We start from the raw sequence: 72089 nt of genomic DNA, 5'->3' as shown, positions 1-72089 counted from the left end.
TTATTCAACAAAAACAAAGTGTTAAGTTTCGTTATCCTTATATTATCCATATCTAAAAAAAATTACTTATATAAAGGCATTTATATTGATTGATTGCAAATGACGTTGCATTATTTCGGATATAAAAGAAGACATATTTACATTTTTAAGCAATGCGAACAATATTTTAGTATCTTTTCCCTAAATTCAGTATATTTTATGAAAAACAACCAATCCTGATGTACAAAAAGTATTAAAATCAAATGGCGGTTAATAATTTTGCAAATATCATTGCATTATTTTGGATAAAAAGATAAAATATTGGCATATTTAATCAATACGAACACAATTTTAGTTGCTTTACTCTGAAATTCAGGATATTTTATGAAGAACAACCGATCCTGATGTACTAAGTAATAAGTTTCAAAGGCGGTTCATGCTTTCCATGTCTTATTAAAGAAATTATTGCACTCTTAATCAACCCAAACAAAGCTTTAAGTATCTTTATTATTATATTATCTTTATTTTCATCATCTAGTGACATTAACATGCATAATTGCTTAATAGGAAACTTATTTCAAATGATAACATTTTATCTCTTTTTAGTGATACAGAAACATTCTGAGCATGACATAATTCTGCACTTATGTAATTTATTTGGCAGAAAAATAAGAGAACCAATTATAAAGAAATACATGAAATGCGTGAAAAGTTATTTATATTTCTTTTTGTGGTATTGCGATCAATTAAGTTTATTACAAATTACCGAGTAAAGGTGTCTTCTTAGTGGTCCGCGTTTATCGCATGTAAATATTGTGGAGTTCGTTTTACATAAGAATTTTAATTGTATACGTATCCGTCCGATCCGTGCATATAATTAATTTACTGATTAATCGCTGATCATTGTCACGGCAATTCTCACATAGCTTTTTTGACGTATCTGACGGATTCTATGGGTCATCGATCACCGATCATTCATCGATCAGTCAAACATCCGTCACCGATCATTCACCGGTCAGTTAAGTTCCCGTCAAACAGTAACGCCTAAGGTTGCAAGTACTGTGCACATTAGGATCTACAAATTTGTAATTTTTAATAGCATTACATTTCCTAAGGTGTGCATGCAAATTGTGTGATCTTAAAGTTGCAATGCTTTACTCAGGGACCGGTCAAAATTTCTCAACGCATGGGACCGGTGCAAAACCAAAATGAACTGTAAAAAAACTTGAAGTCCCATGGTTATGCAAGTGAAGAAAAGTTGATGTCCCATTCTATTTTGTAACAAAAAAAGTTGGTGTCCCATGCTAATTCATACAGTATAAACTCACACAAAGTCCCTCAAACCAATGTGTCAGATAAGCATACATGTACATCATTCAAATAATGCCCACATTCTTTATTTAATTTTTGAGGTTATTATCTGAGGTTATTTTTTTTGCGATTTGTTTACTTTTTCTTGTCCCGCCAATTTTGTTGTAGAGAAATTAGTTATTTTCAAAAATCTTTTTGCTCTCTGGCCATGCTAATATTTATTACTTGCCCAGGTTTAGTTTTATGAAAAAAATTCTTGCCCTGCTATAATATAATCAGAAAACTTATATATATATCAAAACTTAAAATGATAATTTATTTTTAACTAAAATGTGTATATACATCAAATTAAATACTTACTAAATTATTTTGATTGTTTTCGTGTTCATGATCAAATTACAAGAAAATCTCAATAACAGACATTTGGACCTGCAAGGAATTTGGAAATATATACTACATTCAGATTGTATTACCAGTACAGGTGCTTTAACTGACTCTTTATTTATAGGAGGGATGGGCCAGTTCATTCTAATTTTTACTGAATTTTATATTTATTTGTGTACATGTAATTCCACATGAATTTAATCAAGTAACCATATCTATTATTTTTGTCGTCCTGTTACACTAAAAGATTCTTTCTAATGCAGTTTGTTACTTCATCTTTCCTGATACATAATACTTATAAATGCACCAATCACTCTGTGTTATAATTTTCAAAATTTATTTGAATGAATATCAAATTATTAATATGAGTATAAAAGCTAAATCTTACTCTTGGTTTTAATTTAGAAGCATGGAAGGAACAAAGTAAATCTGACTTTAAATTGTTTAATTTCTGATGACGCTGGTCATCAATGTGGATTCTTTCAAGTCTGTTTTCCTTGTCAGTAATGAAATTATAGAATATATTTATGTAAATTCAATTTTCTGACCACTGCACAGAAAATATTGACTTTGTTCCTAGAACCACTCCCCCCCCCCCCCCAAAAAAAAAACAAACCAAAAAGCAAAAACAAATTCCTTCAAAATTTCATATCTAAGAATCAAACAAAAGAAATAGTTCTAGATAAAATTACTATCCTGTTTCATAACCTTATTTAAACAATGTTTTCACAAATACATTTTTAAGTGTCAAAACCAAACTCCTTTATTCACATCAACAACACCTTTTTGTACAGCCCCCTTTTTTAAATAACCATTTACTAGTAGATATTTGTATAAAGGAACTACAATATTAACTCACAACAAAGGCTTTTGAGGTATCATCCTGTGTTTGTTTTTGTTCAAGGGATGAATAGGTGCAGAGGAGTGAAACAAAGGCCCGAGATCTTCCTTAGTTTTATGAGGGACTGATATTGATCCCAGGTTTTACATGTTTTATGCAGATGAAATTGGAATAACAAATTGTAAAAAGATAAAAACTATTGAAGAAAAAACTTATTGCATACCTTAATTATGTCAATTTGAAGTGTACATAAATACATCCTAATTTGAAAATAAGCTTAGTGTAAGAATTATTCAGACATTCCATCTTTGAAAATGACCATTACTTTTTCAAATCAAATGGGATTTTCATAACGCTTAAAAGCTATTTTCAATATCTTCTTACAAGTAGCAAATATTATTTCCATAAAGAAGTTTTGCTCTCAATTGTTATAAACTTATATGTGAAAAAAAAATATTCTTCTCAGTTGGGATTAAATTCATATAGTTGACTTTAAAAATTTCTTGAAAGTTCTATCTCCTTTTAAAACTGTGTTTAAAATGGCAAATTTTGTAGATTTATTACTGTTAAATTTTATGCTATATAAAAAGGTGAAAAATCCAGTTGGGAATAAATTCAGATACCAATAGTCACCTTTGAGAATTTCTATGTCTTTTTAAAATAACCTTAGATTTTCATTTAATTGGGCCATTATGTCATGTATATACTGTTCTTACAATATGCCACATTTTAATTCATTTGGAGATCTACTGTTTTTAAATAGGCAAATTATATAATTGTTTTCAATAAATGATGATTGACAAAGATAGAGATTATCATTTTCTTTTCAAAATATTTAAGATTTTTATAGACCTTCACAAGTGAAAAAAAGTCAATGTCCCATGCACATTCAACTTGAAAAAAATCAGGTCCCATGGAAATTTTGTTTTAAAAAAGAGCATGTCCCATGCGCCTTTGTACCGGTCCCATGCATTGAGAAATTTTGACCTGTCCCTCATAAGCTTTTATCTAATTCGTTTGAAAAATATGCACATTTGATAAATAATTCATTCAGAATTTTATTTAATGCTATGTAATACGTGCCATTCATAACTTTTGAATTAACATATTTTACAGATGCTCAACTACAGACAAAAGAGGATACAACAATCTCGTTCCCACCTATAATTCTTGGAGGTGTTGCAGTTGCAGTTTGCATTGTCGTTACTGCTGCCATAACGTGTATAGCTTTATTAGTATTTCGCACATTCAGACCGGGTAAAGTTGGTAAATTTATGTGAATTGTATTTGCCTAGAAAATAAATACCCTACATAAACCATGTTAACAAGTACTTTATTGGTGAAACCGTCCAATTTGATTACGTGGCTATGCCAATTGAAATATACCAGAGTTCATCAATGACATCGTTTTTTTTCATAACGATCAACCAAATTATGAAAATTTATAAACGTTTGAATGATAGTTCAACATGATTATTAAGAAATATCTAATCCTCTAAATAAGTTATCATACAAACTGCTGATCACATAGATTAAAATATAAGTAAGTAATTTATTGTTGCAGAATTACCCATTACACACAAAATGGAAATATAATAGTTATAGCTATTTTGAGCAGAGCAGAGAAGATTATACCAATTTTTCAATTTTGAATCATAGCCAAAGTCAATATTTGTTCAAAGTCACTCCAAAAATGGAGTCATTTTTCAACATGTTTAAAGAGGTATAAGAAATCGAGAAGTTATATATTTCCATGACGTCCAAATGCCAAATATGTATAGTCAAAAGTGTAATTATACATAAAAGGGATATTCGGGGAGTTATAGTGCATGTCCAGCTACCTTTGATATGTCAACTTTGCAATTGTATTTTAATTAATTACCTAACTTTGATTTATTTACAAAACTACAATTTCTAAAGATGACTGAGCAATACAACAAAAAGAGTTATATACATTTTGTAATAACTGTTTGACTCATTCAACAATACCTACTGTTATCTTGATGATATCTTTTCGTTTAATAATCAAGAGTTCTCTAAATATACTACCGACATTTACCCAAAGGAACTTACTTTAATTAAATCTAACATAAACAGCAGTAGGGTCCTTTTCTAAATTGAGACATTTCAATTTGTTATGGGAAACTCCATACTAAAATTTACGACAAAAGAGACGATTTTTCATTCCCTATTATTAATTTTCCTTTTTAGACGGCGATGTTCCCTTGGGTCCATCAGACGTTGTTTATATATCCCAACTCGTTCATTATGCCCGTGTGTGTAGTGATGTCATAGATTTAAACGAACGTAATCAATGCACCACTGATGAATTATTAAGTCAAGGAATTCCTTACCATAAATTACTTCAAACTTTTACTAAATTCTTTCATAGATGCACTGATTTGATTAGTAAATTTGGCTGTACCTAAAAGCGTGGAAATCCCTATGATCTGTGTAAACTCATCGAATTTAACAAACTTATTAGTAAAAATTATCCCATTAATGTTAATAAGATCTTTGAATATTGTTTACATTGGCACAAATATCGATTTTGTCATCAACTTATTAAAACATAACTAAATTTGTATTCTTTTCGAATGTTTTTTTTTATGTATAAATACACATCCACGTTCATTTTCTATATAAGGATTGCTTTATCTATATATAACATTATACATATTTATTATAAAGTTAAATCCAAACTATCATTCTGCCTGTCGACTTTTATTTTGGCATTGCACAAGTCATGTCCTTTTTTACTGTCCATGGCGTTAAAACACTAAATCCCTGGGATGTGTTTCAGTTGATTGTAGTCTCTGGTGCATGATTTTTTTATTAATAATTGTTTTTGGCTTTTAACTAGCTTTCAGTAACTGCGAGTACTCTCATATCGTACTTTCGTGTTTATTTGACCTGTTCACAATTTGTAATGCATTTTTGTTATTCAATGTATATTTATTTTGTGTGATATCTCGTCTTACTTTTTTTAATATGTACCACCTTTGATAAGTGTTTAGTATGACGATAAATTTTCACTGCTGTTCTCGTTCTATGAACAACAAATTTATTAATTTTGTAAAAAATATCTCCGTACTCCTAACAACAAAATTATTATATTTAAATTTACCTGTGTACGTTTTTTTATTTAACGCCATTTTGTCGAAGGTTATAGTTGTCTTTTTGACATTGTGTCATATTTCAAATCTATTCGTTCAGTGTATGTTTACTTGTTTTTGTTTATATGTCTTTTTTATTGAGTTAAGCCATTTCAATTGATATTTCATAGTGTGCCTTTCTATGTTGTAATGTTGCACTACTATTTCATGTTAGGGTGAAGGTTGGCACCTGAAAACGTTTAAACCGCTGCATTTGTTTGCGTCTGTCCGTAGTCAGGAGCCTGCTTCACTGATTGTCGTTTGTTGATGTGGTGCTTAAGTGTTTCTCGTTTCTCGTTTTTTATATAGACTAGACCGTTGGTGTTCCTGTTTGAATTGTTTTACACTAGTCATTGTGGGGCCCTTTATAGCTTGCTGTTCAGTACGAGCCAAGGCTCCGTGTTGAAGGCCGTACTTTGACCTATAACTGTTTACTTTTTACACATTGTGACTTTGATGGAGAGTTGTCTCATTGGAACTCATAACACATCTTCTTATTTCTATACACAAGAGATATTGTGTTGAGATGCTATAAAGTATTCTGACAGAAATAACGTTTTTACAGAAAGTTAGTAACGTTCACTATATTGTTATTTATATTAATATGTGTAATTTTATTTCTTAGAGACAAAAAAGAAAAACGGAAGGTAAGTTCTAATTTCAATTACTAATCATACAAATTGTATCTGCAAAAAAATGTATTATTACTAAGTTTCCATTTAATTTCCAGTGCGTTCGGTATAGGCTTTATGTAGATTTTAAACTTAATAAAAGATATTGTTTTTGTTTTACTGATACTTTAAAACTTTGCAAAATCTCTATGCATGCATAAATCAAATTCACATGTTTCATAGAAATAAAAACAAAGTTGCATGCGTTTTTTTTTTATAAAAGTATCAAAATTTAACCACATCAAAAATTATTTATTAATCTTTCAGCAACAACAAAGGTATTGGTGAATTAGGAGTAATAAGCCAACAAAACGATTGTGATTGCGTCGGAAGGGCTAGTGGTATACAGACTGGCGTTTATGACACCTGCAGCAATATTGAGAGTAATGTCTATGCGAATACACAGTTCACTGCTGACAATATTGAAACAGGTGCTCATGTTAACATTCCATGCATTGATGAGGATGTATACGAAAATCTGAAAATTACCTGAAGTTGTTTAATTCTACGTACTCATTATTAAAATTGTAGTTTTATGTCATTTACACTAATGTAGTCTAATATAACATTAAAAAACTGCATGTTGCATTTTCATGAAGTTCAATAATAAAAATAAATTGTTTTGCATGCAGTATTGAAACAATGGGATCAGAGAAACAAATTTAGAAAAACCGAGGCATTTAATAGCTTATTATACGGTATGGTTTTTGCTGATTAGAAAAAGGCCGAACGGTGTCCTAAAGTTACGTCATTTGATCTTTGGTGGATGACTGTATCATTAGCACTCATTTCATATCTTCTTATTGTTTTATAGTTTAACAATTAGCATCCACATATTTTATTTCATACATAAATATATGTGATTGGAGATTTCACAACATGAAACATTAGGATGGAACATCTCCATTCTACAATCGGAAATGCAGATACATGTAATAATTGAAGATACTCGTGTTTTAATTTACTTAGTAGCAGTCAGATAGAAAGAAATGCTTAAGTTTATTAAGGTTCATCTATACACTTCAACAAAAATGGTTGTGTTTACACCATGAAATTTTCTCTGAATGCAGACAAAACTGTGTAATTCTAATAGTTTTAAATCCTGGCAGCACCTAGATATATACAAGTTGTATTCCTTTTGTGTAGTTAAAAGAAAAATACTTTTGTGCATTTTGCTAAACATTTTCTTTCCTTGCCACAGGTGGTGTAAAAATAAACAAAGTCATGCGAAATCTTTGAGACGGCCCCCTCAAGTAATGATTGTATTGTATCATATTGATTGATATGGACAATAGAAATCTACTCACAACAAAGATGATTTAAATAGTGTAAATGAGTGGACTGTATCAAAGAAAACTCAGGTCTTTGTTTATTTCACCATCTTCTGTGGCAAGGAAAGAAAATGTTCATCAAAATCCATACAGTGTTTTAACTTTTTAGAAGATAAATTGGATGTAACATTAATTTATCTAGGTGCTGCCAGGCATTAAAACTTTTGAAATTAAAGAGTTTTGTCTGTACTCAGAGAAAATTTCAAAGTGCAAATACAGCCATTCTTGTTAAAGTGTATAGATGAACCTTAACCTGATTTGAACATTTTCGTCCTCTCAAAAGAAACCCAATGTATGACTGAGAAAATACCAATATGTTAGCAAAATGCAGTTGTTCATAAGGGATAAACGACGAAAAAGTGACAAATAAACCAAATCATTCTTATTTTTCAACCCATTAAGATATTTTATTTAATACACAAAAAAAATAGATATTGTTCACGTTACCACCGAGAATTCTTATGTCGATTGTCGGTTCAAAATTAAACTGTAGAAGAAAATCGGGACATTGAATAGCTTACTATATGGTATGGGTTTTGCTGATTGTTGAAGGTCGTACGGTTTCCTAAAGTTACTCTCGGTCATTTGATCTTTGGTGGATAGTTGCCTCATATATGGCATCATTATATCAGTATCCTTAGGTCAAAAACTATGTGTTAGGACATTCCATTAGTAAAGACATGTTCTCGATTTTTCCAATCCACTTAGGCAAAATGAGATTATTTTTACGTCCTATGCTTACTGGGTAGGAGTAAAAACGAGTAAAAAAGGAAGACGTCACTGTGGGAAAAGTTAGTACTCTCTTTATTCCTACAGTTAAAATTTAAACAAACAATCAATATCAATTTCTATGTAAATTTAAGGCTGCATGCCTACCTACCTATTTAAATTGTATCATCCATATTCAGTCCAGTCGTATAATGCAATCAACGTAGTCACTGCTTCGAAATCATACCACTAGTAGGAGGAACTAAGAATGGAACAATTAGACAAACAATCACTGACAGCTGAATATGCCATCGGGGTCCTTTCTTTTATATTCACATGACTTGTTATATTCAAGTAGAAATTACTGTTTGCAAAATGTGTGTGTTACTCTATACAGATGTGACGCATGCGTGAGAAAAACGAAATGACGGACATTTCAATTCGTCAACTTGAAGAGTAGACTTAATTATTGATTACATCTTATTGCTGTGTTTTTGTTTAAATTTAAAAGGTAAATAGCTTATTCGTAGTCAGATGGGAAAACAAAGCATGCTAAACACCCAACATTTTATATGTAACTGTCCTGAAACCTGCAATCGAGTCAATGTCGTTGGTTTTTGTCTGCAATTTTTTTTGAATTCATTGTTGTAGCTTAAAAGAGAGGCAGAAGATACCAAAGGAATATTTAAACTGAAAAGTCGAAGACATACTGACAACAAAACAAATAAAAAGGAAAAAAGTTCTGTGTGAATCTCGTTCTTTATTTTACTAAACAGTGATATCACCGTAGGGGACTTCTATCAGATAGATTACCTGCCTTTCTATTAGCAATACGGTTGGTATCACCGGAAAACCAGGGTAAACTTACTCTTCAGGAGCACTTGAGATCGTACCAGGTTTTCTGTGAGATTCATGTTCCTCAATATTTGGTTTTCTGTGTAGTTTTTTGTTGAATATCGTTTATTTTCTACGTCGTTGTTTGTTGTTTTTTTTTTGTCAATTGTGTTGCATTTTTTTCTACGACTTATCATTTATATTATCCTCTTGTTGTCATTTGCCTCTTGTGTACATTAAGTTTGATAAGAAGCGCGTGATATTTCAGTGTATGATATGCAGTATATATCCCTTCTGTGGAAATTATGGGTTGACTGGTTTTAAAAATACTATCTTCTTGAAAGTTTGTTTTAGACTTGCGCCGACTGGTTGTTCGTTGTGTTGTACAAATATTATTTGTTTTATTTTCCATTAACATCCCAATTTTACTGTCCGTCTATCCTGAACTTCTCATTGACAAGAACCAACTTGATTAATCTTTTTTGTAATCTGTTCTCGTGCTGACTATTTTGAAATATTTGCAACTTTGGGTTTAGAAAACAACAGTCATTCATAACTTCTTTATGAACGCAAGTTTTTAAAATGTGAATTGAAATATCGTCCATTGACCTTTTTTTTTAAATAGTCGTAAAACACAAAACACTTCGGTTTAAATATGCTGTGCATTTGTGTTATAACTCTTGTTCATACTGTTTACTGTAATTCACTATCTGAGACGGACAATCATTGTATTGCGATCTACCGTTGACCTTCCTCCGGTTATCAGTAAATATAATGAGATAGGTTACATGCATGATTGTCAAAGAGACGTGGATATGTCTTTAATTGAATCATCATAATAGATAAACAAAGGAAATGGGGTATCCATCCATGACACAAAATCAGTACATGCACAGCAAAACACATACAATAAGCAAAGGAACAGCGCTTTTATTGCTGTTCTTCATCTCAAAGTCACAGTGAGGCCTTCAACACGGAGCAAACAACTCTCATCTCACTACAAGTTTAAGACGGCCCCTAGCACCGACTTCAGCGGAATTTTTTGCAAAAGTAATAAATTTGGATAGACTTTGTAAGATGTAACACCACCTAATCGGGCCCGGTCAAAAAAGAACATACTGGAAAGTAGTACATATTTAAAACAAAATAGTTCCTACAAATAGGTGAAAATCTAAAACTATGTAGCATACATTTTAGTAATAAAGGTGTCAGATGAAAGGTGAAGGACTAGTGATCCTTGTGGAACACATACTTAACTGATAATTTTGAATAATGCAAAAATGTATGAATGAATTTTAAAATTGAGGGCATATATTGCCTGTTTCTCATATATTAAGTGCCTGTCTGCTTACACGAAAGTTTTAAAACTTTTTATATATGCATTATTCTTTTGTTGTTTTTTTTTTCTCCGTTCAATTACATGTCTCAAATCTATATACAATTTCCTTATATTCTGAAACGTTTTAGCATCGGAGAAAAGTTATTTATCAAAGCTAGCATCGTCGTAGAGGACACATCACACATCACATGTATTTGCTTGAATTTGGAGGTTATGGTTAGGAATTTTCGTCCGTGATTCCTCTTTTGGCGGTTTTGATATCTAAGAAATTGTCAATCAATCCCCTACGTCGTTGTCTCCCTTATTTTAGAATGTATTGTTTCGTTATACGTTACCCAAAAAAAAAGCCAGATATTCTCCTTATTATTGTTGCGTTTTTGTTTTGTTTTTTTTACATTCTTTTATAGTAATTTGAATCTATGTAGAAATAATTTACCTCTTCTTTATGATTACAGCTATTGTGATAAAGCTTATTTAAAGGAGATTAATGATGTGCTAACTTGACCGATAGACTCTCTCACAAACTGAATCAATTCTGAAGAGGTGTATTTTAAGTATACGTGTTGGACAGAACGAGTATATACGTTCTAAACGCAAACAAAATTTCGTAACAAACCGAAATACCGCCCAATTCCGTATCATATGCCCACCAAAACAAAACAACAAAAAAAAAAACACTGACACACACACAAACACACGCACACACACACACACGCACAAGGAAAAAATGAAAAAAATAAAAAATTGCGTATTCTGCCCAGAAGCGTCTACGGAATATGAAAGCCACAGACCTAATATTAAACAAACAAGGCTCCCATGTGTACGCTTTCACCTAATGGTATTCTTAGAAGTGTATAGGAGGTAAGATAACGACAATTAAAATTCTTCATTTAAAATTTAATTGCGTTCAAATTATCTTAGTTCTAAATGCTCATATAGCGTATCTTCAATGTGTTCTTATATCTTTCATTATCTGAGACAATGATCGTTTTAATCGATGGATCTATTAATTCAAGACGAGTCATAACCTCTCGAAAGAAAACTTATATTGTGGAAAGAGGACACCTTAAAAAGATTAATGATGTTAATTTAACCTGATTTCAAAGGTTCTTATCAATTTAAGTACTCCAACTTGAATTCAACATGCCTATTCATTGAAGTGCTTTAACATGTGTTTGTTTAATTTGAATTGCTTAGCAGGACAAAAAGAGAAAACTTAAAAAGTTCTAACATTATTTCAGTAGACAAACGAGTAGTAAATGTACAACCGATTGGTTCTGGACAATGTTTTCACACTGGAAATGTTAAGTCCACCCCTACAAAAAACCCTAACAGATATTCGTAGATTCACTGTTACAAAGTAAATTCCATGTCCTGTTTAACGTTATCTCTTTTTCCAGCCTTTTAACTACATTGCAGTGTTATCATTTAGTCTAACCTAACTATGGATTTATTTTTACCTATGGAATCGTCCTGACTATCCATGAAATATGTGCCACTGAACGTTAAGCTACATAATAAAATGACAGATAAACGTAGCTCCTATTAATCCTAGTCTGTCTATTTTCAGGGCATTGCTGCAATTTGTTCTTGGTCTCAATATGCACCAAATGTTCATGATGTTCAGCAAACAGAAATCTATCATACACAATTATCCGATCGTAGCTTTTAAACCTGCATATGATAAGGCTTACCTGTTTCTCCTGTGTTCGCGGTAAACATTCAGCAGATATTTGATATTTAACGATATTGTTTTACTTCAGTGAGTCTATTGTTCTAACAAAAGATTATTTTCAAGAATCAACTGTCAACTGTAGTTAACCTATAATTTAATGTTTAACTTTTAAGCTCTCAAAAACAAATGTAACATTTAGGGTTGAACAATTCAGTAATTATCTTTGTTCCATTCAATGAATTTTATTTTAAACCCCCAGCGCTGGACCTTAAATCTCGTGTTTTGAGGGCACATGTTTTCCGCACGATTATATCATTAAACAAACTAGAATAAAATGATAAATACAAATTACCTTACGCTGACAGATGCAAGGATAAACGAGAGATTATAAACAATACGATAAATTTTTGTTCGAATATCGTTGATAAAATGTTTTCCTTTTGTTTTACACGGAATAATAATTTTTATTGAAAATGACAGTTCGGCATTTTCTGTAGATGCATGATTATCATTATAAATAAGGTGTCCTTCCATTGTGGGTTTCGGAAAACCTTAACATAAACTGTCATAAATGACCATTTGGCATTGAATGTACAATTGAAATTTTCTGAACTTCAAAGTATTCTTTAAAACCGATGTCCAAATTAACTGGACAGTACAGAGAAAATACAAAAATACCAAAGGTGTGATACCAAAAGACTTTTTCTATAAACATTTCGTGCAGGATCGACACAGCGCCAAACCCCCTAATTACAGGACTGGCAATTCAGCATCACAGAGTAAATGCCCTATGACTTGGAAGGACATAACTGTGAACATTGCATTATTTCAACCGATAAAAACAAAAATACATCCTTCAACAAAAGTAGTTACAATGTCATTGAGTGTTAAAAGAGTCCATTCTAAGATATTAAGCCATTGTCGTGACGTCAGCCTATTCATTTACCGTGGATTCTTTTTCTAGAATCAAGGCTTCCGAAATCTGTCGCTGCAATGGACTCATGGACGCATGGCGAATGATGCATATATGGCAACAAAATCTTACACTCCCAATGCACAGGTTTCGATCCTTTTTTAGGTCATGCAGTTCCCTCTGCTTTTGATTTCTTTACTTTATGTGTATCTTTTTTTGTCGATTTATGAGATTTGAACATCGGGACATCTGTTAAACCTATATATGTAACTGTTTAAAACATAACGCATGACAAACGTATTCATTCTTAAAAATTATAACTACATAAAATTGAGAATGGAAATGGGGAATGTGTCAAAGAGACAACAACCCGACCACAGAACAGACAACAGCAGAAGGCCACCAACAGGTCTTCAATGCAGCGAGAAATTCCCGCACCCGGAGGCGTCCTTCAGCTGGCCCCTAAACAAATATATATACTAGTTCAGTGATAATGAACGCCATACTAAACTCCAAATTGTACACAAGAAACTAAAATTAAAAATAATACAAGACTAACAAAGGCTAGAGGCTCCTGACTTGGGACAGGCGCAAAAATGCGGCGGGGTTAAACATGTTTATGAGATCTCAACCCTCCCCCTATACCTCTAGCCAATGTAGAAAAGTAAACGCATAACAATACGCACATTAAAATTCAGTTCAAGAGAAGTCCGAGTCTGATGTCAGAAGATGTAACCAAAGAAAATAAACAAAATGACAATAATACATAAATAACAACAGACTACTAGCAGTTAACTGACATGCCAGCTCCAGACTTCAATTAAACTGATTGAAAGATTATGTCTTCATCATATGAATATCAGGCACAATCCTTCCCGTTAGGGGTTTAGTATCATACCATCATAACATATATGAGAAGAACATAACCCGTGTCATGCCAACAACTGGTTTTTAAATAAATGTGTTTAGTGCAGATGCAAAGACCCTATAAGTGAATCAATATCAACGCCAAAATATGCAATCTTTAATGACCTGACAACAGTATCGTAACTATATCCCTTCTTAATAAGTCTATTTAAAGGTTTTGTTAGTTTCAGAGGTGAATACTGACATTTTTGTGCTTTATAAAGAATATTTCCATAAAAAATTGGATGTGAAATACCTGAACGTATAAGAAGTCTGCATGTTGAGCTATATTTACGAATGATGTCCTTATACCGATGATAAAATTTAGTAAATGTTTTGACTAGTTTGTGATATCGAAAACCCTGGTGTAATAATTTTTCAGTAATACATACATTTCTCTCGTTAAAATCTAAAACATTGTTACATACACGAGCGAATCGTACAAGTTGAGATATATAAACACCGTAAGATGGTGACAAGGGAACGTCACCATCTAAAAATGGATAATTAACGATAGGAAATGAAAAATCATCTCTTTTATCATATATTTTAGTATTAAGCTTTCCGTTAATGATATAGATATCAAGATCGAGGAAAGGGCAGTGGTCATTGTTAGTATTAGCTTTATTTAAAGTAAGTTCAACAGGATAAATTTCTTTAGTATACATACTGAAGTCGTCATTATTGAGAGCCAAAATATCATCCAAATATCTAAAAGTATTATTAAATTTGTGTATCAGATGTTGTTTCGATGGGTCTTTACTGATTTTTGTCATAAATTGTAACTCATAGCAATACAAAAAAAGGTCCGCAATAAGTGGTGCACAGTTAGTCCCCATTGGAATTCCGATAACCTGACGATATACGGAATCTCCAAAGCGAACAAAAATGTTATCTAGTAAAAATTCAAGGGCATATATAGTATCAAAGCATGTCCAATTGACATAGTTTTTTTGTTTATTGCTACTAAAAAATGACCTAAAAGAGTTTGAACATATATATTCACATTCTGACTTTTTAAATGCCCATTTAATTAGGTGTGTGAATTTTTTCTTAATGAGAATGTGAGGCAATGTGGTATATAGGGTAGAAAAATCAAAACTTTGAACAGATTCAAAATCACCAATATATGCATGCAATTTATCAAGTACTTCCAACGAGTTCTTGACACTCCAAAAGTAATTAATTCCACTATTTTCGAAGGCCTTATTTGAACAATTTATTATCAGGTTTTTGATTGTACCAAGTGTACTGGTAAGAAGAATAGACAATTTAGTAGTGGAACAATGGCTTGAAGACGAAATGAATCTATATTTGTAAGGTGTTTTGTGTAGCTTCGGAAGCCAATACATAGTTGGGACTTTCATTGTATTTGGTTCTGCTTGTAAAGCGGTAGCTAAAAGTTTATGTTTGTTACAGATGTCGTTTTCTGAAAATGGAGTCAGTTGGAATGTTGGTGAATTGGTGATTTCTTTTTTCAGAACCTCAATGTAAAATTTACGTCAAACAATAATAATATTATTAGCAGCTTTATCGGCCGGGACAAAAACAAATTCCTTGGCTAGTTCTTTTAGTTTATGTTTGATACGAGAAATAGGTTTATTGTGGTTATTGTTAAGAGTAAAATGTTCTTTAAAATGTTGAATACGTATATCAACTATGTTCATTACTGATTTAAAAAAAGAGTCCAAAGATTTTTTGTCAGCTTTTTCCCGTTCTTGATTTCTTCAGAAAATTTTTATACTGTATCTTTTAGCTAAAAAACTTGGTTTGAATTTTAAGTTGAATGTAATTATTCCATTAAAGAATATACAAGTAAATCAAATGCTATACAATGTTTAACATGCTTTCTCAATGGAAACTGACACAATGACTTAAATTCTAATCTTTCGTAGCTCCAAACAAGGGATTGTGACATCAATCAATTTATCGTATACAAGAGCAATTATAACAATAATGTTAGCAAAATATAAACTTCCATACTTGTAGCATGATCCCTCCATAAAATAGTTCCAATTAATCTAAGAGGTCAATGTATATTTTTAGCTTGCAGCTTCTACACATGGTATGTTTTGATACGGGTTCACGTGATAACAGGTACACACATTGTCTCTAACACGACTATATGTTTCACATTTGTCTGTTTAAAAAACGGATAGAGATACCAAAGGGACACTCAAACTCACACGTCGAAAACATACAGACAATGCCATGGCAAAAAAAATTTAAAAAAAAATTTTTGGCTAAAGAAGATTAAATATCCAAATAATCACATAAAAGTATATAAATGAAATATTATGTTCTCCTTCTTGACATCCAATTCAAAAACATAAACGCACATGACTTGGTATGAAACGAGACTTTAGGAATCATATGATTATCACGATAACATGACCAAATAAGCTACGTAGTTGAATGTAATCAAGAAAATAACAGTATATATTCTGATTTATGATATTCCAAAAACTATCATGATAGTGTTCATTAATTTGAATAATGAAATATATAATTTGCGGGAAATCAAAACGATCAATACAAATTCGCTGAGCAGTTATTACAGACCTTCAAAGTACAAGACAACCTTATGTCATTTCAATGTTAACATGCGCATGCAACTCACACCGATTCATGTATGTAAAATTTAAAGCGACACTTTATTAATGTCATGCGTCATATTATAGGTTGGACGGTATTTTATATTAGTTAACTACTGCAAAATAAAATAGAAGATGGCAACGAAAGTTTAAATCGGTACGTTTGTCATAGATCAAGATCTAATTTAAAGTCGTCTTTCTGTGTCTATTTCAAAACAAAAAATAGATACATGAAGTAGACCCTCTAGTTCCAGAATTATTCTTTATATCACTGGGATATTTATAAGTAAGGGTGAATGATAAGTTTCTTTTTGATTACCAATTGTTGTAAAATCAGTCTATCAAAGTCATAATAAAAACGTTGTCGACAACAAACATATTATTGAGGGTGTATTTATTGTTGGCATTAGAGAAATTCTATAGAAAGTAAGTTTTCCTAGACTCTAAACAACCGAAATGTGTATCGAAGATTTTTAATGTCTGGGAACAGCTAGCTCTATTGAATTGGAAATGTAGTTCATCATTTAAAAGTGAATGCAGAATAGAAGAATGTAGAAAAATAACGAAATGTTTGAATAATGCAGTTCTGTATTGTTGACGAAGTGGCAAATTGAGATTTGACTGACTCACTATTGATTCGTTTTCTAGCATACATCTAACAAAGTGTTCTCGATATAAAGTTCATTATATCTATATAGATAGTTTTTCTCAAACCCATTTAATGGGTTCGAAAAAATCTATATTTTGGATTTTGGCAAATATAACTCTAACGTTGTCAAGGTCCCCCACGACCAGAAGACTGACATTTGCAGGTGGACGGATAAGAGGAGTAACATATTGATTATTGAATCCAGAAACTTTGTCTTTGAAAGCGACAAAGGGTTCTTAATATAATGTCTTTTGTTGAACAGTAATTGTTCCCTCTAATTCTGGCGATCATAAAATGAAGGAAAACAACTTTTTATTATTACTTATTATTGAGATCTTTCACATAATCCAGGTGATCTTTCTATGTTTCGTGTAAATTCTTTGTTGCGCCGATGTAGATTAGTCTAGAAAAGACACATGCGATAGCGTTCTCTATTATGGAGTCAGTTTCATTCAGATAACCTTCACAATGTGCCTAGTTATATTTAATGGTCAAGTTACTTCATTAACAGTCATCGGGAAAAACAATATCACATGATAAACTAATAACGTTTACATTTGAAAATGAAAATGTTATCATTTAACTCTTATATATTCGAACATTTTACAATACAGAATATAAAAACAAATTAAATGCGAACAAATAAAAAAGAGACTAGAAAAAAACGTACTTGGTACACACAATTTTCAAGGAGAAACATAAGAATCTCAAAGACGAGTGATAATTGTGTTTCTAACCTAGTATACCGATTAAGCACATTTACTGCAAATAAACTGATAACCTGTAAATTTTCCTAAACCACTATTTGAACTGTTTGTTAAGCGAGACAGTATCGTACAAACCGTAAAAGCAATTATAAATGAAAACACTCATAATTTTATCAGTGAGAAAACATTGTCCTTCACGAATCTTTGGTTGTATAGGTTCTTATACGTCCCTGGCGTTCAAATATTCGGCTTTGATCATTCCTGATGAAGGTAAATTCAGAAAAGCGCTTCGGACGCATGAAATTTAAAACGTGTTGTTTTCATTTTTCTCTAACGGTTAAGAGTTCAAATTCAATCTAGTCTTTACTTTTGTTTTCTGTTCCGATAAAAGTAGACAAACCTGTATAAAAACGAAACGGCTTCGATATCGTGTCTGTTGTGTCCTGTCTGTACCAAGTCAGGAATATAACAGTTATTTTCCCGTTTGATGTGTTTGAGCTTTTAAGTTTGCCATTTGATAAGGGACTTTCTGTTTTGAATTTTCCTTGGAGTTCGGTATTTTGTTATTTTACTCTTCATTAGATTAAGTCAGACTCTAAATTTCTCAAAATAGGTATATTTCATCATATGATCGGTAAATAATGGATTGGATCTTAAAAAAAAACGGCAATTGTCTTTCCTTTGAACCAGAAGCCATTCAGTGATCAGTAAATGTGTATGATCCGTAAATTGGTATGTTATTGCATTGCAAAATATTTTCTCATGAGTAAATGATTTGTATTAATCTAAACAATCCAAACACACAATATATTTTAAGTTCAAGTTACCACGCTTTACAGACCAAAGACTGTATATTAAATGTTTTGGATAAATTATCAATGGTAAAAATGGGTAAATTAACAGGGAACACAAACGATTTCTGCATTGATTATATGGCCAATATAAAATCACGGATAGAAAAGAGAATGCTCACAACGCAATCAAATTTATTTTTTCACTGCACCCATTAACGAAGACTTGGTGTTCCATTTAGGGGTTGATTGGTTTCAAGTAACATGTCTTTTAAATATTTCGTTTACTCGAATTAAGATAATTTTCACTATGAACTGAAACGATAATCCATTTTCCCCGATCTTTGATACAGCTTGTCCTTTTGGTGAGGGTTATGTTGCTCAGTCTTTTGTTTTCTATCTTGATTTTGTTTACTGTTTGTCTTGAACGTTTTGCAATTTTTGCCATTGAATTGTCAGTTTGTGTTCTACCTATAAGCAATTTACCAATCCATTGAGAAACTAGTTTCTAAACACTTTAGCATGATTTATCTATAAGTTACGGTGGATCACCTAGAATTATTTTTCAAATTCCATGAAAAGTCTGTTTGGTGTGTTTATCCATTTCTATATTTAAACAAGGAAGTTTCTGTTTTAGTAAAACTTATCTTTGATATCGATTATTATAACTTGGTGTTCGATATTGCTTACCTTATTGGCTTAAAACTCGGTGATTAAACAATGTTAAGTTCTTTAAATAAATATTGTGCAGTAAAATGCAAATAATGGAAGAAGTGTGAAATATTTGTTGTTAATGTGATGCAGGAGGTACGTTTGTTAATTTACATTTTAATGAAACATGGCAGACAAATATAAGTGGCCTAAAATTGTAAACTACTAACGCCTTATGCATTGTCAAAGTCCGCAAACTTATATTGTTTTTGTTGTTTTTTTATTTTATTTTTTTGTATATCGCAATGTTATTGACTGAAAGGTACATGTATTTGTATGAACAAATATTTTTCTAAAAGAACATTTTATAAGGACAAAAATGCTGACTACATATGAACAAATTTAGAACACTTTCAATATCTAGATATTGCTAAACATTCTAGGACAATTTCAATTGCAAATGCCTGTTCTACACTTATGTTAAGCCTTCTTTTCTTATGATCATATGGTAAATATGCTTGATACACAACGGAACTGAGGATTAAAGCTGTTAATTTGTCTCTTTGAAAAACGTCTATGAACCTTTCATATATGAATATTATCGAAAAAAGATTCGAAGAATTACTACGGAACCTAACTGCGTCCCGTTGGTATCAGACTTCTTCCTATATTGAATGTATGTCCAGACTCAGTAACATATGTATTGATTTTATTAAATAAGAAAAATGTTCTTCTCGTCGTCACCTTGATGATAGCTTTTGTTGAATGATAAAGAAATTGACACACAGGAATTAAAGTTAATTAAGTCCAATATAAACAGCAATAATTGTCCTGGTTTATTTGTATATTTAAGTTTTCATTAGATATTAGACAGAACGGATGATTTTCTTTTATTTTTTTTTATTTTTTACGGTGTGTTTATTTCATACCTTGTCGCAATTGCCGAATCAGTACTGACTTTTTAGATATCAAAGAACGTAATCTTTGTATCACTGTAAATGATTCAGCCAGGGACCATACATTGTTACACACCTTAAAACTCAACGTCATTTTGACTCTGTTAGATAGTTGTCTGTTTTGTCATCATACTACATCTCAACGGTCATTAAATTATGAATATAACATATATAAAAAGTAATAAAGAAAAAACGAAAATCAAAAATACCGAACTCCAAGGAAAATTCAAAACGGAAAGTTTTTTATCAAATTGCAAAATAAAAAGCTCAAACACATCAAACGAATGGAAAACACCTGTCTTATTCTTGACTTGGCACATGCATTTCCGTTTTCAGAAAATTGTGGATAGACTGTTTTACGATCGTTTAATATTGCATGGCTATACATTTGTGGACAAGTTTGGTCCAACATCCTCTCTTCATTTATATTTTCGCATTTTAGAAGACCATTTGTTTCTCAGATTATATATTACGTGTTTATTCCGGGAAGCATGGTTTATTTCGGTTTCATTAACTGTGAATACTCTTAGATCAGTACCTCGTGTTTTTGGCTTTCTTTTAGGGACTTGTGCTGTTCTATACACAACTGTCCGAGGTAAGGGGATATTCGAGTGTTCAAAACCATGTAAAACCCAAACACACTGGTTGTGTCTGTCTTAAGTCAAGGATCTTCGTTTCTCTTTAATTTTCCCTAATTTACATTGTATGTCTGCCTTTTTTTGTTTTGTGTTTGATGCTCCTAAGAATAAATTGGACCGTTGGTGTAATTTTGTAATTGTTTGATCGCGAGATGCAAAAACCATTTTCTTGTAATTGAATTAATAACATATCGCGATTTTTAAGCAAAATCTTAAAAAAAATAAAAGTGTTAACATTGCTGTCCTAGTTTCTGAGTTTTGAATGACCACTACCGCAACATTTTCTGAATATACAATTTAATATATAGATTGAGATAAACATATAATGTTATCAAGGCGATACTTTTTCTTTCATATCGGATTAACATGTCCGTGAAAATTAAACATTTTGTCGGCAACATAGCTGCATGCAAATATGAATTAGAATAGTTCCGTTCAAACAGACACTTTCCGTCTTATATGTTCTGTTTATGTTTTGTTTTGAGAATAATTTACTATTTCTGTTTAAATCAAATGAGAAGTTTTATTAACAGACATCATCTCCAAAAGGAAAATGAATCTATATGAAGTGAAATATTAAAACTGATAAGGTGAATGTTTTTTTATTATACATTGTAATTTATTCACGTGTTATTTACTAATGGTTATCCCTGTCATTACATAACAATAACATTCAGAGTTATTCCATTGTATTGTTTTATAAATCTTTCGTTTTAGACTAATGTTTTACAAATCCAAATACTGAAACTGATATGTGGAATATTTTCCTTATATCCACAACGGTGGTTATATCTACTCGATTCGGGGAGGGACAGGATGATGGTGAGTAGAACATCGCAACATTTTACATGTTGTAGTAAACTTGACCAGAATAAATGTTTATATATAGATAACATGGATAAGGAACAGTTTAACCATGCTTCTTAAGATTACTATTCAACATTAGTTTTATTGAATATACAGAGAGGCTTTTAGATGAAATTAATAATAATTGAATTTTTATGAATGACAAGCATTAATTTTGTTTTTAATGAACATGTAGGGTTTCCATGATTTTTATGTATTAAATACACACGTTTATAATAGGCAATGCATGTAATATCATGTAACAATAAATAAATAAAATGTATAAATAGATAAATGAAACTTTAATATTTAATGAAAATTTGGGCATAAAAACATGTCAGAGTAACTGATATACTTTCGTCTTCTACATTAGGTTTTCTACGACTGATGGATGGTTCTCATTCAAGGGAAGGGAGACTAGAAATATTTCATAGAGGTATATGGGGCAGCGTATGTCAGGATGATTTCGGAATTCCTGACGGAAGAGTTGCATGCAGGCAGCTTGGTTTTCGGTACGTTATAAAATCTAAATGTTGCAACAAATTAATAACAAATAAATAAAGTTTAAAAAAATTAAAACAAAAAGAACATAACTCCTCATTAATATAATAAATTTCTGTTTCCTTTTATGGTTTGACTTGGTTGGCACTAGTGAAAGTGTAAATTTAAAAGTACATTACGGGCAGTTATTCAGAAAAAATATCTGAAATTATAATGGTAATTAACTGGTACAATGCAAAGAACAATACATAACCTTTTTTTTAATTTATGAGCAAAAATGTTTCTTATTGTATAACGTTAACATCAGAAATAAATCAAGTTATTATTTGTGGAGTGTTCGATTAAACCAAACACGAGGAGAAGACTTGTTATAATAGATAAAACCTTTCCATAAACGTGCTTGTGTACGTAACAATTCAACGCCGTTTGTGTCGGTAATATTAGAATATTTTGACTTAAAGAAAAAATAAAATAACAAAAATACCAAACTCCAAGGAAATTCAAAACTGAAAGTCCCTTATCAAATGTCAAAATCAAAGACTCAAACACATCAAACGAATTGAAAACAACTGTCATATTCTTGAATTGGTACAGGCATTTCCTTATGTAGAAATTGTGGATTAAACCCGGTTTTATAGCTAGCTTAACCTCTCACTTGTATGACAGTTGCATATAATTCCATTATATTCACAACACTGTGTGAACAACACAAACAGACATAATAGAAAAAAAAAATGTCAAAAATAGGGGTACAGCATTCAACATTGTGTTATAATCTTTATCACTATAAAAACAAATAAATATGTCAACAAAGAAAAACAAAATGACATATAGACAAAGCACATAAGCGAAAATGAAAGATAAGAATACAAAAAATGACCATAGCACAATAACACAATGGCGGATGCATAAGTACCGAGCAACGCCAAAGAGAAATTACTAAAAATGGACTAAACAGTAAAGGTTAATAATTAACAAAGACAAATAAAAACACAATAACACGTTATCAAGATCATAAACAGCGTCAGTACCTATAATATATACTCCAACACCATCATGTATTATGTGTGAAGTTGATACGTAAATGTTCGTTTTGTCGCCACTAGTGAATAACTCTAAGCTTTAAGGAGCGTTTTAATTCGTTTTTAAAATTTCACATTTGCTAATAAACGTTCGACTATCCACTCTATCACCGTTTTTTTTTTTTTTTATTTATCTCTCTCTCTCTCTCTCTCTCTCTCTCTCTCTCTCTCTCTTGTAGTTTTGTGATTTCATTGATATAAAATTAGGATAAAGAAGAGAAGTTGCCAAAACAGTGATTTAATTACAGTTACTTTAATGTGTAACAAAACAGACACCATAATGCCAAGAAGAATAACAACATAAACATTTCAACAGCAGTTCAAAACAAACTGCACGACGGGTGCCACATGTTAAGCAGGATCTGCTTACCCTTCCGGAGCACCTGAGATCACCCCAGTCTTTGTTGGGGTTCGTGTTGCTTAGTGTTTAGTTTTCTATGCAGTGTCTTCTGTACTATTATTTGTCTGTTTGTCTTTTTTTTTGGCCATGGCTTTGTCAGTTTGTTTTCGATCTATGAGTTTGACTGTCCCTCTGGTATCTGTCGTCCTTCTTTTTAGATATCTAATTAGTAAGCGCCACCCACTCCTCTATAAAAAACAAACAATAAATTAAAGTAAACAAACCAACAAACATACAAGTAAGTAAACACTTGGTCTTTTTAAGAATAAATAGTTTTAGGATTGGGGAATGTTCAAAATCAGAGTCCTGAACTGTTGTATGTTACTAGAATATATATTATGAAACTAAGGCCACACTAATTCAATATCTTGTTTTACGGATTTTTCCACTCCAGAAATTGGGGAAAGCGAGCGATTTGAAAGATTTAATAAAAAATAATTTAATTTGCTAATTTTTTAGGCGAAGCTTGAAAAGTAAAGGCGAGCGATTAATTTTTGTTTTATAAACATAAAATCATAGATTCTGACAATATTGATCAAAACAAGATGGTATGAAACTTGATTTACCACTTGAACTTTGACATTTCTTTAATATATAAACTTCTGAAGTGTTTTTTTTTCCTCCTTCACCGGACATGACTTATAACTAGCAATATTGAGGGTGTCTTGCAAGAAGCAGGAACTGCTCATCCGTCCGGATCCCCCAATTTATTTGGGGTTCTTGCTGTTCTTTGATGTGTGTACTTTTTAGTTTTTTGTGTTATATGTTAGTTGTCTGTGTTTTCGTCGTTTTGGTTTTTTCATTTGTGTTCCTTGTCTTTTTGGCACTTTGTTTATAAATAAAATGTGGTACGAGTGCAAATGAGACAACTATCCATCCAAGTTACAATGTATCTAAAGTTAACAAATTATAGGTCAAAGAACGGCTTTCAACACGGAGATTTGGCATACACCAAACTGCAAGCTATAAAGGGCCCCAAAATGACTAGTGTAAACAATTCAAACAGGAAAACCAACAGTCTTATATATATACAAAACGAGAAACACTTATGAACCACACCAACAAACGACAACTACTGAACAACAGGCTCCTGACTTAGGACAGGTAGATCAAAATGCAGCGGATATGGATAGTTTTGTTTCCCTTCTGCGTCGTTTATTTTAACAACGTAACTCGGCATGATTTTTTGACGAACCGTCCTTGACTTTGATAAGAAATATGTGTTTATGCTCGAAAAAGTTTAAATTGTCGCGATTTTAAGTTGACTAAAACGCTCTTGCGATTGCTTTTTATTTTTTCTTAAAATGTTTACAAAAATAAACAGGTGCGGGAAATAGACACGATGACTTTTCCGGATGCGGGAAGCGGCAATATTTAAAAAATCGTTTAGAAAAAAGTATGTGCGGGGGGGTCCGTCGAACAAGGAATTAAATAGGCTTGGCCTAATCACCGAAGTTGTACTTGCTATTAGAAACACGACTGTTCCACTAGTATAATGTTTTATCATTCCGCAGCATTTGAGTTCATCACCAATTATTGGTTGTTTTTATGTTGATCGGTCTTGAGTTTTCTGTGTAGAGTGTTCGTCTTATGCTTGAGTTTTCTATGTTGTGTTTTATCAATTTATTTTGTCTTTTCGTAGTCTTTTTCTTTCTGTCATTGCATTGTATTTTTTTTTTTGTCTTTGATAACTCCTGCATTATTTTTGATTGATGAAAAACACTAGATACTTTTGGCGGAAGATAATAAAAGATCTGTTAAAACAGAAACAGAAACTTTGTCTGTATTGATTTGTATTGTGCATGTAGGTTCTACAATTCAATGACGTCTGAGGATTGCATAAAAAATAACCTGACTCTTTCGCTAGTCATAAAAACATCTCTATTGCCTACTACGCTATGTTGTTTTATGGTCTTTCTAGTGATTCGCGGTTTAATTGACATGTATCCCATATCTTTTTTTTATTCCGATTTAGGGTTTTTCGATTTGATTAAGACCAGGGTATTCAAATAATGAGCAACAATCTTAATCACAAGTCGAATGCTGTCAGAAAATACAATTGGTGAAAAAAAATAGTCCTAAGAACACTAATTGATCAGTAATTGAAGATACACGGATATAATATCAATTGCACATTCACCAAATAACTATCTGTTTATATTTTAAATAATCGTTACAGATGTGTATCATATGTGCAGACTTATACAGAAAGCGGACACACTAGTTCAACAATTTGGATGGCTGGTGTAAACTGTCATGGTTTGGAATCTTCTTTAATGCAATGTTCCTTTCGAGGATGGGGAAGGAATAACTGCATTTCAGGTCACAATGTAGGAATTCGATGTTATGGGGGATGTGAAGGTAGCGTAGCAATTTATGAGAAGAAAAGTATAGAAAGAGAGATATTCTGCATTTGTTGCAAGTGGTATTGGTTCGCTAAAACAAAATCGACGTAAAATTTAAGTAACTTGAATTGTTTATTAATTCAGTATTCGATGATTAACTTATCCGCTTCTTGGAAGAACTTGCCAATGTATCGAAAAAGCGTCATGATATAATTCGTGACAATACTAACTTAGAATTCAATTAAAAATTTCTGAAATAGCTTCGGTACTGACATGATTTATAACAAACCTTTCTAAATTTGGCCGTTTATAAAATTTGAAATTATGAAGACACTAAGGTTTCAACTTCCTCATGCAAAGTTGCCTTTAGAAGGATTTGGCTATTATTTTATTTCATGTTTGATTATATAGCTCTTTAACTGATTTAGTTTTATACATCCTTGGCTTTCAAATATTCGACTTTGAGCGTTCTTGATGAAGGAAAATCTAGTAAAGCGCTTGGGACGCATTACATTTATAACGTGTTGTTTTTATTTTTTATTTAAATGGATTCTAGAGGACGTAGGATGAATTCCTCATTACAATAAATACATTGATAATGCAATCCTTATACTAGAGAAAACAAAATCAAAACCTTAGTTTGCAGTAATTTTGGTATGACTCGTATTCTAGTTATCGTTTAGTAGAAGAATTTTTCGTAAAAACAATTAAAAAAGGAGCATATGACTTGCAGCAAATTTGTATGATGACATGAATAAAGATTGATTGATTGATGTTTTGTTGCTTAAAATCCAGTGGCAAATATTCAATGCATGTTCAGGACGAGGTCAAATTACCAATACACACAACAGGTAGGTGCCGTAATAAGAGATAACCGGAATAAAGGACGGGAAATCAGGACTGCCACTAGAAAATGAGGATAAATTGGAAAAGGACAGAAATGCAGTCATGCAACACACCAACTACGTACACCTCAAAGAGTTGAAACAAACAATCGTAATGTACAGACAGGCTGTGAATTTATATATTCCACAGATTTAAAAAAAAAATAGACTTACCTTGACAAGGATTTTACTACCAGTGGAAAGATCAACAGTGACTGTATTTCTACCCCAAGTGTACCATGGGCTTACATGCATTAAAACAATACAAATAAGATTTGTGCCGTTTTCGTGTCAACCTAATACTTGAAAATCTGATTAATAATCCCGAATCTTCCTCTTAGAACTTCCGAGATGTGGGCATAACACAACTCAGGTCTGTGCAAATTTATCGTAATTGAGTGAGGCAGACATTGAAGCCTTGAGTCGCACCAATTCTTCCAATATTTTGAATTGTTGCTATGTGTTAAAAGATAGGAGGTAGAATGCGTTTTGATGGATGGTTGCAGGTGCTCTGGAAGGCTTGGCAGATCTGCATGGGCAATCTTCGTGTTTGTTTAGTGATAATGCTTATATTTCTAATTAGATAATACTTTAATATCCTAAAAAGCATTACTGGAAACCCAAATAACGCGTTCCTAGTTTACCTTGATAATGATGACATAAATAAAATGTGTAATAATGTCCCAGTTTCAGCTTTCTTTTTCAATCATTATTAATGCCAGCAACGCTTTTATTTTTCGTAGCAGGGTTATTGATAGTTAAAATAAAATTTATACATACCATGAGCAACACAACAGGTGCTACATGTGGAGATGGATCTATACCCATCTCCACATATATATTAGAACATCTCTGTTTTTTACGTTCGTGTTCGTTAGTCCTTAATTTGTATTAAATGATTTTTGACGATGTTTTATAGGAGATTTGCGGTTAATTAAAGGAAGTTATTATGGTCGTTTAGAAATTTATCACATTGGATACTGGGGTACTATTTGCGATCACAGTTTTGGATATAAAGACGCATTAATTGTCTGCAAGCAATTGAGATTGGGGTAAGACGCCTAACATATAAATAAAATATACACTTGGTAGTAAGATTTTAAGTGTTCCATTAGGCTTGTAAAAATCGGAAGAGAAAGAAAATATGACCTTGTGTTTAAAATGTTAGTTTCTTTCTGGTACTTGTTTATATTCTGTTATTGTCTTCCCTTTAATGTGAAAAAACGTGTTTCAATTTCCCCTTATTTTGATATATCTATAGCATAGGCATTTTGCAAACGTATCTGAACAATGTTTGGGATTTTTAAGCTTTTAAAATACAAATATGATCTTAACATCCCATTCACTATTCACACAACTGAATATGTCTGTCATAGCTTTGTTAAGTATGCACGTTTATATAAGATTTCAATACACGAATTATTTAAGAAAAAAAAAAAAAAAATGTTTTATGTTTTCGAAATACGGCGCTTGTAAATTGACGATGCAAGCTCATTCTTCATGCTTTGAAGAGATGAAAAGCCATTAAGAATTTGTTTTCCCTAAATGTATACCAAATTCCACTTATCTAGGTGCACGAAAACATATGAAATATGTTACTTTTTCTATGAATAGGACAACAATTGTGCAATATTATACTGCTGGACACGGGAGTGGTACCATTTGGCTTGATGGAGTTGCCTGCAAAGGAAACGAAAATAGAATATACAACTGTTACCATAGAGGATGGAATGTGCATGACTGTAGCCATAGCGAGGATGTTGGTGTACGATGTGCTGGTAGTTTAGCAGGTACATGAATTTACTCTGAGGGACATGTATTCATCATAGAACGGTCATTTTTTTATTAGTAATACGAATTATGTATGATAGGTGATAACTTAGAATAATATAACGGAAATTGCCTTTTTTGTAAAAACAGTGAATACTTTAATAGTAAACCGGTTGTGCAGAAGGACATTATGCAGAAAAATAGGGAAAAATCTCACTCAAAGATTGACGGGTATTCATTCCCTCAGAGTAAAACAAATAATTGCTATATAGATTTGCTCGATTCTCAAAAAGAAATTAAATAAACTGTAAAATGCATTTCAATACACTAGCAATGGTTTTTACCAATGAAACGATCATTCTAAACTGAAAAAACTCTTAAATGCCTGAATTAACCTCAATAAAAAAAACTGGCAAGATCTGTTTCAGTTGTTCGGTACATTTTCTGTACACTGACCACCGCAAGTGATTCAAATCAGTCAGTACTGGTTAAGGTAATTAAGAAACGAAGGCCTTATGTTTGATTCAGTAGAGTTAAGTACGTTTAAGATCATGTCAGTGCATCGATAAAAATGTTATTCAGCACTGTTCAGCGTATTAAGATAATACGCGGATTGCTTTCCTTTGATAAGCAGAGAGTCAATAAAAGGAAATTGAAATAAAGGAAACATATAATGAATAATAAAAAAAAAACAACACATAAATATAATTTTCTTGACATGTGTTTCGTTTTTATAGATTGATAAAAAGAATATAACTGTCATAATACATGTAATATTCTTATAGAAATATCAATAACCAAATGAAAAATATAATTTCTTATAATTGTTACGTAAAAACATATATTGAAGACTGTAATTAGTATTCGGCAGTAGCTCATTCATAAATGTTAGAATGAGGAAGTATCGAAAATATCCATGGTATGATTTTGCGCCATTTTTCCTTTGATAATTATTTGCAGTGTCTGATTGAAGTCACGTAAATACATTGTTTGAAGACGTTTTGACAGTTTTGATTTATATATATTTATATATGCATTCCTAGCTGTACAAGAGTATTTGTTTACTTTGCGAAACAACTATCCTTGATTGATCATTAAATGTTGATACAGACGACCGACCAAGCTTTTTCATAAAAAAGCGGTTTCGTTTTTCAGCTATTCATTGAAATCCCTGTTTTTCGACATTCACATTTAAAACAAAATAATCTAAAAACGAACAGCTGATCATTCCAAGCATTAACAGTATGAAATGTAGCCTCGGCATCAAATTAATAAGGGACAGATCAGCTGGGGAAACATTATCAGAGGGGTGGACACGGGGTCCATGAATCCTAATTTTATACCCCTACTCCAAATTTCCTCCCCCATACACACACTTCCCTTACTTTTTCCCAGACAAAAATCCGTCAAAAAATATTCCAGTAATTATCCCTATCCTATTGCCCCTCTTCCACCAGTCCCCCCCCCCCTGACTGCCACTCCCCTCCCCTCACTCACACTACCCAGCCCTCTATTCCTTGTTCCCTTACCCCCTTTTCACCCCCTCTTATCAGTGACCAAATGACAAGGAAGCACTATCGGACCTATAGTGGCCGTTATGTAGAATTTGAACAGGTTTTTTTTTATAAAATATGTTTAAACTAAGTTAAAAGATGATATCGATAATAATCATAGTTATTTCTCAAATACTCAATCATTAATCAAGTCCTAATTCAAAAATGTTGAAATTTCAAACTTTGACCAGATAATTAAAATTTGTATTTATTCTAGACTTTTGCAAGTGAATTCTTGTGAGCCTTTTTGTTAAACACACAATATGACAAAAGACGCAATGTGAATTTGAAGTTCCAGAGGTTGGACTATATAAAAGCATTGGTGTATTGCTATTACAGATTGTGGGCAGCGGTAATGGAAAAGTAATATTTATGTATGATAATTGTTTGAATTACAAACCCAGCTGTATTATCATCCGGAGACTTACTAATAAATGCCAGATATAGACTGAAATTCAAGTTGAATCCGAATATCATTTTATAATATTTTAATAATTAAACTTGTGTATAACACCGTCCCCCTTTGTACACGAGGATGAATAAACATATATAACCCGGTCATAGTGTAGGAGACATTAAACTAAAATGTTGTACATTGAATCTTGGATAACAATATGCTAATTGCGAATGTTGAAAATTCAAATGTCTAATGATTCAAAACTACCACTTCTGTCTGAACATTGAAAGTACCCTCCTGCTTCTTAGTTGGAAATAGCTACATGTATTATAAATTAGCTGGACACACTATTGTACATATTATTTGAAATGAATAGCATGTTTTCTGATATTTTCTAAAATACTATGCCTTTCAACTTCAGTGAAATGAAATTATTGATATTGGGCCAAACCTTTAATGAATAAATGTAGATGTAGATTACATTTAAATGATATAGCAAAACAATAACCAATACATCTAGATTTTCCAACAATTGATGGCCCCAATGAGGGCAACCTACAACTTCAACAATTGATGTGTCTGTATACAAACAGATCTAAATATGCATGTATGTTGTAAACACAATTATTGGCAATCATACCAGATTTTCTCCTTCCTGTAAAGGTATGTCTTAAACACAAAAACTCTCCAAATAACGAGTATAAGAATTAGATATCACATATTACTACGTCTGATGAGATTACTATCTTTGGAGTGACACATGGAAATTTGATTCTGTTAAATTAAATTTTGTATATTTCAACCCTCCAATTTTTCATCTTAGTAGATTAATAGAACATGAATAACAAAAAATAAATAAAGATCGCTACAGGAACAGTACTTTACTCTTGTTTGTTTAAGGCTTAGCTAAGCATCATTTTTAGTGTCGAAAATATCTGTCCTACACCATATTGTTCACACCTTACCGTTGTAAATCATAATTGTCCTCAAATAGGCATCTATATAAAAATTGCTTGTGAAAACGACCAACAATGATATACAGAAGCAGAAAGGGATATATTGCTTATTGAAGAATTATGCGTCACACCTAATTCCGTATATGATTTTGAAATTGATGAATTTCCTGTGAAGTTGTATTTGACATCATTCTGTTGACTACATAGTAATCGATCTTTCATAATCTACATTTTGTCATGTCTGTGACTTTTAAATCTTACTAAAATTTATAGTAGGTTTTATTCTGCATTATTGAAGGCTGTATGGTGACCTTTGGTTACTTACATCCAAGTCATTTATCTCTGTTTATACATTACTGGTATCTTGAAGAGAGTCTCATTGAAGATCATATCACATCTCTTTATTTTGATATAGCGCACCTTTGATAAATTAAGTTATACTTCAGTATAATATACAGTTAGGTACATGTATAAGATATACATGAGTTGATGATGATGAGCTCTTTTGGAATTTTACCTATGTACGTTTTATTTAATATGGGACTATGTGAAGAATAAACATCATTCCCTTTAATGATTAAGTTACAACAGAAATTGACATGAAGTCTGCAAATATTAAGAAAACAAGAAATATAAATTATACCAACCTGTATTTCACTCTAGTAGAAAAGAAAGAAAAATTAAAAACTGGAATTTATCTGTTCTATGTCCCTCTGAGTAATTGTACCCTTTAAACTGTCAAAACCTTTCAAATCAACTCTGAGAAATTCACAGGTCTTTTTTTTTTTTTTTTTCTCCCAAACCATTATTTGAAGAAGACTCATTTTTCAGCTTTAAAAAAACCCACAGTTCAACCAATTGTGACTTTAGGAAAGACCATCCCTATAATTCAATGGCGGGTGTTAGATCATTCCTGTCATATTTGTTTTTTCCTAAATTGTATTATAGATTTATAGACCATTAGTTTTCTCATTTAAATTGTTTCACACTTTTCATGTCGGGAATTTCATAGCTGCCTGTACTTTTAATATGGGGTCTCTCATTGATGGAGTGACCTATAATTGCTTATATCTTTTTCATTTGAAATCTGGTGTATAGTTCTTTCATTAGCAATCATGCCATATCTTCTTTATACCTGTCAATTTTCAAAATCTCCATGTTGGATTTTAATTGAAAGAGGACCTAATGCTCCTTTTATATTGTTATTAGTTTTTTTTTAATCTACTACTATGTTGTTTGAATGAGTATAAATGTGCTTAAATAACATTTTAACTCATTTTTATGCCTGCTTTTAATTGTTCAATTTGTATAATGTGTATATAATCAAGAAAATTCATGTCACAACTTCTCATGGGGGAAACCCCCCATCGTGTTATTTAGAAGGCCTGCTCCTTATTTTCATAGAAATTAGAACATAAATCTTGGCATTTGTTTTCTCATTTGAATATCAGAATTTGTCATGCCGAAGCCTTTTATTCTCACGATACGCTAAGGGTTCTGCTCATTGTTGATTATAATACAGTGACCTATAGTTGTTAACATTCTCGTCCTTTGGTCTTGGTTAGAAAATTTGTCGTGGCAATCATACGACATCTCCTTATTATGGAACGCCAAAACTGTCTTATTATGCCCATTTTCATTATATGATGTGCGTTTACCTTAACATGATGTGCACTTGTCAGTATATGATGTGCAAACACCTTTGTATGGTGTCCAGTTGACAATATATGATGTGCAAATATACTTATATGATGTGCAAATATACTTATATGATGTGCAAATGTACGTATATGATATGCACATGTACGTATATGATGTGCAAATATACTAATATGATGTGCAAATGTACTTATAAGATGTGCAAATGTACTTATATGATGTGCAAATGTACTTATATGATGTGCAAAGATCCTCATATGATGTGCAAATATACTTATATGATGTGCAAATATTCTTATATGATGTGTAAATATCCTTAGATGATGTGCATTTTTCCTTATGTTATGTGCAAACATCTTTATATGATGTGCTCGTGTCATTATAGTACGTGCATGTAAAATTACATGATGTGGTTTGGATTAAGACTGACCCCAAAGCGGCCACTTCCATTTTAGACAAAACCCATCTTGAAATTAGCACAAATGCTAAATTGTGAAGATTTCAGTAATATTGCATGAATTCATGATGCTAGTACCTGATGCATGTGCATTGTATTGTCAAAAACAGCCCGTATTTATGGAACATAACTATTCTACTTTCCAATAAATAGCTAACAGTTTTCATTTCAACAAATCTGTAGAATTGCTATATTTTGGGGCCAAAATAGGGTCTTACCGGGCCTACTCCTTTGACGAACAGAGTGTCCAATAGTAATTGCTTAATTTGTCTGTTATATATATATTCAAAAAAAATAATAACTAAGATAATTAATTAAAACCATTAGATTAATTTCTTTATGAATTTCCAAGCTGATTTAGTTCGAAGAATTGTAAACTTCCTAAACAAAAATACGAAAACATATAAGTATAAAGACGTATTGTAAACAAGCTGGCATGTCAGTAACTACTGGTAGTTCTTTGTTAATCAATATTAATCAGTGTCATTTTGCTTAGTTTCTTCTGTAGCCCATTCTAACATCGGACTCAGACTTCTTTTAAACTGAGTTTTAGTGTGCGTATTGCTTTGCACATTGGCTCTAGGTATAAAGGGATGAATAATTATGTTTAACCTCATCGCGTTTTTGCGCCTGTCCCAAGTCAGGAACCTTTTCACTTTGTTAGATTTGTAAGCTTTTTTTTTTTAATTTTGGTTCATTATATGTTTTGGAATTCAGTGTGACGTCCATTTTCGCTGAACTAGTATTTATTATTATTAAATGGCCAGCTGAAGCCCGCCTCCGCGTGCGGGATTTTCTCGCTGTGTTGAAGACCCATTGGTGGTCTTAGGTTGTTTTCTGCTCTTTGGTGTCGGTTGTTGTCTCTTTGACGCATTCTTGTTTCCATTCTCAATTGTATTATAAAAATGTCTAATTCCTTTATTGTGCTGTGTGTTCTGTTTATGTTAACATGAATTGTGTTAATGGCTGTATTATACAGAGACACACATTTATAATCACAACAAAAAAAAAAAAAAAAAAAAAACATCAGATGTCGAAGAGAATTGTTTCAATTATATATAAAACATATTAACGTGCCATGTGTATTATATATATATATATATATATATATATATATATATATAAGTCTAGAGATTTGCACAACGATACTAATATAACATGGTATTATACGAAGATGTTGTTATTAAATCGTGTTGACAAATATTTCGGCTTAACAAATAGCCTTCTTCAGTGTCAATAATTTTAACAATACTGATTATACAATGTTATATGTATAAAAATAGCTCTGTAATACAGGTACGTTTCGGTCTATTGATTTAATCCAAAATCCTGAACATCATAATATAAAACAAAATTCAATACTCAAATATACGTGACTATGTATGTTTACATCCCAAAATGAGTGAACAATAAAACTTAGTATTTTTTATTGATGCCGTTTGGATGATGTACATTTAGTTCCTTTATCCAAAAGCTTTCCAGAACCTGTCGCTGGTCATCACTCCAGTGAAAGTTCTGTTCAATCACTAGGATCTTCATGCGGTTAAAGTCATCAAGTTTGTGACCAGACTGTCTGAAACTGGGAGAAGTGGCTTCTTAGAAATATCACTCCTATGGCCATTGAGGCGTTTGTGGAACGGCTAATTTGACTCACCAACATATTGGAGGCCACAAACTGAACATTCTAGAATTTATATATATATATATATATATGGTCGTGTGGTCTAGCGCGTCGGATACAGTGCAGGCGATTTGGTGTCACGATATCTCAGTAGCATGAGTTCGAATCCCGGCGAGGAAAGAACAAAAAATTTTCGAAAGCAAATTTACAGATCTAACATTGTTGAGCTGATGTTTAGACGAGTTATATATATATATATATATATAAGTCTGAAAATTACACCCAACAGTGTTAGAATTAGACTTTTATGCTGACAAATTTTTGTCCCTCAACGGGATTCGAACTCACACCTTTGATACACTACAGCACCAATCGCTTAGCCTCATGTCCAGCGCTCTAGACCACACGACCACATCCGCTATATAAAAATATAACTTCAATAGTCGTAGTGTTACCTTGTCACGTAAGGCGAATCTAGAGATAGACATAAGACATGTGTTTTAAGCGTGTGAAGATGTTATATTATTATATATATATATACAAGTCTAAATTGAAAACAACGTTCAAACCTATGATTGCGTTGGATAAAAACCGCAATTTTCATACGTTTGCATGCAAAACAAGTTTCTTGTTAGAGGGGTCTAAATACAGCACAAACAACATTTTCCAAAAGACCAAAAAAAGTGAAAAAATATATTTTATCAAAACGCATTTGACTAACAGGTCGAACAACAAATGTTCTTAATCCATGCTGACTGCCATTGACGATTGCCAAATAAACGGATCACCGATGTAATAAATGGATCTTAATTTTAAATTTAATACTAAACAGAAAACAATAAACTTGCGGAAAAGATGATATACCATAAACAAAAGGTGCAAAGGTTTTTTGTACACCATATCCGGATTTCGACAAATAATGTCTCTTCAGTGGTATTTGGAAAACCCAACAATTTACTTCCATTTAGGATAGACTCTTGAAGAATTCAAAATAGGATGAACGGATCATATAAACCCTTAGGCAAATATAATACAAGCCCAAACGAAAAAATATAAACAAGTCTAAATTGAAAACAACGTTCAAACCTATGATTGCGTTGGATAAGAACCACAATTTTTATACGTGTGCATGCAAAACAAATTTCTTGTTAGAGGGGTCTAAATACAGCACAAACAACATTTTCCAAAAGACCAAAAAAGTTAAAAAGTATATTTCAACAAAACGCATTTGACCAACAGGTCGAAAAACAAATGTTCTTAAACCCTGCTGACTGCCATTGGCATATGTTTGTGCCATAGAAAGATTTTTGCGATGATTCATAAACGGTAAAAACTAAACACATTTCTGGCTTTTGTGACGTACGTGTATGCAATTTTCAATGTGGTGCATTTAACAGGTTTATTTACTTAATGATTGTGTATTCGAACATACATATAAACAAATATAAATTGCAAAATGAATAAATAAACTGTATTCTCACAAATATACATGTCATGGTTACAGAGAAAATTTAGATTTAGAATAACAAAGTATAATTGGCATGTCCGATTAATAAACAAAATATATTTTTAAGGTGATAAAATTGTAGAACCGCAAATTTTAACTTACGCGGAATTACCCAGTTTAAAGTTTTGTCAATATCCACTTTCGGCCGTTACATATAGGTAAATTTGTGTGCAATTCCTAGAAAAGATTTTATTTTAATTGTAATTTATGTTCATTTAACTGGCAAATATATTTTATGTTGGACTTTTAAACAAAGCAGAATTAATTTCAAGGGAGGAAAAGAATATGATTGAGAAATCAAGGTACTCAAAACAATAGATCAAGCTCGAATAAAGGTAGACAAAGCTAAGAAATCTGCACTAGCAATTTTATGTCAGAATTGATAGATTTACCAAGTACTAAATGCTAATGAAATTTCCCAAACAACTATTTTATCGATGAACTAAAGTGTACTAAAATGAACTTAACACTACTGGATCAAACGCACGGCGTTTTTCCTTAACTACCTGAACCAGTACTGATCGATAATTAATCGCTCTCGGCGTACGGTAGCAAGAAAGGCACTACTCGACGGACAAAAAATTGGAGTTGATATAGCTTACATGCCAGAGAGGTCCAGGGCACTGGATATAGTGCAGAAAATATTGCCAAATGTCACTAAAATAAGTGTTCAAAATGAAGCAGATTTAACATTGTTTGGCTAAATTTCAGTTGAGGTATATATAAATGTTGGTGTAGACACAATATCCATTACATACTGATTATAAATATATTAGTTTAAACCTCACACATTCAACTAGTTCTAATTAAGACATGTGTATACGACACTGATTAAACCTTGCAATGTATTCGTTTGTAGCTAAATTTGTCATGTTGTTAGCAATTAAAAACTTTTATTATCTATTACCATGAATTGTATGATAAAATGATGCCCCAGTTCTCGATAAGTGCCGCTTAATGGATCTGATGCATAATCAAAGACTGTTCTTTGAATATTAACCGTTAAATCATGAATCTATCATCGATATATTCAAGAAAGGAATCGTACGAAAACGGAACGTTAAGAACAGAATTTGAATTTCGTATGAATAAATAATTTTACAGTAAATGGGAATTGGGGATCATGGTCTTCATGGACATCGTGTAATTCCAATTGTGGTTCTGGGAAAAGAAAAAGAATAAGACGATGTAACAATCCCCTACCAGCGTTTGGTGGATCATCGTGTATTGGAAAATCAGAAGAATCACATACATGTACTGGCAGTAGTTGTCCAGGTATACTCTAATAAAAGTTTGCTTCACAAAAGTCAATTGAAAGTTTGAATTTTACTGATATATCTCAAATACATAAATATATTAAAGGGGTTCAGGTATATAAGATAAAACTAAAAAGAATTGGTAAAGATACACGACGTATTTGGATGAAACAAATATAATTCATAAAATAATGAAAACAAGGTTTTATTTTTTCAAGCAATTTCAATTATGCGCACTTTTCAATGTAAAAGAACGGTTGACACTAAACAGTCAACCGCATAGATATGACAAGTATACAAAAGACGATTACACGTTTATATTATTGAATTGAACACGGTCTAATGTTTAAATGAGACTTGGTTTAATTTAACAACATACCTCACAAAGACTTACAGCCAGACAAATTGCCATATCAGGAAAGATAACTCTAACGACACAGACTTTAATTTTATTCATAATAGCATCGGATTAGAATGAAAGGTGTCTCATTGCTTTTTTAAAATCACTATTTTCCGCGTTTTATTGGTATCTGGAATATCCAAAAAAAAAAAAATCGAGATGATTTTAATTTTTATATCAATGACTTAATATTCTTTGCTAACAGTAAGAGGAAACTGGGGATCATGGTCAGCCTGGACAGGATGCAGTTCTAGCTGTAATTCTGGATATCAGACAAGACACCGTGTCTGTAATAATCCAGTACCATCGTCTAGTGGTTTATATTGTAATGGAAGATCTTTTGAAGTCCGTAACTGCAACCTTGCAAAGTGTCCAGGTAAATGTTTCATTAAATGGTGTAACTTGTCACAAAATTATACGAATGGATATAATCAACAACGTAACTAAACGTTACCAAAGTCAGATTTTATGAAAATTAGATATGACGTTCTTCTTTAGCCTTGGAAACAAATCGATGTTCTTATTCCTATAGAATATGGTGTGAACGCGATGGACGTCATAACTAATATTGTAACCTCAGTTATCCCGCATCTTTGTACCTTTTATGTGAAATAAAGATTACTTAACACTATTCAAAATTGGTAAAATACCGTTGCCTGCTTTAAATGATACCAATGTGAAAGCATGTGCCTTGCAAATGTAAACAATCGATTATTCATTTCACTATTGACATTTTGTATTTGTCAAAGATCAATCAAATCAACTAATTTCACTATGACATTTCTACAAGTTTTGTGATAGTCATCACTATGCCACTGCTGGACGTTTACTTTTTTTTAATAGCGTTACCGGTGTTGTATGTAAAAGAAAATCTTTATCCTCTGAAACAATACCTCTGTTTGGTGTTCCTGCAATTTCAGACATTTTCATTCCAATCTGTATCTCTATTTATTAGGTATTCACTACACTTTAGAAAAATAGCTTAATGTCATACTGAAAGGTATACTATTATTATTTTATGAAATGCATTTTATGTTCTGAGTGGAAATCTCAATATCTTACTTTTGTTAGTTGATGGAAGTTGGGGACACTGGAGTATATTGTCAAAATGCAGTGTAACTTGTGGTGATGGCTTTCAACAACGTACGCGTAATTGTGACAATCCAACCCCATCTTTTGGTGGATCTTCATGTACTGGAGTTGATAAATTACCTCTCCCATGCCGTCAGATACACTGTCCAGGTAATTTATTTTTATTGATACTGATTCGATATCGTCGTAAAATTTCGTTTATGTTGTTTGCTAATATTGCAGTCGGTAAACCTTATTAAAATTCTCAAAAATCGTTTAACCCTTTGTTTTATTAATTTATTAATTTTGTATTTACATTGTGTCATAGATCAAATTTATTTGTTCAGTGTATGTTCACTTGTTTAAGTTAATATGTCTTTTGATTAAGTTAAACCATTTCAATTGATATATTATAGTGAGTCTTTCTAAAATGATAACTATCTTTGTCCCCCTCATTGTAGCTTTGATTTTCCCTTGTTCATCAAAGAATGTTATATTTTCAAATACAAAACCAGAAATTTAATAAATGCCTATTATCAGCTCTATGTATAACAGTTATGATCGGTGTAGATAATTTAACACAAACACCAATTCGTTAAAGTTTTGAATGGCTGTAATTGTTGGGAACTGTTTGCACATTATAACTTCGAATAATACTATTTTTACCAGTTTTACTGAAATATTTTAAGTTGACGGCGACTGGTCAGAATGGGTAGTATGGAGCGTATGTTCGTACTCTTGTGGTTCTGGAGTAAAGACGAGGACTAGACAGTGTAATGATCCTTCTCCTACTTATGGTGGAGTTAGATGTATTGGAAAGAATATTGATTCAAATTTATGCAATACCTATAAATGCCCTGGTATGTGGATTCATTTCTTTTTTGGAATTTTGGAATGCTGCATTTCTAATTTATTTTTATTTTATTTTTTTTTTTTTTGTATGCGAGATATACTGAACAACAAAATAAATCCAATTCATTTGAAGATAAAACCTTAAATTACAATGTATTCTATATAACATATTTCGATCTGAAACAATGGCTAAAAGTCCTATACATTTAACAGAATTTTTCTAGTTTTAATGTAATTGATATTAATGATCATTTCCTTATTTCCTCCTACATGTGTGTTGTTATTGATAGATCAATATGTGTTCATTTTCAAAATTGTCGGTGAGTAAAATAAACTGTTATTAGATTCTTAGGAGCTATTAACACTTTAGAACCAGTTAGATGTTTGGTTCTGAAAGAACGTATACAAATAATATTGTGCTGCAACTTTTTTTTCATATTCCTCTTATTGGGGGATAAACTACTTCGGGATCAAAAGAAAGTTTTTCAGCATATTTGAACGCTTTTGATTTGCTGTAATTAATATCATTCTTAAAAAAATTGGTGAAAGTGTTTTTCGATGGATCATATAGATCCTTTCAATCAATGGTAATTCACTATTAGTGTGGTAAACTTATTTTAATGTGTAACTTTAGTTGATGGTGACTGGAGTAAATGGTCTTCCTGGAGTACCTGCACTGCCTTGTGTAACGGTGGAATTCAAGAAAGAGCTCGGACATGTGATGCACCAGCACCATCCAACCGAGGACATTATTGCAATGGAACAGCAACAGAAAGTCAACCTTGTAACAACGTCCATTGTCAAAGTAATGTTTGAGATGCTTTGCTTAAGCATCATGTTAAATCTAAGATATTCAATGTCTTTCAACATGCTCATGATATTCATGACAACAAAATAGTTTCACTTCGAGGCCTAAAAAATATGCAATATTAATTCCTTTTAAATAAGATTGCAAAAAAACAATTTCACTGCTACTTTATAACATGCTCCCACATAATTTTATAGCTACAACGAAAACATGGAAAAAACTCTTCAAAAGTTATTCGTGAGTTACCAGTTTTCGTGGATATTGTTGGTACAGGTTTGCAACGAACTGAATTAATAGATGAATTAAAAATAAAATTCTATTGGTTTGTTTGCAGAACTAAGCTCAACCACGAAATCAAACATCCACGAAAATGTCAGTGTTCCTTAATCAACGAAAATTGGTACCCATTTAAATAAATGAATCCACAATAATAAAGTACAATTCTATTCATATCATTCTGGTAGTTATTGTCTATCCTAGCATTACCTGTAATCAGAAAATATTTCTGATGTCGACAGACAGGTTTTCTATTTTGTTCTAAAAACTATCATATGCATATAAAGAAGAAGATGTGGTATGAGTGCCGATGAGACAACTATCCATCCAAGTCACAACGTTTAAAAAGTAAACAATTATAGGTCAAAGTACGGCCTTCAACACGGAGCCTTGGCTCACACCGAACAGCAAGCTAAAACGGGCCCCAAAAAGACTAGTGTAAAACAATTCAAACAGGAAAATCAACGATATAATCTATATAAAAAACTAGAAACGAGAAACACTTATGAACCAACAAACGACAACCACTGAACAACAGGCTCCTGACTTAGGACAGGTGCATACAAATGCAGCGGGTTTAAACGTTTTAACTGGCGCCAACCTTTACGCTAACCTGATACAGTGGTATAACATTACAACATAAAAAGACACACAATAAAATATCAATTGAAATGGCTTATCTCAGGTACATTTCATAGTTACAGTACAACTATTTTTTTTAAAGAAAAGCTAATTATAGTTTTGTACAGATTAGGTAGACATGTATTGATGCTCAATCTAATTTCAGTTAATGGACAGTGGGGAAGTTGGCAGGAATGGGACTCTTGTAATATAACTTGTGGAAATGGTTTCAAAAATCGATCCCGGAAATGTGACAACCCTTCTCCCATCTTCGGTGGATCTGAATGCGTTGGATTCGATTTCGATATTCAAAATTGTTCTCAAGACATATGCCCAGGTAATATCAAAGCTGTCGGTCATCAAACTTTACATAGTACTTCCAGAACACAATGTGTGCTCGAAACACCAAATCCAGGGTTTTGATTGGTGGATTTTTGTTTGTCTGTTTACATAAGCGTACTCCAAATGTTTAAATCTAAATCTAAAAGCCCAGCTTTTGTTCGTGTTATAAAGGAAAATGGTGGGTTAAACCTTGTTTAAAGCTAAATGTAACTAAACCTCCAACTTGTATGACAGTTGTTCATAGTTCAGTTATATTGACATAATAAAGTGAGCAACCAACACAGATATAATCGGTTACCGTGACACTAATAGCGAAGTTGTTGTTCTGTTGAATGTGGAGGTGGACTTTACTTGTTTTTATCTAGCAGTCCAGTGTGTGTTTTTCTAAACACCTTTCATTTAGCATTTTTAGTGTGGACTATTACATTTCAGGTGCTAAAAGACAGGGAAAAGAAGAGACATCAAAATTATTTTCCATTGGGATTCTTGGAGGTGTTGCAGCTGCTTGTATTGTTGTCACTGTTGTCATTATTTCCATAGTTCTCTTTGTATTCCGCAGATTTAGATATTGGCAAACTGGTAAGTTTGTGTAAATTATTCATTGATGAAGTACTAATCATTACGCTGCATGAAAAGGTAATGACAAAATTTATTCGTTTTGATGTTTTCGATTCTTATCGTATATATACTGTATTCTAGAAATCTAAGAGAAGAAAAAATTGAACAGCCGAAACGAGTTTCAACATTTTAAGTGATGTATTTAAGAAAAGATAACTCAATCTTTAGAAAAAGTATATCACCAAAAATAACACATACTAGTGAAAGAAATAAATCACAAGTACACTTATCCTACAGTCAGAGGAAAACAATGGTTTCATCCCTTCGAAATTCCCACTATATATTTCATCTAAAAACGCATATCTTTAAAACATTCTCAAAAACTTATTTCAGGTCCGATTTTGATCGTAATGTTACTGTTAAACTCATGAATGTGTACAGTTTTTTTATTGTTACATGTATATGAAATATTAAAATGACATATAATCACTGAGATTTCTGTATGCCAACTTTTTTTCGCAAATACTTTATTTCGCGTTCAGCCCTTTTTATCCGACTTGTGGAGATCTGATTTCGCAATTTTGAAATTAACTTGAAGTATTAAGATAAAGAAAGATCAAAATTGCGAAAATTAGTTGATTGACAGTATTTATAAACAAGTATTCAATTTAAACGACAGTTTTGACATATACTAGTATAGTCATACGTTCAATTCGTGCAAAAAAGATCTCATTTGTCGTTTTGTGTTTTTGTGGACTACTGTTTCTTCATTGTAAAAGGAGGGAATTATGTATGGCAAATATAGTCATAAGTCGGACAAAAAAGGCCAACGTTCTGAAAAAGACACACACAAAACAGTTCATTATACGGTAGCGAAAATTCAACTTTTAGCCAAAAATTATATAAATTTGTCTTTTATGATTTTTTTAAAAATCTATATTGCTCTGTGATATGTGATGTTTAAAGGTAAAACAAAACATTTTTAAACGTGTTACAAAATTGTATCTAGTTACTAAGGAAGCCTTGCAGATTCAAAGTGTAGGATGATGTAAAACAAACATACACAATCATACCTTAAAACTCATAGTCTCATTTACAATAGGGACGTACAGCAACAAATCCCAAAAAACAAGGTTCAATGGCATTTCATTAAATCTAAGATGCAAGTATGTATACTAGACAATATAGACAAAATATCACTAACAACTCTTGGTAGTTGTTCAGTTATTGATACCGTTAGATCTATTCTTTTATGATGATTTATATCATAGCTTAACTTGACTCACGCTATCTAATTTTTCAGCAAAAAGAAGGACGAATGGGACGTGAGTGTTATATTTTTGCTATTATGTTTTAATATGGTTACCAACATTTCTTCTTGCTCACTTCATTATCGTTGATACTAAATTCAGTTTCAATTCCTTGCACATTATTGTTGTCAATATAATGGAATTCTGTGCGACAAGTGAGAGGTTTGGCATGTTATCAAACCAGGTTTAATCCAACATTTTCTACATAAGGAAATACTTGTACCAGGTTAAGAACAATAGAGATGTATTCCATTCGTTTGATATGTTTGGTCTTTTGATTTTGCCATTTGATAAGGGACTTTCCGTTTTAAATTTCCCTTTAAGTTCGTTTTTTGTTGTTGTTATTTTATTTTTTATTCGTGACGCACTTCACTTGAAATTGGAGACGCCTTATGAAACATGCAATACCCAGTGAATTCCTGTCATCAGTATCAAGAATGTAGATGTGAAGAAGCATGGACATGTCCTTGAATCAATTTTTCACAGAACGGTTTGCTTATTTGATATATCAAGCACACCATAACACCACCAGGACAAACATTTCTATCATAGATATAAGAAGATGTGGTATATAAAGGCAACAGTAGTATACCGCTGTTCGAAACTCATAAATCGATAGAGATAAAAACAAATCCGGGTTGCAAACTAAAACTGAGGGAAACGCATCAAATATAAGAGGAGAACAACGACACAACAAAAACACACCATTAAAATGTAACACACACAGAAACGAACTATAATATAACAATGGCCATTTTCCTGACTTGATACAAGACATTTTAAGAAAAAAAATGGTGGGTTGAACCTGGTTTTGTGGCACGTTAAACCTCCCGCTTTTACGGCAACGTCAAACACAACACCAAAACGACAACATCAAATGACAGGATCACAATACAAATAAATGGGAGAACATATATGACAAAGAAACACACAAATAGTAGCTAACAAAAGGTACTAGGCTTAAATTCAATACGCCAGACGTGCGTCTCGTCCACACAAGACCAACCAGTGACGCGCAGATGAAAAAAGTTTGAAAGCCAAAACAAGAACAAAGCTGAAGAGCGCCGAGGACCAAAACTTCCAAAAAGTTGCGCCTAACACGGCCAGAGTTTTCTGCCTAGGACAAGAACATCCTTATTATTTAGAATAATTTAAAATTTTGCAAACAATAAATTTTATAAAATGACTATATAATAGATATACATGATACAACCGAAGTGGGGACTAACTACAGAATAAAAACGAATACATTACATAAAACAACTTAATTCAACACATAAAAATACACAGCCGAGTTAGCCAAAGCCTCAACGCACAAAGTGACATCACATTTGAAATTCTAAAAAAACACACAAAGTGACGTCACATTTGAATTTGTTAAAATATTTCCCAAAAATAAGATAGGATTAGGATTGATTCAAGATTAGATTTGTAATACTGACATTACATGAGTGCCAATGAGACAACTCTCCATCCAAGTCACAATTTGTAAAAGTAAACCATTATAGGTCAAAGTAAGGTCTTCAACAAGGAGCTTCGGCTCACACCGAACAGCAATCTATAAAGGGCCACAAAAATGACAAGTGTAAAAACATTCAAACATGAAAACCAACTGTCTTATCTATATAAAAAACGAGAAACGAGAAACATTTATGAACCATATCAACAAATGACATCCACTGAACATCAGGTTCCTGACTTAAGACAGGTGCAAAGAAATGTAACGGTTTAAACGTTTTGAAAGGCGCCAATCTTCACGCTACCTGAAACAATAGTGTAACATCACAACAAAGACAGACACACTATAAAATAACTATGTCAATGGTTTATGCGAACAATCGTTGTTTATTTGTAATTGTTAATCATTTTTGCTGCTTCTTACAGTTTCTGTTTCTATATGAAACAGGTTTTAATTTTTCTCTTATTATTTTTCGATTGTTACGGATATTTGAATAATTGAACAAGTATTGCTTTTACAAATATCTAATTTAATCATTTTAGCCATTTAAAAAACAATGTTTTCACCTTTTAAAAAATCAATTTTAGGAATAACGACAACAATGGTGAATTAAGAGAAATCACCCGAACAAATAATTATGAATGCATTGGACCGTCTGATGGCAGACTTAATGATGTATATGACACATACAATATCACGCGTAGTGGTCATATTAATTCTACATTCAATGGTGGTAATGAAGCATTATACGAAAATCTGAAAATATGAACCAAATGAATAAAACAATTGAATTTGTTTTTTAATCTTATATCTTATCATTTAATTGCATATTATGACAAAAACATGTAACAATGTGAAATATCTGCCTAACGAATTATATATGTTTCCCATAGCTAGGTTATTGACAAGAGAAACCCGTCATTAAATATTACGAAACCTGTATTAAAGACATAGGATATAATTCAGAACTAGCTTAATTCTTGTTTCCCACGTATTTTTTTTATCAGAAATTTATGATGTAGAACAGCATATTCTGATATAAATAAATCATGTGTTTAAGCCCATTCCAAACATAACGAGGAAAATACAGAAAGAACAATTTTATCAAATGGGGTATCCATCCATGACACAAAATCAATACATGCACAGCAAAAAACACAATAAAGAAGCAAAGGACCAGTGCTTTTATTGCCGTTATTTGCTTTATTTTTTCACATACTCCCCATATTATTCTGTCGGGATTCTAGATATAAAAATTATTATATGTGTTATTTGGCATTTAAAGGGAAGAAAAAAAAACATACCGACTAGTCTTTGAAAACAGTTATAGATGCATCTGCATACTTATGTAAAGTGATGTGATTGTACATGTTGTACGTCACTTAATATCTGAAATCTGACTTCAAGTGTTCATGTTAACACAACATAAACATCTTTTTGGGTTATTGGTTCATCATTTTTTTTTATATCGCGAGGAGCTGGCCTAATGCACTATATCATGATTTGGACATCTGTTCATTTTAAATGGTATTCCTTGAAGCCTATATTGAAACCGAACGCTATCATAGCAATACGAAATTGATAAATGAATAGGATCGTGACAAATGTTTACCGACAAAAGAACACATCACCATGTTCTAAATGAAGTCCAAAATTAACGTTATGACTTCAATCTTGTCTTGATGCAGATATATTACCACGATTTATTGCTTTTAAGAGCATCAAATAAAGTTCCGTAGTTAAAATATAGTCATGCAAATATATTCAAGGTATCATTAACACTGTTAAAGTATACCGACGACATATTATCGGGTATGGATTAAATATACAAATACAAATTATTCACTACAACAAAAATCTTTTATACTGCATTTAATTTTAATAGTCACCGTTGTCTTTTGAGACTTCCATATAATTGTTTCTATACAACAATTTTGAATAGAAATTAACTTAAAAAAGGTCGACATGCATAACATACTACGGCTTGGCATGAACTTTATTTTAATTTTCCAGATTTAAGTATTATATCTACTATTGCATAATTCCGTCAAAGATTAATGTTAACATAGGTAAAACATGCGAGGTAGTTTTATGATGTGCATTAAGATGCACAGATTGTACATTTGTGTCTTCCCAATTGCGTAAAGAATGGATTAAAATGTCGTTGCTAGGACTGATAATGGATGCTCGTGTTTGTTAAATCTGCTTTTTAGCACAAAACATTAAATAGTATACCTTATACATGTCATAATTTCGTTGTAAATATAAAATGTAAAATTATAACTCCAGATGATCTAGCTTTGTCATTGTTGTGGAACCAAATGAGGCCAAATGAAGTCATACCATCACTTGATTGTTTTTCTTCACACTGTTCTTCATTCAAATTTAAACCGGTGACGGAATATTGCTTGCTATAATGTTATTTGTCAGTGTTAACTATGGTATATGTATTTTTGAATCTGACTGAGTTTGATTGTCAATGATTAACATACATAATTATGGGTAACAAGAATCGCAAACTTTCCGGACAGTTTTACAAACCACAACCCTTGCCAGCACCTGAGTCATCCGCTACACCAGACCTACAAACAAATGAAATAACAACAAACAACACATGGTAAAGATAGCCTGAGTTGGTATATGGTCATTATGTGGTCAGGTTTAACCAGTTTTACGCGCGCACAAAATCTTCCTCTTTGCATATTTTGACCATATGTCGTAAATCAACTACACACAATAACAAATGTGCAGAGCGCAGCTAAATACCAACACGTTGACTATCAAATTGAATGAGGTAATAAAAACAAGTTTTGTGACGTCCCATTCTGACATTGATTTGAAATCAACTGTATTTTAAGAGGCAAGTACGTATTTATTTTCGTCAGATCATTGGAAAGAAGCATCATTTTATTGAAACAGGAAGTCTATCAGGCTTATTGCCCTTGTTGTAGAAAAATGTTTAAAAACAATTTCCGACTTGAAAAATATCTATTTGCAGTGCTTTAGTTTTATTCACTTTACAATAATAGGTAGGGATAGAAATACCTTCGAATGATTTGTTTACGAGCTTTAACACTTGATTTTGTGAAAAACGCAAAACACAAACTAAATGCCGCCTGCAAATATTTCGTTAAAAATCAAATAACTGAAATAAGATAAACACAGTTAGTTTAATTTGAAAATTCGATAAATTTAAAATATAACAGGTTGCTGTAATGAACAAAAATACAAAACTATGGGTTTTGTTGTTGTTGGTCATATATATATATATATATATATGCCCAACAACAACCAAAACCAACCACCTGTATTCCTTTCTCTGGAGTACAATCACAAATGCATATAGCTTTTTTAAAAGTGATTTATATGATTGATAATTTTGACACAACGTTGCAAAGGTTATGAACACCATTTTTTTTTTTAAATGAAAATTTCAAAAAAAAAAACACATTTTAACAAACAATAACAAAAAAAAATATAAATCAATTGTTTTAAAAACAATTGTTAAACGGTCTTTCCCCTCCGAAACATGATTAATTGTTTTTTTGCTTGGTTGGTTGGTTGGTTGGATGGTTGGTCGGTCGGTCGGTCGGTCGTTCGATTGATTGATTGATTGATTGATTGATTGATTGATTGATTGATTGATTGATTGATTGATTGATTGATTGATTGATTGATTGCATGGCACTTTCTCTGTGCGACGCAGCTAACTTAAATAACGCCTATATTCTAACCGAACGTGACTGCGCACTTAGACATCCCGCACAGCCAAACGGACGCCTGAGATGTCCTCATAAAAATTGATCCTAGCATCATTCGTTTATAAATTTTCTCTAGTTTCTATGTTACCTCGGACTTCCATTTTTCATCTATTTGTTGTGTATGCATTTTGATTGAATTTGTAGGAAAACGGAGTAAATTTTATCTTGGAAGTTTTATTTTCCTTATTTGGATATGCAATGTTTTATTCTAAATTTAGGTCCGCGCGCGAGATGGTGTTGTGAAATCACGTGACCCTTGAATATAAATGTCTGGAGTTAGAATATTAATTTCTTTTCAGGGGAGACCGTTAAACAGAGCACATGTGTATTGAGACCGTTAAACAGAGCACATGTGTATTGATCAAAGAAACACGATAACTATTGTTTTTATTTGGTACAGGTCATTGATGTCGGATCATGCATACATATTACGTACACATGTTTACGGGAGCACAGATTTGTATTTTAATGCATGTTAAGAAATTTGATTGTAGGATTTCAGTAATACATTGATTTTTAATTTCGCAATCAAGCGGACCGCACGTGTCTCAGCGATTAATTTCAGAAAATACATGAATTGGAGCAGATTTTTGCAGGGATGGATTTCTATTTCAGAAAGAAATTTGTACATAAGAAGGATTAGCATTTTACAGTATAATGTACGGGACTAAAAGCGATCTTCTTTTCTTTGAAATGGGATAATTTAAAAAAAAAAATCAGTTGAAAAAAAAAGGGGGGGAGTGAAGTGGTAGACTGTGGTTCATTATTGAGATACGAAACATTTACAACATGATAGCTGCAAAGTTTGAAGTTTTGATAAGTAATTTGTTGATTCGACCACAACAGGGACATTGACCCTGCAATAAAATGACGCGTACCACTTATTTCAAATGCATTAGGGGAAATAACTCTCATATGGAGTCTTCGTATCGCTTCCGTCAAAATTGGACAAAAAAACCTGAGGATATAGCGAGCCATTTGGTAAAATAAATTTGTCGCTTTCTTTTACGGTTACGGAGGAGATGCAGTCACAAGGAAAACAGTGTTCAGGGAGATAACTCCTACAAAGAAAATTGTTCGACTTAGAATGGGTGAAAATAAAAAGCGCATAAACTGTATGATACTATATAAGAAATATCTAAGCGACATCTTGCGAAACAAAAATTTTACGCGAGAACAAAATTAGGCGGAAGAAAAAAAAAAAATAATAATAATCAGAACAAATACAATAGGTCTTTCCACAGAAAAGTGGAAAGACCTAATAAATGTTGCCAAATTTGTGCAAATTAAAAAAACCTTAAACAAATTTACTCTCAGTTTCCTAATGGAATTTGAAATAGATTTATCTCAAACTTTTTATTTTAGACTTTTGTGGTTGAAAAAGTTTTCGGAAAAGTTTATATATTTTAAGATGTGGTGCGTTATTTGTAATGTTAAGTATACAATAAAAAGGTTCAAAAAGATTTTTAGAATTTTTCAAACTACATATCCCTTTTGAGTATTTAAAACGTTATTTTAAGGATTAATTTCCATATGATAATCAAAAGAAATTAATCACGCACGCAATACATGTTACTGGATTCAGTTGCGCCTTTGTTAACGTAATATTAACTTTGCCTTTAAAATCACCGAGGAGTGCAACATAAATATACCTGTTACAATGTACATAAAAAATGCATTGAGCTAACAAGGAAGTACGTCCTGATATTTTATCGATGAATAAAAACTAGGTTAGTATACTTTTGATTTTACATAGAATAGCATTGAATGTAGTAGTTTGCACCTGTTGTGATTAACACGTATGATGGATCGTTTACATACTAACAAAACTGTATTTACCTTTGGAGTTCTATGTGTATATGAACCTTCTAATGTATTTGGTTTTCCATATTTTAAAGTCAATATCTTTTCGAATAATGTAACCGATAGATATATAGAGAGTTACAGATGACTGCAGTTATAATCTGTACAATTATATTTTTGAACAGCTTGAAGTTAAATTGTTTCCGGTTTGTTGACTGCCTAAACCAGCTGTGTATTATAATAAAAGTTAAACTTTTTGACATAACTAGACTTACTTTCACTTAAAACCCATTACTTTATCATGGACCACGTTAACTGTAGTATTATTCTGTATCAGCCTCACAATTTCCCTGAATCAGCTGCTACGTTTAAAAAAAATAACATCTGTATTACATTATCAAAGACTCACCATATGAGTCTTAAAAAATAAAACTATATGAAAAAGCAAAATTTCATTCTACAAACAGTTATACATAATGATCTTTAAACCAGTAAATTACTTATATACAATAAATAATTTATACTAAAACAATGTACTTATGTCTGAAAAAAAACCGTGGAAAAGTCGCTCTTTGTTCTGAAGTAGGACGGTCTGTAGATGCAGTAGACAAACGTAATCTGATCTGATTCTTAAAGCAAACAGAAAATACGAGTGAACTGTGCCGGCCGAATAAAATCTGTTGTTTGTCAGCCGAGTATATACAGAATTAACGAGCCGACGTCTTAGTTAAGAAAAATAGACGACCGGATCAAATCAGGCAGATGTGGCGAGAGAAAAAAAATCAGCTAACGTAAAGATATGTTGCGTCCTTTATTCCAGTCGACCAAGGTAATGATCCATCTGTAAATTTAAAAATGGAGTATCTTGATATAATGTAACCTGCCAACAGGGCTACAACCGTGCAAAAAACAGACATAGTTCTCTGATAAACTTTACCTTCTTGACTTGTCGAAGCTCATGTTTGCTAAAAATTCACTTGAAATTGATATGAACTCTTTCAAAATTTGATGCGTCTGAAGCACTTTTCTAAATTTACCTTTATCGAGAACTCTGAGACACAAAACAGTTAATTTGTTAGAATATATAGAACATGAATACGCGAGGAGCTAAAGGACCAAAAGGGGTCTAAAAGGAATAGTAAAATTTCTTGGTCAAATGCGGATGAACGATTGAAACTTTAGTTTCTTAATAATTTCTTAATTTATCGTAGAACCTTTTCTAAAGTACTGTCATTTTATCTCAAAGTTTTATTGTGTTCATGTTTTCACTGGACCCATCTATAAAACAGTATTCATATCACTATAGATATGCATACAAATAATTTGTTTATCCTTCCAAATCACCTAAGATCACCCCCGGTTTCTGGTTCGGTACATATTGATCAGTCTTTTATGTAGCTAGATTGTATTTTTAGAACTGGTGTATCACGTTTCGTCTCGGCATAGCATTGTCAGATCGTCTTTGATTTCATTATCTTTGGTATCTACCGTCTTCCTTCTAAAATAATAACATATTATGAAGCCAAAACTAAGGCGTCTTTCAATTTCCTTTTCACGTCATAGGTGCATTTATTTTTATTTTTTTAAATAAAAACAAGGAAGTACATGATTTGGGAATACAAACTATTGATATGTATTGAAAGAGATTTTTAATACAAGTGTATCTACGTATTGTGTTTATGAATGAACAGACTAAGTAAGTAAGTTTTTTTATTGTTAATATTTATGTAAAATAATAATTGACTACATTTAACTTCTATATGATATATATAATAAATATCATTCAATGAATTAAATAGTATCATTAATAAAAAAATGTCTTTAATGTAATTTTTGTGTTAGGTATTTTTTTTTCTTTGTATCTTTCTTTATTAGAATTGTTAAAATAAGTTACCTTGTACTGCAGATACCTGTTTGTACATTAGTCATGTGCCTGCAATGAAGTTCACAACATATGTTAAAGGAATCCTTTTTTATGCCCCCGCAACTGAAAGTTGGGGAGGATATTGTTTTACCCTTGTCCGTCCGTCCTTCCGTCCGTCCTTCCGTCCATCCGTCTGTCCGTCCGTCCGTCCACTATAGTTATTCCAGATGACTCCTTTTACAGTTTGAATGCTGGAAGTTTTCACTTTGCTGGCTGTTTGTACTTATATTGAAGGTGTGCATGTGGTCAGGGTTTTGGTTTTTATTGGTATTTGCTCTTTTGGGAGATAGTTGAACTTTGTAATTTTTGCAGTATATACTCGCATAAGAGGTACATAACGTTTCCGGGTTACTCCTCATACAGTTTGAATGCTAGAAAGTTTTCACTTTGCTGGCTGTTTGTACTTATATTGAAGGTGTGCATGTGGTCAGGGTTTTTTATTTGTATTAATATTTGCTCTTTTGAGAGATAGTTGAACTTTGTCATCTTTGGAGTATATACTTGCATAAGAGGTGCATAGCGTTTCCGGATAACTTCTCCTACAGTAAACCATAGACCTATGTGCTCCCATGCTCAACTTTGTTTATTTGAAAATAACACTTTGCGCGAAGGGCATCATTTTGTCCACCAGACATAATTATATCTAAAAGAAAGTCCTACATTGACTTTGCTATAATGCAATTACTTAGTAAAGTGCAGAGTGGAGTGTGGAATATCATTTTGCCTAATTTTCATCTTACATGGGTATCGATCTTGTTTTTTCTGTCGCCGCGATAACCTTATCTTGATGTATGTATTGATATAGTATGTTTCATATTTCTAAGCGCAAAAGCATAAAAAATATGTTGAAGAACACCACTGCTAAAACTAATGTGTTATGAAAATTAATCATAAAAAATTACTTTAAAAAAAAAAATGTATACCAATAAGATATTGGTGATGTGCTTTTGTAAGGTTCACAAATATCGTAAAGTTGTATTTTGGATTTATTGTTTTGTTTGGTTGCTATTCTCGTCTATACAATCGTCATTCATTTTACTCATACCACTGAATATAGCCATACGTCCTCCATAGTAATAGAACATTTAGGAGAATTCAATTATTGTTAAATATTTGATGGGTTAAGATAGCAGAATTGTTCGAAAGTTAATTGCATATAGTTTTCATAACACACGTAAATGAATGACCTGGTAACATCATTGTACAGTAGTTTATATTATTGAACAAAGTTACAAAAATAAATTGCATGCGTATTTAAATAACTTACCGCGGATTTCTAAACGTTATGATATAACGTCTTTTGCATGAACGATCAAATATCACTCGATATGTCTTCCGTGTCAATTGCATAAGGGTCATATGTACAATTTGATATCTGGAATCAGCAAGGCGGTTTTACAAAAGCAAAAAAGAATAAAGAATCAGTTCAATAAAATACACTCGCCTTATGGGAGGGGCTAGTTCTATTTTTATAAACAGAAAATAAAGCGAAAATCATTTTGATCGGGTTAATATTGAGGAGTAGAATGACGCCTTTCTATTACATCTTATATTCAAACGTAACCTATTTGTTGTGCCGATAACGATTGTTACCGACAACCAAAGCTAGAAAACATGCAGGCGTGTTGTAGGAAATATATATATTACCTATTATAAATACATGTATAATATGAAACATAAGGCTGTAACCGTCAGGAGTCATGAACATTACACATTTAAAAACAAAGTAGAAAGGTTAAATTTTTTTGTTGGTGTGGTATAATTCAAGTCAGTATATTGATAAGATGTAAGCGATTATCGAACGGATGATTATTCAAGGACAAAACGATATGATCATTCATCTTATCATGCAATAGTCATACATTAATAAGTAGTCGACAAGCAAGAATGAGGTTAAGGAAACAGTTTGGTTCTAGTAATGAATATTTTGAGATAAATATTATATTTGGTGCGTACATGTATATCATCTTTGGGGGAATATTTATTATTTTTCGTTCTTTTTATACACAGTATCATCTATTTGTCAAAACATCATGAATAAAACTGAATTTGTTACACAAACAATAGTATATCCATTTTCTGTTCTATATGTCTACCGAGTTTTAAATATCGTTTCAAAGATACACAATGGTTAGTTTTAATTTTAACGTACTGCTAGTATGAACTTAGCCAGTAAGGTCATGGAAAAGAAGCATATTACACTACAGGTAGCTTTCTTTTTCTGACTGGATATCTAATACTAATTATTATAATAATTATACATAGTAATATAAATAAAAGCCTCTTTACATAATTATCAAAACAGTCTATTTTTAGAAAACTATTTAAAAGTCTAAGTCAAATTCACACGATTTTCACTTTTAGATAATTTTGTTTGCCTCTATAAACACACATTTACATAGATATTGTAATAGTGTCATCACAGTGATTGCGTAAATAAAACTTTCAATTAATTTTTATATTCTTAAATAACTTTACTCCTACTTAACGCAAAGTAAAATTCGGTAGTTTTCTAGTTTAATCTTTATATATTTTTCCAAGGTAATGGTTATTTTACTGACAACGTGTGCAATACTAGTACATATAGCTTAACTTTATAAACAATCTTGGATATATCATGTTAGTATTATTTTCTTGAATTATGAATAAAAAGTTGAATTTCATATTTCCTTCTGACGTTTATATTATTAAAGGAAAAATATTTTGTGGAAAAAATGTTATTTAAATCTTTTTTTTTTTTTTTACTTTTATAGACGTATTTATAAGGATTTATACTGATTTTGCTTCTATGTCATTATCAACCAGACTAGCACGTGTCTGTATGTTGTCGTCATTGTAATCATTTACAAGTCTAAATGTGTTCATGAGGGTATCGCACTGCACTGTGCATATTTACTTTTTTATGAAATTCTTTGTGGAAAACACTCCACAGCTGAAATAGTAAGATATTCAAATTGAGTCAAGTTTTCGAAGTTTTCAAAGACGAAACATGCTAAAAGCATGCAGTCATGTTTTCACTGTTCTCATTTATCAAATGTTTATAACAAAACAAGTTTGTCTATTCATTGCTTTAAACCGTACCTTACTTAAAGGAAAACAGAAACACAAAATTACAAAAAACAAATTATATTTTTTCGTTTTTAAGATAGCCAAGACGGTATTAACTATTATTGTGATTTTCTATCAAACCAAATTCCTAAAAAACGACAATGCTTATAAAATTTAAAAGTGAAATGACCATGTATTCCAAAGTTAGTGAAAGTAATAATGCAATCATACTGATTTATATAGTTGTTCTTATGTTGTGCTGTAACACCACTGCCTCAGTTTAGAAAGGAGGGTTGAGCAATCACAAACATGTTTAACCCTGCCAGATACTGTATATGCCTGTCCCAAGTCAGGAGCCTGTAGTTAAGTGGTTGTCGTTGATTCATGTCTGTTACAGTTGTTTTCGTAAATTGTTTTGTTACAAATCAGGCCGTTAGTTTTGTTAATTGAATTGTTTCATATTTTTCATGTCGGGGCCTTTTATAGCCGACTATCCATTGTGGGTTTTTCTCATTGTTGAAGATCGTACGGTTGCCTATAATTGTTTACACCACTTCATTTGAAATTTGGTGGATAGTTGTCTTATTGGCAATCATTCCACATCTCTTTTTTTACAGTTATGTGCACATTTTGTTTACAAGATTTATTTGCATATACTATTTACTATAAAAAGAGTTTCGACGCTTTGGAATCTTACGTCATTTCATTCTACTTTCTTATAAATTAATCAAGCGTACAATACTTATTTATTTGATTTAATTTGGTTTACTTCTCTCAAATACTTCTTCTTTTTTTCTATGTACAATGTATTTTGTAATAATATTTCAAACAACGGCAGCCTTTAGAATTATTTCTCACAAAACCTCATTATTTGAAAAAAAATATGTGTTAACAAACTCTTTGACAAATTTAAAAGTGAAAAAAATAAGTCAACGATTTCAGATTCGCTTTCAATTCAATACCGAAAAAAACACACCCCAACGAGACCACCGAGCCGGTTTTAAAAAAAATAGATTATATCAATGAAATAATCTGTGTAGTATCAATCAATATGACATACGGGGAAAACTCGAAATAGAGGTACACTGAAAAAGGTAGGCAAATGTTAAATATAAGTACAACTAAATATAAACAATAAAACATAGAGTATGAAAACAAGCAGTTTTCTATTTAATCAACCTTAAATATGCAGTTTTACATCCAAAACATGGGGAACATAACGTCATCACAATAAAAAAATATAAACAACGCAAAAATTTGATATGTGAAGTATACCTCGAATAAATTAATTCTTAAATTAATGTTCTTAAACAGCAAGGAATGACTTTGCTCCTTTCTTTTACTTATATAATTTAGAAAAATGGATCCTGATCAAAATTCTCACCGGCAGACAGGAACATGGACAAAGAGTGTTTACGTGGTTACATATTTTCTGTTTACTTTTGTAAAAACTCAGAGGGAAGGTTTGTTAAGTCTAAGTTTATAAAAATGTATGTTTAGATACTGTTTTAACAGCGGTATACTACTGTTGACTTTATTTATCGCTATAATGAATCACACTCAGCATTTTCGAAAGAAGCGTTATACAGAAGACATATAAGTTTTAGTAAAAGCGAAGCAAAAGATACCAAAGCGATATTTAAACTAACAAGTCGAAGAGTTCCGGTAAGCAGAATATACTCAACATGTGGCAGCCTTCGTGTTACTCGTGTACGTTTTATGAGAGTATATGTTGGTTTTCAATTTGAATTGGCAAAGTAGTCAAATGATATTCGAGTAATTTCCTTCTTTTCTATAGGAAAATAAACAAGTGTTTAAGACACCCCTTCGACGTTTGAACGAAAACTTATATCAAATACAATATAGAGGAAAGAAAATATATATATGGTTCAATCATAAGCCATTAGTTGAAATGGCATACTAATAAAGATATAAAAAAAACCACAGTCGATTAAACAATACACATATTATTTAATTGATCACCCGTCGGTGAGTTCATGTATCCCGGATGGGTAATCAGTTCTCTTTTCAACTATCGGCATCATTCGTGTTGCATCTGGCAACAAATAACTCATCAGAGATAATAGGCTTTTAATTTTGTTTGCAAAGACTCGTCAGTGGCGCTCGAGGCAAAATAGTTGGAATGCAAAATCAATATAGCATTTGAGGAGTATTGAAAACCAGCTTTTCTAAAAAGCTTTCAAAGGCATATTCGCCTGGTAGTGGGAAATATATTTGTGAGTTTAATGAGCAGTACATTCACAACAAAACGACGTAATAATGTCTTTTAATGTCAACAAATGAATGCCTGCCGACTCTCGGATTTGTGATAGCCTTAGGACAGGAGTATAAAGGTCGAGGAAAAGAAACATTCAGTGATGTTTTTATCGGAGAAAAAGAAACCAATCAAAGAAACCAGGCTTATAATTTGTACGCTACACACACGTTTCGTCTATAAAAGACTCATCAGCGACGCTCGATTCAACATAAACACAAACTTACAAAATTACAAATAAGGGGTCTTCAGTTTTCAAAATCAGAACTGGACTATGGCAATGACATGTAATATAAGATAAGATGTGATAGAATTGCTAAACACAAAACTTTGAATCAGAAAATTACGACATAGTTGTAAGCAGCAATTAAGGGTCACCATACGGCCTTCACCAATAAGGAAAAGCATTACCTTATAGTAAGCCATAAAAGGCACTGACCTTACAAGATGACAAAACAATTTAAACTAAAAAAAAACAAGCGATATGAAAAAAGAATTTGATATATGTTCAACATGAAAGAATGGCACAGGAATATTTGTTTGGTAGGCTTAAAGGCCTGTAATATGCAATCTTCAAATCAACAGGTGAAAGAAGGCACTTTCATTAAATGTATGTATTAGTCATTATTGATAAGGCCGACAATATTAGCAAACCTGTTGAATATAGAAAATTAAGTTTGTCAGTACAATTTTTTAATGACTCAATGTTAGTTTCCGAGGGTATCATTAGCTCAGTTGCCAGTGGTACAGACATGATTTATTACATACCTTAGCTGCAGTTCGTACACTATCTGTTGATCAATTTAGAAATTAATAGGAAACCCAGGTTCCATCCCACTCAGTAAAAGTTTACCATAATGAATTTGCTCCAATTGTCAAGTCCCTTTTGGTCACATAAATCTCCACGTGGTTTGGTACTAATACATTCTTCGCTATTACATATGTCGACTTTGAACGTCCCCGATGACGGAAAATCAAGACAAACTCTTAGAACCTATAAAACTTTCAAAGTGTTATTTGCATTACAAGTTAAGGTTATTTGTATATGTAGGAGAATTACGTCTCGTTGGGGGTGCATGCCAGCTACAGGGAAGACTTGAAATTTTTCATTATGGTATATGGGGAACCGTTTGTGATAATGGGTTCGGTTATAATGATGCAGTTGTTGTATGCAGGCAGTAAGGTTCAAGGTATGGATTTATTTCTTTCTTCATTCCTGCATTTAAAAATATCTATAATGCAGGTGTCTTAAACTATCCACTGCGCTGAAAAAAAAGATGTATTTTATTACTCCAGATGACCATCCAATGCAGACCGCTATCCTAATAAAAACACATATGTAATACGCGTTACTCTGTAGTCGATTTCAGTCAGGGTGCCGAAACAGTGATAGGTAAAAATAGAAAAAAATTAACTGGCCTGACACGAATTTTAGTTATACAGAAACCCAAACCAAAACAAAACAAGGCAAACTTACACATACCATGAGTTCGTAGTTGTAAACAAAAGAGCATTAGAAGAAGCTGAAGTGGGAATCAATCGGATTAAAACAAGCATAATATTCTAAAGATTAATATTCTCTGCATTTATCTAAGAGGAACAAAACAACCGAAATCGAAAAAATCTAAACAGCAATCTCAAAATGGACAATAATTTGCTTTAAAAAATAATTGAAACGAAAAATTAGTTAAGAACAATACCTATTATGAAGGAAATAAAAAAAAACGAATCAAAAAAACTTTAAACAGAAACGAATCAAATTATACATAATTTGTGTTTACTAATATACACTGAAAACACATTAATCATCAAGTGTCGCTGTTTAATAATACTTACACTATTATAGTTTGCAATACAACATACATACGGACCTGTGCACTATAATGAATATTTATTCTAAGTATACCACGTTTAAGAGAACCTGAAAAAATACTACTAGTATCTGAAAAATATTTTTATGTATGCTTCAAAGTTCCTGGACAAATGTTCAGTTCTATACATCTGGTGACGGGGAAGGACAAATTTGGCTGGATGGCTTTACCTGCAGTGGAACTGAAACAGAATTAAGTAGCTGTGGACATAAAGGTTGGGATACCCATAACTGTAATCATGATGACGATGTAGGAGTCTGGTGTTTCGACGCATCTGAGGGTAATCATATATTTACCATCTGTGTAGGACTTTCGTATTTAACATAAATATAATATTTTTTAAATTATTGTTTCCATGCTCTTTTTGTAACTGATGTAGTAAAAACACATATAGTAAAAACTCATTAAAATGTTTTCTTGGGGTGTTACAAATACACACCCGGTTTAACTAACCATTTTCTTTGATAAATGCCTTTACCAAGTTAGAAAGACGACATTTGTTTTACATTCGTGCTGTAGTTGATTTTTTGTCAAATTAATGGACTTTACCCTTTTTTTAATTTACCTTGGGGTTTGCTTTTTTTGTTTTATTTGTAAAAATTTAGTATGAATTCAGTAAAACTAGTAGAAACACTGACAGACTCATTAAACAATAATAGAAAAAATGGTTAAAAATACTTGACGGTATTACTCGCCAAACAAGAAAATCATATGCAACAAAACAGACAATTTGAAAGTAAAATGTCCGTGAATGGTAAGAAAAGTCTCCAATCAAAGAAGTTAGATTGCGTGAACAAGTGTGTGTTCGTCACCCAACTTATTTATTCATGCTTTTATCTTTCAAATAAAAAGGTGATCTACGATTAATTGGTGGAACTGACTATGGTAGATTGGAAATTTACCACATCAATTCCTGGGGAACAATTTGCGATGATGGTTTCACTAAATACAACGCAGTAGTTGCATGCAGGCAATTGGGATTAAGGTAAAGAGTTTAAAGCAGCATTAAAATGTGATTATAATTTCTCCTGTATCGTTTGCCCTTAATATACTACAAAAGGGAAACAAATTTTTTTTAAAAGCTATAATTTGGCTTTTCTTTGCGGATCCTTATTGCTATATAGCTTATAACGTTGCTACGAATCTATACATCCTTAGCTTTTAAATGTTTAGGTTATAACGCTCCTGAAGGATGTATCTACAGAAAATCGCTCCAGACGCTAAAGGTGTATAAAGCGTCATTTACTAACTGTCGTTTATACTTAATAAAAAGGTTGACCATGACCCTTTCTGACCACCGCATGTAAAATTTGACGGCCCAATTGCATTTTGGTGACAGGTATATTTGATGAACCTCGAATAACCACAGACGAATGTTGTTAGTGAATATTCATTCAAAGGAAACCAATTAGTTTTTAATCGTTTTATTTTTTTTTTTTTATTTTCATTTCCACTTTTTGCAACTTTTTTTTCGGGTACTGTCGGACAACAGTTGTTATATTTGGTTGGAGACTTAAATTCGTGGGTACAGCAAACCACAAAAACCACGACAATTGGTACCCCACGAACAAAAGTACTTTTACAGTATTTTAAAAATAAATTTCAAACATAAGTTATTCTTTGGGTCCTTCGTAATAGACAACCATGAATCTAGAAAAAAGTTATTAGTATTCTATTAATAAATTTCTATTCAACATTGTTCGTTGAAAAGAACTTCAAAATATAAATGCCTTTTTCGACCATAGAAGTACGAATGCCGAATTATAAACTGCTCCTAAGGGTGAAGGAATGATATGGTTGGATGACGTTGCCTGCAATTTGACAAAATCTGGTATAGATATGTGTAACCATATTGGCTGGGGAATTCATAACTGTGGACATGGTGAAGATGTTGGTGTCAGATGTTATGGTAGCTATGAAACATTTAAAGGTACACTAACGAATGTTTGGAAACAAGTGAAACACTAATACGTCTAAATTGTTGTTTTTTATGCAAATATGAAAATAAAATGTTATTTAAAATCAAATAGTGATATATAAAAATAAGTAGAAGTAGTATGGTTTTCAATGAGACAACTCTCCGCCAAAGACCAATTGACGCAGAGGAAACCGTACAACCTTCAACAATGAGCAAAACCTATACCGGATAGCAATCTATAAAAAAGTCCCGAATTGACAAATGTAAAACAATTTAAACTTGAAAACTATTGGCCTGGTTTATGAACAAAACAATATGAGACAACTCTCCACCAGAGACCAAATGACGTAAGTCACCAAACGGCCTTTAACCACGAACAAAGTCCATACTACATAACAAGCTATAAAAGGCCATCAAATGTAAAAAAACAATTTCAAACGAGAAAACTGACAACTTGATACATGTAAAAAAAGATATACTTTTCTACATTGCTTAATAGATTTGTGCTTTAATACCAAAGTATTTACATATACATGATATTTAAATGACAATATGTTAACGTCATTTAAATATATACATTTCTTTGCAATGAAACAGGAAAGTTTACCATACATTATTTCTCTTTGGGAAAAATGGTATTTACGTTTTTCGGTACTTATTCATACTTGACTTTCAATTTCTTTTGACTTTAGGCGTTCCTGATAAATGTAAATACAGAAATGCGATTCAGACGCATACAATTTATCCAGTTTATTTTCATTTTTTCAGAAGTCTTAATACATGGTTATATCTACACATTCAGATCACTTCAACCAATCATGATTTATTAAAATGGAGCAAATTTCTATCAGGTCATAATTATCGACTTGGAATTGAAAAAAAAAATGATTGATAAAAAATCAAAATACTAAAAAAAATCATATTACAAAATATAATCATTAAGAATTAGTTAATATTCATGTGTTTTAAAGTAGCGCACGCGCAACAATCAAGCAGTTCAACTAGATAAAAACATATAGTTGAAATAAATAAAGAACTATCATATTTATTTCGACATGAATATTGTAGCCATTTTCATTTTTATATTGATTTCATGTATAGGTGATCTGCGTCTAGTTGGAGGCGACACTCCTAGAGATGGACGTTTAGAAGTGTATTATAATGGCCAATGGGGAACAGTATGCGATGATGAATTTGATATCATAGACGCTCGTGTTGCATGTAGACAGCTCAGATATAGGTATTTTTTTCAACGCTATATTTGTTATATATATAAACAATGTAAAGTATATAAAGGAATGTGTAATAAAAACAATTGACAACTTTCGTGTTATCCTGACACGAACGTTTCGTTTTTACCAATTTGTCAAGCGCAAAGAACATTGTAGCATATTAATAGTTACATAATGTGCTAGTAACCTAATACTATATATAAGGGGTCGGTAAATTCCATATTGGGCGAGCGACAAATACTGACCGTGTATTTTAAAAAAAATACTCCAACTGACCTTATATCAAATATGCATGGTTCAAACGTTTCGCTTGAATCCGTTGATATTCATTGAAGCTGATAGAAGGTCAGATATACATATATGCAGACTCTATTACTTTTTCGTAATAAAAAGTGTTACAACGAACAACTGAATCAAAGCACACCTGCTTACATGCAAATGTAAGTCTTAATAAATCTGTTCATATAAAAATCGTCCACTGGTTTTAGTACCTATGCATTAACACCTCTTTAAATATTTCAATATGGAAACATGAAAAATTGTAGCACAGATGCTGCACAGATATACAAACACGGCGGGGCATCGTCAAATACTAAAATCTGGATGGATCAGTTGAGATGTGTTCCAAGTCATATACGATTGGAAAATTGCGGAAAATCGACTTGGGGTAGTAATGAATGTAATCATAATGAAGATATCGGTATCAAATGTTTCGGAAAGTATGTCGGTAAGTATTATGTGTCATCTATTTTGTATTTGTTTTTATTTTTCTCATTAGGCAATCATGCATCTACAAACACATTCAATTGAATGAATATACGTTTTCTTTACTTTGTAGTTATGACTGTTTCTGACCGTCACACAGTAATCAAACTAAGCCACCGCTTGGTTACAGATTGGTTTGAATAGGCACTGACAGCTTCCTTTGTAAGGAAAACGATAGTCAGTATGATCGATTATTCAAACGAGCATGATACTGCAAAACCATTTTTTACTGTGAAAAACTTTTTATAATATAACTTTCGATTCTTAACATTTCCACATTTAGACTAAATTTCTTGAATAGGGTAATCATACTTAGTTATGGGTTTTCTTCAACATATTTTACAGTTCCCTGGCAAAATAAATCTAATGAACACAATGTGTGTATGCTTTATGCAAAATATTATTTACTCCAAATCCGTACGAACGTTGAAATTGTTTCTTCATTTGTATCGGCAAACGTGTTTGAAGCAAGCTTATTTTTGCAGCTCTTTTTGAGTTATATAGCTCTTCACTGTTTCGATTCTTATACATGTTATACATCTTTGGCTTTCACAAATTCGACTTAGAGCGTTCCTGCTGAGAGTAAATCAAGGAAAGCGCTTCGGACGCATGGAATTTATAACGTGTTGTTTTCATTTTTAAACAAGGGGAGGAGTAAACATGTGGAGATAAACAATGCTTATCTCATCTTTGGAACTAAAGGTCACCTGTAAGTCACTTTTAAAGCACTTATTTACCACTTCAATACGATGAAAAGCATTTGATTGCCTATCGAGACCATATGACATTACAGAAAATACATAATAAAAGATTTTGCAAAGTAAAGCTACCATCACATCCTGTATAAAACTTTATTATGAATGAAACTGTATGCTCATTATCGTAAGCTTCGTTTAATCGTATGCTAACAAAGTGTACAAGTGGTGAAATGTAGGCGCTATATAAAACGACAAAACTAACATTACAATCTAAAGAGTGTGATTTGTGAAAAAAATTAATTTAACTGTTTTAGTAAGTGGAAACTGGGGTGCGTGGTCTGTTTGGAGTTTGTGCAGCGCTTCGTGTGGAAGTGGAACTCAACAAAGGCGGAGATTATGTAACAGTCCTATTCCATCTGCAGGAGGCAGTGACTGTAATGGAACGGGTAGTCAAACACAAAATTGCAATGTAATAAATTGTCCAGGTAGATATTTTTAAGTCTTGTTTAGTTGCGTTTCGTTTTTTGAAATAATGGTTTAAGGTTAAATGCATAGAATATATTTGTTTTTGTTTTGAACATGCATGACACATTTGCCACTGGACGTTAAGCAAACAACGACCAATCAACCAATATATTTTGTCAGTTTTGTTTTAGCTTGCTGTATTATTGACTTACATGTTTATGCTATATCTTTTTTTATTCTATTATACTTTATTTGTGTAATGTGTTCTTTTTCACATTGTAAAATTGTAATTATGGTCAAACAGAGCTTAAATGTATAACTAGTATAACACTATACAGTACGCATCCCTCTATAATACATGTAACTTAATTGGATTAATTGATACTTATTGACTCAATATTGTGGGATCAAATTTGTGTAGTTTTCCTTATACTTACTTTTAGTTGGCTTTTAATGTTTTGACTTTAGAGCGTCACTGATGAGCTTTCTAAAGATGAAACACCCGTCTGATGTACAACATTGTAAGCCTGATATATTTGATGAGTTTTTTTATAAAAAAAAGAAATATCAAGTTTGTTCCAATATGGAGCGGGAAAAATTGCTAGAGTAGTGTAAAGAACTTTTCATATCATGAACAAGTCCTTCAAACTCTATTTGTGACAATAACTAAAGTTCTTTCATTTAATTGCAAACAGACATATATCGAACTTTTTGTTATTTCAGTCAATGGGGACTGGAGTGGATGGACTTCTTGGAATCTCTGCAGTGCAACCTGTAACGGAGGTATTCAAGATAGAACCAGGAAATGTAATGCACCTTTACCATCAAATAGAGGAATATATTGCAATGGAACAATTATAGAAAGTCGTCCTTGCAACAACATTTTCTGTGAAAGTAATTAGAACATGTACATTTCTTAAGCATATGTTTGACTATGGAAACGATTTTCTTAACATGGAAACATTTCTATTCATAATTCTCTTTATACAAAATCCAAATATGACATGTATAACTACTATCATAAACAAGGTTACATTAATTCCTCCAAAATTCAGGCAAAAATATGAAAAATTTGGTTTTTTATTGGGAATGGTGGATGGAATGGTGAATAGTGTATGTTGTAATAATATCAAAAACTGTAATTTTCTTTAAAAAAAAACGATATCAATTTTTATACAAATGTGATACCACGAGGACGTATATTGATGCTTAAACTTCTTTCAGTTCATGGGCAATAGGGACAATGGCAAGAGTGGAATGTTTGCAATACAACTTGTGGAAACGGATTTAAAAATCGATCCCGGAAATGTGACAGCCCTTATCCAATGTTTGGTGGATCTGAATGCGTTGGACTAGATTTCGATATTCAAATTTGTTTTCAAGACATGTGTTCAGGTAAAATGATATACTTTTTGTTTCAATGACCACTTTTATGTTATTTGGCATTTCATGGGGGTTTATGTATTTCCTTTTAATAGGGTATGCATTTATTATTATATGTTTCAGTCCCCACTTAAAAACAGACGAATTCTTAAAATTAAACCATTGTTTAATTAACCTAAGTTACCACAAGATTCCTAACTGGGGATAGTATTTTAATGTTTTGCTTAGATATGTGAACAAAAGGACATGATTGGTCCTTTTTGTGAGATATATTTCCATCAGAAACGTGTAAATGTACATGTACTTTGCCCCAACTATTTTTTTAACTTAAGCTTAAAAGCAGATTTTCCTTTTTTTTTCAAAAATAGACAGCAACGATGTAACATACACAATAAGATTACAAATAATAACACACTGTGCAGTTGCAAATAAATAATTAAATGTATCTCCACAATGCTGTTTGTTGTCTGGTCATTGACGGACTCTATTCTCACTAGTAGTGTAATTAAAATTTGATAATAATAAACGGAGACGAGGGTTATGATCAATAACATAGCAATCAATTGATCAAATGTTAAAATAAATACAAATTGGGATAAACACGCATCATTGATACTCGGCTTAAGATTTGGTACGCAGTCGCGCGATTTGTTTGCACAAAACTCAACCGTTTCGCTCGGATCAAGCTAGTTTGAAGACATGCGTGAAGTAAAACTAGATTAATCAATGCGTGGTTCGGTCACACGTTGTCTTATTTTTGATATTCAAATATGGCGAACAGCTATACTATAATTATGTTTTTAGATATTATGAACTACAATTATATGACATTATTAAAATATTTGCTTATCTTGAAACAGTAAAACGATGCATATTTATGTCATTTTAGATTGTTTTCTTAATTGAATGTAACATATACAAAAGTATTATCATAGTTTTGTGTACTATGTGATTTTTTTCACATAGTGCGTGATGATAATGTTTAATTTAATTTTTACAAGGAAACAATTAAGAAACTGGTAAAATTATCCAAGGACTGTTATCAAATTTATTTGACTTAAGTTACTGCGCATAATTTTGATCAGAATTTAAATGTAAGCAATACATATTAATATCGTCCAGTAAGTCTGACTTTATTATTTTCAGGTGCTCAACAACAAATAAAAGAAGATGCATCAAATTTGTTCTCTGCTGGGTTTGTTGGAGGTGTTGCCGTTGGTTGTATTGTTATCACTGCGGTCATTATTTTCATAGCTCTCTTTATATTCCTCAGATTTAATCCTGGTCAAGTTGGTAAGTTTATTCGAAACATTAATTTCAGAAGTAATAAAGTAACTATTAAGCCACACACAATCAATCAATCAATCAATCAAATACATTAAAGAACAAGTCATTGTTAACTCTGTTCATTTAGTTCGCTCAATTATGTTTCATTAGTTATTTTCAGTAATCAAGCTGAATGTCTGTTTTTTAAATGGATTAAAGTAAATTTTCGAAAATATTGATAATTAAGTAAATATATAGCTTAATCATATATTCAAATGACCTAGAGCAGATCACTTAAAATCAATCTTTTGACACTACTTATATAGTTATTAATCCGCAATACAATGAGCTTACAACAAATCATACATTCACTTTACCTCAGGTGAAACTTAAACAAAGATATAACAAACGAACAGAAAGTAATTCTTATACTCAAACTAATTTTGTAACACTTGCAATCACAGATAATCTTAGACAATTGTATACCTGGTGAGTTTATACTATCAACATTTTACTCAAAATGTAAAATCGTATGCAAGTTTCGAAACTTTTTATTGTACCTGACCAAACACACGAAGGAGACATTTATTTGATTTGTTGCTTAAGAAAACAATTGCCCTGTATGAAATAAGTAAAAACGTATCCTGTTCACTGATTGATAAAAAAATTATGTAAATTTACTGTTGCATGTTAGATGTAAAAATCATTTGAAACAGTAAGGTGTAAACCCAAAGATAAAGATGATCTTAGCCAGATTTGGCACAACTGTTTGGAACTTTTGTATAGCCAAATAACTACTTGAATTCGTGTACCAATGATCGAAACGTGTGCCAGGGGAAATGAATCATAAGCCTGGTATCGATTACGACTTTTTCTTAAGGTTCTGATGCAGGTAAAAAAAAAGTCTATTTTAGAATGAAATTTACAAGTGTGTTTATATTAGACAATGGTTAAAACCTGTTGGTGCTGATTCAACGATTCAAATAAACAAATAATGAACAAAACAAAATAAGAGACACACAAAATGAACAATATGTGTTTAGTTTAGATGTTAGGAAGTACATGTATATCTGTTTGTATAGAATTTTTACTGGGTTATTCACAATGAACTCATGTGCACAGGATGAGCTTTTACTAGTATGTGGTTTTGCTTTCCAGCAAAAAGAAAAAGAAATGAATGGTAAGCTAGCAATTTTTGTATATTTAAAACGTAATAGTATTTTTTTTTTCATTTTCGGCCCCACTTTAAAGTTATTATAAGGTAATAACATTTTCGGTGCCAATATCTCTGCACCAGATGAACAAAAAATATCTCTTCAGTGTTGCTTGGTGCCAACATATTTAAAAATCCAAAACCTTTTAAAAACATGAAGAGCTTCTCAACTAAAAAGGACAAAAAAAAAGAGTAGCCAAAAGCCGGAAAATGTGAACACGCATATTTGTGCAAGCACGCTCAATATCAGAGTAATAAGGACAATTATGTCCTATTGTTTTCAGATAAGTGTTCAAAAATGTTTTTAATTTGTTTAGGATTCCCAAAATTGAAAAGTGGTGCGGAATATGTTTACATGTAATATAATAAATGATGAGGAAATTAGAGTAAAACGTGTTTTATGCCATACATTTTGGTTAATTCAACGAAACGATCCAGGTGGAAGGTTGGGTAATGAAGACCCTTAATGTTACATGCATGTATGTATTATTTTAATTGCGTTTCCTTTCATCTGTCACTTCAGCATTCAAAGAGGAGGAGACGGCTGCTTACAGTCCTCATTTTTTTTCATTTAATTAGTTAAGATTGGACGAACTTTTAAATGCTTATTATTACAAACTTTCTATTTAACCAAACAGTATAAATAATTCGCCGTTTCTGAATCTAATGCATTATGGGTAATATTTTCAAAGTATACACCACACAGTCGTGATTGATTGAAAATGTCCTAAACAATAGAAATTCAATCAATGATTTGACGAATTTTACTTGGGGTACGAACACCTAAATTACCAATAGTCCTTTAGAATATAAAACGGCCTACTCAATTGATAGAACGTTGTGCAATTATATTTAAAAAGAGTACAAATCTGCTTCACGTGAAGGCAAAATATGTAACGAGTTTATCTTCCCATATCCATTCACTTCGAAGACCAGTTAAAGTTGATTTGGTAGCCCTGTTTCCCCCTACATTAAGGTAATGAGATAATCGTAATAGAAAGTTCGCATGTTAAGGACTTATACTTCCTTGAATTTCAAGTATTTTCATTCCGACGCAAAGTTATGTCATCAGTTTACATTATATAAATCTAAAAAAAAAGAGAAAAAAATTACCAAACCTAAATGGAGTTTGTGTCTTATTCAATAATCCTAAATTGAAGAGTTCCAAAAGTATAATGACACATACATGAGTTGAGGAGGCTGCCTCAAATGTAAAAAATGTTTCAAAACACAATCGCAAACGCATGTTTTTACAAATTCTTGAGAGAAAAAAATACATACATTGCGAAACATCAGTTATTCGAAAATAAGTACTTCTTGCAAAACCCTCATACAACATAAAATACGTATTTCGTTTCATTTGTTAGAACTTGTTCTTTCATTGATTAAAACATTTTAAATAATATATGAAAAAAGTTAATATTTGACTGTATTTCTCATTTTTTCAGTACTAACGAAGGCCTTAGTCAACTCAGAATAACCAGTCAACCAAATGATTATGAATGTACGGGGCGTTCTATTGGTACACAGAGTGGTGTTTATGACACTTGTAGTAATACCGAGGTTGCTACATCTCATACTCAGTGTAATGTTGACAATACCGAGGTTGTTACAGCTCATACTCAGTGTAATGTTGACAATACCGAGGTTGCTACAGCTCATACTCAGTGTAATGTTGACAATACCGAGGTTGCTACAGCTCATACTCAGTGTAATGTTGACAATATCGAGGTTGTTACTACTCATACTCAGTGTAATGTTGACAATATCGAGGTTGCTACTACTCATACTCAGTGTAATGTTGACAATACCGAGGTTGCTACTACTCATACTCAGTGTAATGTTGACAATATCGATAGGGGTGCATATGCTAATACTCAATTCAATGCTGACAATAATGAAGAAGTATACGAAAATCTGAAAGTACAATGAATTAGAAACTCTTAAATATGTTGTGTAACTTCATACTTTTATTTCTGTAATTTTATTTGAATATCAATGTGTGATATTAACAAAGTCACATATTAATAAAACATACTGGTCAATATGAAGGTATTATGTGTAAAACTTGATTTGCACTTTGTTTTCGCCTATATAATGTACTTATTTTTTTCTTATTTTATATGTAATAAATCAATTAATGTGGATAATCTTTTCTTTCATTAATTATGCTTGCTTTCCATTCTGGTATTTGCAATTTTCTACGGATAAAAAAAATACAGTAACTGTTATAAATCAACAACATGGTCAGTTTGAGGAAGAGAGGCAAAAGATACTAAAGAGATATTCAAACTCCTAAGTCAAAAACAAACTGAAAATGCCATGGCAAAAACGAAAAATGACGGAAAGAAAAACAACAGTACACAAAACACAAAATAGAAAAACTAAAGAGTGAGCAACACAAACCCCACTAAAAACCAGGGCTGGTATCAGGTGCTCCGGAAGGGTAATACAAATACAACACAATATGCAAAAACTAAATTTCCAAGTTGTCTTTCATATG

The 72089-nt window shown here is 31.9% G+C and overlaps 2 protein-coding genes and 1 long non-coding RNA gene across 4 annotated transcripts; all 3 read left to right on the top strand.

The window, feature by feature from the left end:
- The first annotated feature begins 37381 nt into the window (after window positions 1–37381).
- LOC127721091 (thrombospondin-1-like) lies at window positions 37382–41406 on the top strand. Its single transcript, XM_052227773.1, has 6 exons — window positions 37382–37406; window positions 38116–38286; window positions 38873–39043; window positions 39739–39909; window positions 40428–40547; window positions 41225–41406. The coding sequence occupies exons 1-6, from the start codon at window positions 37382–37384 to the stop codon at window positions 41404–41406; spliced, it is 840 nt and encodes a 279-aa protein (XP_052083733.1).
- Window positions 41407–57969: 16563 nt separating this feature from the next.
- On the top strand, window positions 57970–68400 carry LOC127721090 (scavenger receptor cysteine-rich domain superfamily protein-like). Its single transcript, XM_052227772.1, has 10 exons — window positions 57970–60926; window positions 61499–61631; window positions 62158–62167; window positions 62426–62576; window positions 63666–63804; window positions 64342–64523; window positions 65574–65744; window positions 66448–66618; window positions 66949–67119; window positions 68254–68400. The coding sequence occupies exons 1-9, from the start codon at window positions 60737–60739 to the stop codon at window positions 66960–66962; spliced, it is 1161 nt and encodes a 386-aa protein (XP_052083732.1). The 5' UTR covers window positions 57970–60736; the 3' UTR covers window positions 66963–67119; window positions 68254–68400.
- Window positions 68401–71158: 2758 nt separating this feature from the next.
- On the top strand, window positions 71159–71736 carry LOC127721883 (uncharacterized). Of its 2 annotated transcripts, none has more exons than XR_007991504.1 (2): window positions 71159–71275; window positions 71360–71736. It is a non-coding gene; the product is annotated as an uncharacterized LOC127721883 (long non-coding RNA). The 2 variants fall into 2 exon arrangements; XR_007991503.1 differs by having other exon boundaries at window positions 71318–71736.
- The last annotated feature ends 353 nt before the right edge of the window (window positions 71737–72089 follow it).

The sequence above is a fragment of the Mytilus californianus genome, unplaced genomic scaffold (assembly GCF_021869535.1).
Source record: "Mytilus californianus isolate M0D057914Y unplaced genomic scaffold, xbMytCali1.0.p SCAF_12, whole genome shotgun sequence".
Classification (NCBI taxonomy): Eukaryota; Metazoa; Mollusca; class Bivalvia; order Mytilida; family Mytilidae; genus Mytilus; species Mytilus californianus.
The sequence above is the reverse complement of the archived record's forward strand: the minus strand, read 5'-3'. Positions and strand labels throughout refer to the sequence as shown.

Excerpts from the sequence above, each read along its gene's own strand:
- LOC127721091 (XM_052227773.1), top strand. The coding sequence starts at position 37,382 with ATGTCAGAATTGATAGATTTACCAA. Across the intron at positions 37,407-38,115 it reads AGAATTGATAGATTTACCAA|TAAATGGGAATTGGGGATCA; the intron begins GTACTAAATGCT and ends ATAATTTTACAG. Across the intron at positions 38,287-38,872 it reads TACTGGCAGTAGTTGTCCAG|TAAGAGGAAACTGGGGATCA; the intron begins GTATACTCTAAT and ends CTTTGCTAACAG.
- LOC127721090 (XM_052227772.1), top strand. The coding sequence starts at position 60,737 with ATGCTTCAAAGTTCCTGGACAAATGTTCAGTTCTATACATCTGGTGAC. Across the intron at positions 60,927-61,498 it reads GTGTTTCGACGCATCTGAGG|GTGATCTACGATTAATTGGT; the intron begins GTAATCATATAT and ends TCAAATAAAAAG. Across the intron at positions 64,524-65,573 it reads ATGTTTCGGAAAGTATGTCG|TAAGTGGAAACTGGGGTGCG; the intron begins GTAAGTATTATG and ends TAACTGTTTTAG.